At 32.6% G+C, this 72,089-nt stretch overlaps 1 protein-coding gene across 1 annotated transcript; it reads left to right on the top strand.

Annotated features, from left to right (window-relative positions):
• The first annotated feature begins 20,524 nt into the window (after positions 1-20,524).
• LOC134701116 (uncharacterized) lies at positions 20,525-64,359 on the top strand. Its single transcript, XM_063562260.1, has 6 exons — positions 20,525-20,807; positions 26,958-27,316; positions 29,498-29,724; positions 53,179-53,440; positions 55,416-63,079; positions 63,807-64,359. Exons 2-5 carry the CDS (start codon positions 27,046-27,048, stop codon positions 58,964-58,966), a joined length of 4,311 nt encoding a protein of 1,436 aa, XP_063418330.1. The 5' UTR covers positions 20,525-20,807; positions 26,958-27,045; the 3' UTR covers positions 58,967-63,079; positions 63,807-64,359.
• Positions 64,360-72,089: the final 7,730 nt, after the last annotated feature.

The raw sequence follows: 72,089 nt of genomic DNA, 5'->3' as shown, positions 1-72,089 counted from the left end.
TAATACCAAATACATATTGAGGGAATTTTACGACGTATATGGATTCCATAATATTTACATTACGAGAACATTTCGCGTTCAAAAATATCATAAAATGCCTGTACAAATACAAAAGAAACATCATCGTGCCTATAAAAGAAAATTAATTAACTTACCATGTGCAGCTTAAAGAACTTAGCATTTGATGCAGTCTTAGACATCACACATGATAGATATATTTGTAAATATGTGAACTACATTTCATGCATATAATAAATGAACTGTATTAAATATATTTCAGCCCGATAACTACGATAGAAATCTCGAGCATGACATTATGCTACTGCAGCTCAAAACGCCGCTTAAATTCGGGTCTACCATCAATAAAATCGACCTTGACACTGATATAGGAAAAAAATATACAGGAAACTTGTGCACTATTACAGGATGGGGAAAAACAAATATCACAGGTTGTATGATTGATATGATTGAAACCTAAAATTATCGACAAATTATTAACTGTGCATCTTACAAAACGAGAATGTTTTGGCGTTCAATTTTTTACGTTTACAATCAAAAATAAATCTTCTGAAATCAAGTACGAATATATGAATACAGAGACCTCAGGAGGTTTTTTATTCATAGATTAAAAGATATCAAGGTACATTAATATTTGACAAATTAGTTTGTTTTAGTCGAACATTACAATTTGTGTTGAAAACATAATCATCAATGAAATTTCTTTTTGCTCAACACAGGCAACCGTATTCTATACGCATTTTCCAAAGAGATGAGTAAACACAACCATATTAATGTCTAGCACTATTATTTATTTGCTTACAGCGAGGAAAAAACCTGATCGTTTGCAGATAGTTACTTTGCCTGCTATCATTAATGCAAAATGTGGAGCTAAATACAGTTTCTTCGCAGAGACATATTGGAAGAACAACATCATTTGTCTTCAGGAGGAGGGAAAGGATTCATGTCAAGGAACTACATTCATTATACTGCACGCCAATTTTCAAATACAACATTATTCTGGTACATGGCGTTTAAATAATACTTCTAAGACGCCAGGAAACATACATATACATATTTCAAAAGTTTCGAAACTTCATAGCATGCACTTATTTTTCTCTTTTCCTACATTAGTTTGTTTGTTTTTGGTCAAAACAAGTTTAATTAAGGTTTTTGTGTGATAGTGTAATGTGATAATCTAGACACTAAAATTCAAAAAAAAGTCATGAAATAATGAAACTTTTGGTATGACCATGTTATGAACTACCGACATATCTACCATCACACCTCAGTCTAATAAGAATTTAGTACTCTTGTCAATGTCATGACCAACATTGTAGCGTGATTTTTTATTACTGAATATTTTGAATGACTGACTCAAAAGTAAATCGTTATGTGTGTGATTTATTTCCAATTCAATCGTGATAATGATTTGGTCCCATTACTCTGTAATTTCGTATTGCATTTCTTTAAGACAAGATTTTTTAATAAAACAAAATCGCAACTGCTTTATCTCAAACATATTTTTACAGTGTAGCGTATTACTTTTGGTACACCATATTTCAAAATTATAAAACATTCTACCTTAAGGGTGCAAACTATTAAGTTTGATAGCTTCATACATACTAATTGTGACATTTTGAATACAAATCACTGCTGAACATCAAGATTCCGGTCCCAATTTTTTAACATATGTTATTGCGAAAAATATTTAGAAAAAACTTTGGTAAGTGAATAAAAATGTTTGCAATTTATTCACTGTTTACACAAGGGACTATATTCTTAGACAATGATACATAAAGGACGATAGTTGTGTCATCAGACCTTATAGTCTAAGTTAATTAGTTGCAATAACGACAATATTTTATATTTGTGTTAATTGTCTGCTGTTTGGACATATTGAGTGTACCATTTGGTGCGGTGTTTGATCAAATTCAATGTTTTCCACCAAGAAACATTATTTGTTTCGTTGTTTTATTATTTGACATTATTTGGGCTTGTTTCCTCTACACTAGTTTACTTTTTTTAAGAAAACATTATGCACTTGCAGCGAAAATCACAGTCTTTAGGTTTCTATGTTGTGTTTTGCGGTCTTCACATGTTGTTGTTTACATGGTGTTGTCAGTTAATTTGACTCCGATGTTTGCATGTCTCTTTTGGTATTTCTTTTAAGCAGAGTTGACTTCCATTTGGTGATAGAAATAAGAGTTAAACTGATCAATTTGCTTTTAAAGATTGTTGCTCTGTATACTGTCTTTTTTTATCTTAAATTGTACATTGTTTTTCATCAGGGTGATAGTGGTGGACCTGTAATTTGCAATAACGTAAAAAAGCTCGTCGGAACACTATCATTTGGGCTTGAATGCGATGGAAGCACACCAAGTGTTAACACTAGAACTTCTGCATACTTAGACTGGATTAAAACCACAATTAATACAAATGGGAATAAAACAAATAACAAGGATGAGAAAGATAAAAAAGATAAGAAAAGCAAGAACAATACCAAGGGAAAGAGAAAGAAAAACAGAAAAAATAACATACTTTAAAATTGAAACGTGAATACAATGAATTTGAATAAAGAATGCTATTAATTTAATATGTTGTTGTTGACTTATTTCTGTCAGATTTTTAATTTACACACATAAATTAAATTGAAGAACGAGGTCGCAAACTCAAATGACTGAAATTGTAATACGATTATTTAACACTTTAAAACAAAATGCACAAATTTGTTTTGAACAATAAAATAGCACCTTTGACTTTTCGTGTATGGTTGAACAATTGTTTCTAAAAATATAATAGCTTATTATTTAAATTAATTGCTTCTTAATAATATGAGTGTCTTTTGTTTGAACGACTGCTTACAAGGTCGGTAGGGGTTCATCAAATGACTAATTGATGTCTGTTCAACATTTATAAAGATAATTAATATCATCATATTCAATGTGGGTACATGTTGATATAGATATACTGTCCAAGTTTGGTTTGCTGAGTCTGATTGTTTCATTCGATATACATGATATAGGAATTACTGTTCCGACATTGGTAGCAGAATACCAAAAATAATTTAGGTCAAGGTTTGATAGATGTGTGATTAGTCACCAAATTTTGAATTATTTTGTGAAAGAACACCATCTTAATGGCGGAAAGTAGAGTTATTGCTAAATTCCTTTTTTTCTTCCTGAGAAGTTTCTGTATGAAATCAGCCTCATGATAATAATGAAACAAGTCGGCAAGAAGAGGGGCACAATTTGTTCTCATTGGAATGCCTACAGTCTGTTGGATGATGTTCTCTCTCTAAATGATACAAAATTTAGTGACTTTGTTGAACAAATCTATCCCATCGAACTACAGATAAAAAGATACTATCGATACAGTTAAATCTGCCTCATATCTTGACTTACATCTAGAAATTGACAATGAGGGTCGGTCGATACAAAACTTTACGACAGAAGAGATGATTTCAGTTTCCCATTTCCATTTCTATGTAACAACATTCCAGTAGCGCTTGCATGCGGAGTATATATCCCCCAATTGATACGATATTGCCGGCCTTGTATTTCCTATCATGATTTCCTTGAAAAGGTATAGCTGCTCTCAAGGGAGCTTCCAACCAAACATTAACAGCTGTTATTTTGATAATGTTTTATTTGAAAGCTCTTTCAAATAGTTAATTGATGTGGCTTCTCCACCAATGGTGGCTGAAGTAAATAGGACGAAAGTAAAAAAATAAGTATACAAGTGTCAATGAACCACTTATGCTTATCTTTGAATACACGTTTAAAACGTTTTTCTGAATTTTCAAAGGTCTTACGATATATATAAATTATTGGAAATACGATAGCTACATTTTGTATTCCCAAGTGTTAAAACTGCATGAACGTAAACAATTAAAGCATATGACCATTAGCAAAGAGAAACAGCAAAACTTTTTGGTCAGCTATAAAAGACCCGATCATGAAAAGTGGGAAATAATTAAAACGAGAAAACATTCGATCTTGTTTTTATCGTATCGATTAACTAGAAAATAAATATGATAGATATGAACCAACAAGATTTAAAAAAAATTATTTGATTACAGAGGGGAATTTACCCGATCGTCTGCAAATACTGTCTATGCCTGCAGTCAATAATGCATATACATTTTTTAGAAGCAATAAACAAAAAAACTATGTTAATTGGACATGCTTTGATACTATATATGCCCTTGAATTTTTACTAGATAACATTTTTGTTCGCTTTGGGGATTCCGTATATCGTCAGATTATCGGAATTCCAATGGGGACTAACTGTGCACCACTTATTGCGGACCTGTTTTTGTATTGTTATGAGTTACAATTTATGACAAAAATAAGCAAAGACCCATCGAAACAACATCTGATAAACAAATTTAATAATACTTTTAGATATTTGGATGATATTTTGGCTCTCAATAATGACGACTTCAGTATGTATATTAATGAAATTTATCCTGTTGAACTTACTTTAAATAAAGCTAATACTAACAATGACCACTGCCCTTTTCTCGATCTTGATAACTATATCACTAATGGAAAGCTGAATACTAAAATTTATGATAAAAGGGATGATTTTTCATTTCCTATCGTTAATTATCCGTTTTTAGATGGTGACGTTCCCTTGTCACCATCTTACGGTGTTTATATATCTCAACTTGTACGATTCGCTCGTGTATGTAACAATGTTTTAGATTTTAACGAGAGAAATTTATGTTTTACTGAAAAAAATATTACACCAGGGTTTTCGATATCACAAACTAGTCAAAACATTTACTAAATTTTATCATCGGTATAAAGACATCATTCGTAAATATAGCTCAACATGCAGACTTCTAATACGTTCAGGTATTTCACATCCAATTTTTTATGGAAATATTCTTTATAAAGCACAAAGATGTCAGTATTCACCTCAGAAACTTACAAAACCTTTGAATAGACTTATTAAGAAGTGATATAATTACGATACTGTTGTCAAGTCATTAAAGATTGCATATTTTGGCGCTAATATTGAGTCACTGATGAGGTCTTTGCATCGGAACTAAACACATTTATTCTAAAAACAGTTGTTGGCATGACACGGGTTATGTTCTTCTCATATATGTTATGATGGTATGATACTAAACCCCTAACGGGAAGGATTGTGCCTGATGTTCATATGATGAAATCATAATCTTTCAGTCAGTTTAATTGAAGTCTGGAGCTGGCATGTCAGTTAACTGCTAGTAGTCTGTTGTTATTTATGTATTATTATCATTTTGTTTATTTTCTTTAGTTACATCTTCTGACATCAGACTCGGACTTCTCTTGAACTGAATTTTAATGTGCGTATTGTTATGCGTTTACTTTTCTACATTGGTTAGAGGTATAGGGGGAGGGTTGACATCTCACAAACATGTTTAACCCCGCCGCATTTTTGCGCCTGTCCCAAGTCAGGAGCCTCTGGCCTTTGTTAGTCTTGTATTATTTTAATTTTAGTTTCTTGTGTACAATTTGGAAATTAGTATGGCGTTCATTATCACTGGACTAGTATATATTTGTTTAGGGGCTAGCTGAAGGACGCCTCCGGGTGCGGGAATTTCTCGCTACATTGAAGACCTGTTGGTGACCCTCTGCTGTAGTTTTTTATTTGGTCGGGTTGTTGTCTCTTTGACACATTCCCCATTTCCATTCTCAATTTTATACTGTGGAACTGCTAATTTCTTTGCTGAGACGTATTGGAATAACATTATTTGTCTTCAGGAGATTGGAAAGGATTCATGTACTGTAACTACATTTTATTTGACCAAAATCTATCATTCATAATTATAAACGCAAATTTGTAGATTTAACGTTGTTTGGGTAAACTTTTTGAGTCATGTAAAAATTAGGAGATGTGGGTTGATAGCAAAAGAGACAATGTTCCACCTACATTCAAATGAAGTGAATGTTGGCAATCGTACGGTCATCAATAATGGGAACTACCAATAATGTATGGTCGTCTATAAAAAAAAAAGGCCCCAGCATGCAAAATATGACACAAGAATATTTCATGATTTATTTTGATAGGCTTTTAAAAATAATGGGAAAACTAGCCTTTGTTTGACCTGATATCACAAACAGACGTGATAGCACGTAATGCCTGTACCAAGTCAGGAATACGACAGTTCTTGTTCGTTCGTTTTTGATGCGTTTTGTTATTTGATTTTGCCATGTGATTATGGACATTCCGAATTGATTTTCCTCTAAGTTCAGTATTTTTGTGATTTTTCTTTTTGGTATCGTGTTGTTGCTTTTTATAACTTTTCAATTATTTTTCAGATATAAATGAATAATTCAAATGACACGAAAAAAGCAAGATAAGATGATATTTAAAGTTTCTCTTATATATACAGGGTGATAGTGGTGGACCAGTGATTTGCAATAACGATAAAAAGTTAGCAGGAACACAATCATTTGGGCTAGGATGTAATCAGACTACACCAAGTGTTCATACAAGAATTTCTAGATACTTAGATTGGATCAAAGACACAGTTAATACGAAAAATAAGAAGAATAAGAAAGATAAGAAAACCATGAAAAATACGAAGGCGAAGGGGAAAAAAAGCAACAGTAATAAAAAAAATAAAAATTGATACTTCAATAAAATAAAAGATGAATGTTAGTTATTCAAAATGTTCTTGTTGTATTTTTTCTCTCAGACTTTGATTCAAAAGGGAAACCAAAGGATGAGGATTCGAATTACAAACACTGAAATTGAACAGACGATTACCAAACAGGTCCGTGTTACACTTATCAATTCAAAATTTTAAAGAGTTTTTAAATTGTAGATTTTGGAATTTTAATCAAAGTTTCAAAATAGGAATATTCCATTTTTTTTTATTAGTTTTGAAATTTGGAAATCTTCACCAAATATTAAAAACTTTAAAATTTTAAATATCGTTTTTTTAAATTTATATTTTAGATATTTTATCAAACTTTAAAAATATTAAACTTACATTGCAGTTTCAATTATTTCTCTTTTGAAAGTTTAATTTTTTTAAATTTTGATGAAGATCTCAAAAACACAAAAAGGGCGAAAAGAGGGGTACTTATAAAGTGCAAAACGGAATAAAAGCGAAACGAAACAAAACTTAAAAAAACGAAATAAGTAAGTTACTGTTACTTTTAAAAGTAAATGTATAAAATAAGGCCAGAGCCAGAAAGTTGCAAGCGGTGAAGAATAGGATAACAAACTAAATGTTTCTCAATTTAAAGCAAAAAACACGGCTCTGATTATTATCATGCTTAGTTAGAAATTAACGGCATGAAATATATCAAATCATTTTTAATTGCAAAATAAATAATTAAAAGAAGAAGTTTTTTTTTTTATAAAAGAAATTGAACAATAATAAATAAGATAACAATATCCTGTAATATCATTGATTCCAGTTCAAAGTATTGATACGTGAGGCATTCTGAATATATAGTGTCGCAATGAAAGTTGTGTAAGCCACGATTGTTGGAGGTTGAAATCTATTTTAAACTTCTACCCGCTTTATACGCTGTAATTAAGAGTAAGATGAAATATTAGTAGCTTGGAGCCAGGATACTATTTAAATGTATCTAGCGTTAACATCAAACTGATTGCACAGGTTTTCCAAAAGCTAAATACATTCATATCATATCAACATTTTTATTAGCCTGCATATTCATGTAATAGTTGTCGCTATACATTAAGCGTCCATATGTCCCTTGTAAGGTGTCGGTATTTCGAAATAGTAATTTGAAATAATTATTAAAAGTTCATATCAACGATAAACATATGATCAAGTTGTAGTGAGATGGTCATCTTTTTGTGAATCGGAAATATATATATTGTCAATGCGGGGCTTCAATAATGGTACATTTTTGAGGTGTGGATCCAGGTATTTGAAAATGCGAGGACCTAATTATTGCACGTTATGACCGATGTTTGAAAAAAGGGTATATGTAGCTCCGTTTGGTGTTGGTTGCCTCCATTAATTCACGTATGTTTTCAAATAGCAACTTAAAGGAAACGGGATATTTTTGTATCAAGGGATAATTTCGTATTTGTTACTTGTCCATTTTTAAATTATCGTACATGTACGGCAATCAACTTTAGCAATGTTCAAGTACTCAGCTACTTCCAGTCAGAATGTGGCTTGCAAAGAGACTCTCACGCCTTCTGCATGATGGATTTAGCCATTTTGGCCATACACCATTCTCGAGACAATGTAAACCGCTGAAGTAAAGCATTTACCTACGGAACTCTTACCATTTGGAATATTTGAAAGTCAAGTAAATATCAGAAAACCAAAACCATTGAAGAGGTGTTTGGCAAAAGGTAAGTTAAACATATCCATCTTAGGGCATCTTTGCCCGAGGGAGTTGAAGCCTAAGTTTCTTTGTAATTTGTATATAAATGACCTATTTTAAAAGATTGATTGTTGGTTGCCAGTGATACATATTTCATAAAAATTGAGAATGGAAATAGGGAATGTGTCGAAGAGACAACAACCCGACCATAGAGAAGACAACAGCAGAAGGTCACCAACAGGTCTTCAATGCAGCAAGAAATTCCCGCACCCGGAGGCGTCCTGCAGCTGGCCCCTAAACATATATATATACTAGTTTAGTGATAATGAACGCCATACTACATGTAAACTCCAAATTGTACACCAGAAACTAAAATTAAAAATTATAAAAGACTAACAAAGGCCAGAGGCTCCTGACTTGGGACAGGCGCAAAAATGCGGCGGGGTTAAACATGTTTATGAGCTCTCAACCCTCCCCCTTTACCTCTAGCGAATGCAGAAAAGTAAACGCATAACAATACGCACATTAACATTCAGTTCAAGAGAAGTCCGAGTCTGATGTCAGGATATGTAACCAAAGAAAATAAACAAAATGAAAATAATACATAAACAACACCAGACTACTAGCAGTTAACTGACATGTCAGCGCTAGACTTCAACTAAACTGATTGAAAGATTATGTCTTCATCGTATGAATATCAGGCACAATCCTTCCCGTGAGGAGTTTAGTATCATACCATCAGAACATATATGAGAAGAACATATGTCATGCCAAATACTTCGCTGTATACATTTACTTCGCTGAAAGTTGATTATAGTGTGATAACTTAAAAAATGCACAAATAAGAATTACATATACGAAACTACATGTATCCCTCAATACACAAATATCCCGTTTCCTGTTATTTGCTATTTAAAAACAATGGCGGATCTAGGAAGTCTAACGGAGCTACATATATGATAAATGCATATACTTTTTACAAGCATCCGTCCAAACATTGTATAAGGGAGCAACCATTTAACGTCAAAAGGGGGAAAGGTAGGGTTTATGGTCAAAATTTCTTTTTGAGCTGAGCACGAACAATTTTATTTAACGCTGTAAATCAATTTATTTGGTTCAAAATTTAACACTAAAAGGGGAGGTAAATCTGGATTTAAAACAGTTTTTGACCTCTGCTTACAAAGAATATTTATTTTTACCAAATTTGGGATCAGAATTGTTTAAAAGGGGGCAAATATCCATCCCTTTGAAGTAAAATATCTTCATAACATGCTATAATTATACCGTTATCAGTATTTAATAATTTGAACCAAAACTGAATCAGAATGTTGAAGAGTTAATTTAAAAAACCCAATGACAAATTAAAACAAAGAACGAAAGATACCTTTATTGCTGATGTTAATGTTTTTTCTATTAATTCATCAAAATGTATACTTTACTTATATTTATATGACACAGATAAACTGCATTTTTATTTAAATACACCTCTTAACGAAATATATAAACCTTTTATATGTAAATATCGTATCTCCGCACATAGCCTCAATATAGAAACAAGCAGATATTACGATGTAGATAGAGAAAATAGATTATGTACTATGTGCAATAACAATATTGTAGAAGATGAATACCATGTTATTCTAGAATGTAATAGATATAGTAATGTACGAAAACTATACATTAAGAAATATAAATGACAATATCTATACACTTTTAAACTTATATAGTTATCAGTTCACAATGTGAAAGAACTTAATAATTTAGGTAAATTTTTGTTTAATATGGAAAAAAAATCGTAAAAGATCTATGTAGTTGTATTACTTATTTATCATATGAATTTATTTTCATTCTCCGATATACATGTATCGTGTATAATTATTGTATTTATATTTCACTGATGCATTAAAAAATATATTGTAAAATTGTATATTCTTTAAACTGTATTGCTTCTGAATAAAGTATTATAATTATGATTGCCCTAAAATTAAAAAAAATCCTAAATGAAGTGTTATATCGAAAACTTCTATGAGACTTTTATAAGGGGATTGCACCATCTTTTGATATAAATGGAACCATCTCAATACCTTTTTTGTCTTTAAAAGTTCTTTTATAAGAAAAGACTATTTTCCTAGCCAACGTATAGTAATATCAAGCAACTGAGTCTTTCCACATTATCAGAAGCATTTTTTTGTGTTCTTGAAGCCAAAATTATAATTTTAGCACATTGGATAACGTCCTAAATTCACAGTAAACCATGTTATTAACAGCAGTTTTTCTAACCTTAAGAATTCGTTTAAATAAAATAAATGTATTTTCTCTATATATCATCAGATTTATGATAACCCCACACGTCACATCTATAATTAAGTATATTAGATACATAAGTATCAAACAAGGACAGTAACATTTCACAGTTATGATATTCATCTACAATTCTACTACATAAGCAAAAACAGCTTTTCATCCTTGATTGCTAGCAGGTCTGCAGCAAACACTAAAGTTCGCAGCAGACTTGCAGCAAATGTTTGCAGGAGGTTCATTTTGTCAGTAAGGGATAACAAACGAAGGTCAAAAGCCTGCAGGTTCTAGCTATGAAATAAAGATATTAGCAGCAATGTACATAAAGCAGCTGATAAATTGGCATCTGTATATGAATAAGAAAAAAACATATTATTTAAAAAATAATACCATTAAAAAACACATTTCTCAGACAATCATGCAAAGAAAAAACATGAAGAAAACATATTTTTTTGGAAATTCAATCCCAGTTTAGACCGCAGAAAGGACGAGATAAGGACGGGATAATTAGTTGGGGAAATGTTTACTAAATTTAAGCCAAATGTGTAATGCAAACTATCAATGTAATTGACATTTCAAAATTTTCAAAAACTATGGAACGCCACAGCTGCCTTATGATAACTATAACCATATCATTAAGGGCGAAGATACATCATGAAGCAAATGTTCTATACTATAACGACATTTGACTATGATACTCTGTCAATTTGCTATACCACTAAGATAAATTTATATACTATACAGACACTTTTATACAATATGGAGCTACCTTTTCATAATATTCTGTCATTTTTCTTTGTTATGAAGATAATAGTTTATACTATGAAGACATCTTGATATAACACGGACCTACATTTTCATACTGATTTGTTATTTAACTAAACTATTATGTGATATTGCTATGTCATAAAGACAAATTTTAAACTGAAAAAAAGTACGTTATTATGGTTATTGATAAAACATTGTAATGTCTTAGCACACTGTTCATCAAAATTCAGCTAAGTAGGGTACACAAGGGAGCAACCTAGTACGATGAAATCTACCTGTTATCCTTAATCATTACTGAGGTAAATATTTATAGTTTTTGTTTACTCATTTTGTTAAAGAGTTATGACAAAAGTCATCAAAGGAGTAGGTCCGGTAAGGACCGATTTTGGCCTCAAATTTCAGGTTCATCTGACGAAAGATTTTGACCACTTTTTAAACACGTAAGTGTCTATTTTATTTGATTCTATTAGTTTATGTTAAAGATTTTAACTGGTTTTGTCATTAAAAACGATTCGATTCAAGCACAACTTTGAAAAATCTACAAAATATGCCGAAAAATGTAACTTTTCAGATGGTTTTTGTCAAAAATGAAAGTGGCCGCATCCGTGTTCATCCTCAACCTTTATATATGTTATGGTTTATGATCAAATACAACTAACATATTAATATTAAGGATGAACACGAATGCGGCCACTTTCGTTTTACACGAAAACCGTCTAAAATTTAACTAAAATGCCTGAATTGTGAAGATTTCAGTGATTTAGCATGACTTAATGGTGCTAGTACCCGATATATGTGCACTGTATTGTCAAAAACAGTCCATATTTATGTAGGAGAATCATTCTACTGTCCAATAAATAACTAAAAGTTTACTGTTTAACAATTTTGTAAAACTGCTATATTTTGGGGCCAAAAAGGGGTCTTTCCGAACCTACTCCGTTATCTAATTAGTACTGTTATTTTCTCCCTCAACTAAAATACATTTGAATTATCAGGTGATAGAGTAACACTTTGTTATTAAAAGTATCGCCTAAGGCAGCAACCATTTGATTTTCTGGGGGTATGGATTTGTATGGAAAAAAAGTTTGTTTCCAGTTTTTGGAGAAAAAAAAATTGTTTTTGACCCTGAGAAAAAAATGTGTTTGTTTCGCCCTCAGCTGCCACTATATGTAATGCTAAAATTGAAAGGAAAAAAAAACGTTTTCGACTTGTCGCCAAAAAAATTGATTGTTTTTCTCCGAAGGCGAAAAAAAAATTGTCCGGAAAAAAAAATCACCCCCCCCCAAAAAAAAATCAAATGGTTACTGCCTAAGTATCTGCATTCATTAATTTAAGACTATTTTGTAATGTTATTTTACAATTATGACAGCAATGTTTTATTGGTTTCCTATTATTTAACAATCTGGTATTAGGGATGCAATTCATTTTGAAATTATAAAGCTTTTGACTTCATGAACTATCCATTTACAGTGAGACACCAGGAAAGAAGGACAAAGAGAAACAGATTCAGAACAAGCACCATTCGATCTCGTTCATATATTCATGTCTAAGATTATATGTGTTAAACAATACAAATAAAAATATAAATAAAACAGTCATAGCCATCCCATGATGGAAGGGTTGCATTAAGCAGCAACGCTTTCCCCCAAGTTTATCACCTTTGTGTCAGTATTTTTTATTCAGATGACGACGCCTTTGTTCCAGTTGTCATATATAACCTTAATTGCGTCCTCGTTTCCTCGATTGAGACCAAGCAAATAAGACTTATCACCTGGTATATACTTATATGAGCAATACGACAGGTGCTATAAGGTTCTTGGTGGGATTCAGTCCCAAAGAGCACAGTCATAAAGGTTTTCAATACAACGAGAAAATTCCGCAACCGGAGGCATTCTTCAGTTGGCCTCTAATAAAAAATGTGTAGTAGTTTAGTTTTAATGGACGTCATACTAAACTCCGAAATATATGAAAGAAACTTAACTTAGAAATCATACAAGACTAAAAATGACCAGAGACTTCTGACATGGGACAGGCGCAAAAATACTGCTGGGTTAAACATGTTTTTTAGATCTTTTAATAACACAACATTTTTTTGCCAGGCATATTCGATACACAATCTGACAGTTTTGCTCTACCAGTAAAGCTAGAAAAAGACTCTGTTACCCAAAAACTTTTAACTACTTTCAAGTATATTTTTGAAACCAATCAAACAATAAATTATATTTTGCCAATTTTTTATATTCTTCTATTAATTTTACTTTTTTTAAATATAATCTCCTATTATCCCTTTCCCCATCCAACTAAATGCTAACACGGTTCTTAATTAAAAAAAATAATGGCGGTGTGTAAATTATTCTTTTGATTGTCGTGTGTGTATTATTATCTGTCCTTCTGACTTCTACTATTGATTGATGAAAAGAAGGATGTGTTATTGGAAAAGACGAACAAGGCAGATCGAGTGATTTTATCAAATTTATAATATAAATATGCAAAGGAGACACAAAATATATCAAAGTAATATCAAATTCAGCTGTCAAAAGAAAAATGACAATGCCATGGCAATAATATAAATCGATGAGTATAAAAACGACAGTTACAAAACACGACATAGAAAAACTGAGAACTAATATCTTCACCAAAAACGGAGATAGTGATTAAATGTGGTCAAGAACATGAAGCATTGCAACAACTTTTAAGTGGTTCGTGTGTAACCTGTTTCAAGGCTTAATATCTGTCCTCTCATTTCCTGTAACTTCTCCAACATTAATCTCAGACACCTCTACTACAAAACCTTCTTATTGTATTTATTGTTTATTTGTTCTCGTCTTAAATATGCATACACTATTTGCCACTGAAAGTTAAGCAACCAACAAATAATCAATCTATTTATTACGGTTTATCAGAAAAGTGAAGCGTCACTAAAACGTTATGGTTTGTCGATTTAAACTGTTGCAGTCTTATCTTAAAATGTATCATCCTGAATTCGATTTTCGCAACAATTACGGTGTGAGCTGCGTACTATCTCAAATAACTCTTTTAAAAAACAACAGGCACCAAAACGCACGAGAGTTCACACTTCACCTATACGATTTATGGCTTTCATGTTAACCCAGGTTAAACCGACCAGAGTGACATAACAGCCATCTTTTTTATGTTTTATAGGTTGACAGAATACATCAAGCATGTTCAAAACATACAGATACAAACAGTCTTATATAAATTGTTTGGAAATATCATCAACGTCAAAACAAATGATGTTAATACTATTTATAATTATATTAAACAACAACGCGAAAACTTGATATTTTGATATGAGCGCCACTGATGAGTCTGGCGTACTAAATTATAATCCTTGTTCCTTTGATAACTATATTCACCATACTTTCTTTCAAACAATGTGAACTCGGGTTTTGCACTTACGGTATGGAGATGATTTTGATATTGTCTTTTCCGTTGTTTCTACAAATCATAATGTATTGTTTTTTATGTAAAAATGTTATGCTGTCCACCAAGGGCCCTTAATTGAAACACTGACATTCTAATACCTGATTGTCCGTTACAATAGACAACAAAAGGCCTTGAAATGTAAAACAATTCAATCAAGAAAACGAGCACTATATTTAAAAAACAATGATCGATAACAAAGCCTTTGTTTAACTTCGTCATTATAGTTAATTGTTTTTAAAGAGATTGATGTAATAAGACAATTTTGACAATTTTGACTGCTGTACCTAGAAAGGAGTAGGTCCGGTAAGGGCCGATTTTGGCGTTAAATTTCAGATTCATCTAACGAAATATTTTGGACACTTTTTGAACACTTTTTTAACACTTTGGTGTCTATTTTACTTGATTCAATTCGTTTATATGAAATATTTTAAGTGAATAAGTCATTACAAACGCTCCGATTCAAGCTTGAATATGGAAAATCTATCAAATATGCAAAACTGTGAAGATTTCAGTAATTAAGCATGACTTAATGATAGTAGTACCCGATATTTGTGCATTGTATTGTCAAAAACAGGCCATATTTGTGTAGCAGAAGCATTCTGCTTTCCAATAAATAGCTAAAAGATTACATTTTCACAATATTGTAAAGCTGCTATATTTTGGGACCAAAAAGGGATCTTACTGAACCTACTCCTTTGGCATTTTGTTTTGTATCCATAGTAAATGTTTCTTTTACTTACATGTACACATATTTGTTAATAAAATTGATTTGTATGCGACTGTAGGAACATAATTTGTTGTTTATGGAACAATTATTGACCTCATCGTGTGTTACAATCATGCATTGAAAGCGACCATCAAACAAGTAAGAGGTTTGGCTACCTATAAAACAAGATTTAATCCACTGTTTTCAGATAAAGAAATATAAGTATACTCAAAGTTACTGACAGCCAGTTCAAAGTCAATAACAACTTTAAAAAAAAATCAGGCATCTAAAACTAAAATTCTTTATAGGGATTTCGGACATTACGTACGCTGTCTATTATCTGAATAACCAGTCATACACTGACATAATATAGGCATTACACCATATACATCGCTTTGGGATATTGAACGTCATCCGGCTTCCAATTCCCTCAAGCAAAAATTACCAAGGCTTAATTGGCTATTATTTTTCATCCTATTTTGGTATATAGGTTCTCAAATTTCTGCTTAGTTTGAGCTTTTCTGAGAAACATAAATCATAAAAGCGCTGCAGCTGTACAACATTGATATCATATTTCTTCAACTATACGAACCATTACAAGTGGTCAGTAACAAGGGCAAAATGTGTACCCCTATGCAACATATCCTCTTGTTTAAATTGAAATCGTTATTCTGTGCCCTTCATTATTCCGGATGACATAATTTGCAAACCTTCAAGGTTTGCCCATTGAAGTTGTCGTTTATTTGTTATTTAAAGGTCGCCCTCAATGTACATTCAAATATTTGCCACTGCACATTATAAAATGAGCTATATATAATTTGATATGCTAGACATCAGACTCGATTTAAGATAATTCAACAATCAATCAAAAAGTAAGTTGAAAAGCACTGACAACTATTATAGTATTATACATGTTGCAAGGGAAGCAACTTTTTTTTAATCTGTAGCTGTGTGTCAAATGTATAAAGATAGCATGGTATTTGGGCTTTTTTTAAACGATTTTTCGTGGACTGATTTCGATGCAGTTTGTTATACGGAATTATTGTTTCCATTGGTTATTATTTGTTTTGTATATCTTTGATACTAGTGTGTGTATGCTTGCGACACACCACTAGGTCATTAATTATTCCTGATACACTTGAGTTCGCAGATATTACTTGTCAAAGAAAATCGATATTGTTGAAATTTCGAAAATCTCTAATTTTATCTAAATATTTTAATAAGGAGTTGTTTAATCCGGTTTGACATCGGTCTAATCTTATATATATTGATTTGTTACTAACATTGAGATATCTGTACCATTTCACTGTAAATACTGGTAAAGTAAGTTACAGACGTATATATAAGATAATGTTGTGACACAATTTATCGTTGTTTGTAAGGGAAACCTCTCAAGAGGACACCTTGATAGATAACAACTTTGGCTGTGCTTTAGGATTCTATATTGATAAACATGATCATGGTACTTTTCCTCTTCTTGTTTGCCAAGTACGCCTGTGGTTCTTGAAGGCAGAAAGCTGTGTAAATATCTGGGGACTACCTGTCGGTGTTTTGGGTTGGCTCGAAGTTCCTAACTTTTGTGAATTTACTTTTAATTGCAAAAGTGGAATTCGCGCCCTTCCGACCATTTTAATAAAGTACAACTCAATTTGCTGGTAGATACAAGGATAACGGGCAGTAGACTTATATTTGCTTTTATAGTCAGTATTGACTACACACATTTTCTTCCCCAGTCGAAATTATGTTACTTTTACAAACGGTCGAATTTGTTCCAAAACATTTATTGTTTCATGATATGCATTCTTTAAATCAAATAAAATTATATTTCGAAAAGAATTTGAACTGCTGATCTTAAAAATAAAAGATGTTTGAATTTGTTTTCTCTTATGGTTGTTATTTAATTTATTTAGTTATATCATTTATCATTTATCTTAGCTTTTTAATTAGTTGTTCTATGCATTAGTGTGCTGTTTGGAGTATTACTGAATTTTCACGAGTGTCTGAAGCTTATTCTTTAATATGTGAAAATATTTATAACTTTGAATGTAATATCAATTCGCTATACATCTGTCCTGCAACCTTCAACCTGTCGTACTCGTTCTAAATAAATACTTTAAAGAGGTTATTGTCTTGTTCATTATATCGTACAATAGAGAAAGTTAGTAATATAATTGTATTTTCCTACATTATTACATTGATGTAATTAACTAGTGGCTCTCAAGAGCCTGTATCGCTCACCTGACTTTACTTGGGTTTTTGAAATCATAAAAAAAGAGATAAAGTGTGTCTACAAAGTAACACACTTTGCAAGCACCTCTAAAGGAAAGGAACAAACATGTTTGGTTTCATTCAATGCAGTGGTTCTCTAAAGAAGAAATTTGTATGTATTTTCCATAGGGTCCTATGCTAAACTAAGTCCCCTGTTGGCTGCTACTTGGATAATGGATCGGCTACAAAGTATCAACACTTGGTCATCACCTCATAAGGAACACCAATGCTATGTTTGGTTTCATTCCATTCAGTGGTTCTCTAAAAGAAGTCATTTGTATGCATTTCCCGCAGGATCCTATGTCAAACTAAGTCCGTTGCTGGCGGACATCTTGGATGATAGATCAGCTACAAAGAAACAACACTTGGTCATCACCTCATAAAGAACATGCATGCTATGCTTGGTTTCATTCCATTCATCGGTTCTCAAAAAGAAGTCATTTGTATGCATTTCCCATAGGGTCCTATGTTAAACTAAGTCCTCCGCTGGCGGCCATCTTGGGGGACAGATCAGCTACAAAGTAACAACACTTAGTCAGCACCTCATAAGAAACATTCATGCTATGTTTGGATTCATTCCATTCAGTGGTTCTCTAGAAGAAGTTCAAAATTTAAAAAGTTATCGACGACGACGACCGACGAACGACGGACGCCAAGTGATGAGAAAAGCTCACTTGGCCCTTCGAGCCAGGTGAGCTGAAAATGAAATGTTCATTAATTAGAAATATAAAATTTTGCTGTAATAAAATGTATTCTAATTCAATTTTTTTAAATGTTTTCAATAACGTCCTGAATCCTTTCACTAGAGTTACAAGAGCGCATAAATATTTAATGCATTCACCATAGGATCCAAGTGGTGTTAAAAATGTCAACCCGAAAACATTAGTCGCAATTTATGTGACTATGGATATATATAGGAAGATGTGGTATCAGTGCCAATGAGATTACTCTCCGTCCAAGTCACAATCAATAAAAGTAGGTCAAAGTACGATCTGCAAAACGGAGCTTTGGGTCACACCGAACAGCAAGCTTTAAAGGGACCCAAAAAAAATTACTAGTGTAAAACCATTCAAACGAGAACCAACTGTCTTATCTATATAGAAAAAACAGAAACGAGAAACATGATTGTTGTCAGTATTTTATTAAAGCAAAATAGGTAAATGACCATGCGACAAAAGTTGCCATCTTCAAAGGATCCTATAGGCGGCAGTCCAGTTTTTACTACTCTAGTTTCTGAATTACAGGGAGTAAAATAAAATACTCATCTTTTCTGGGTTTTTCTTTTTTCTTTTAAGTTTTGCTGTATTTATTTAGTTTGTTTTCGTTTTCATTTTCTTTGATAATAGTGTGTATAAAAGAAGAAATGTCGGGAAATATGATGATTACTAGAAGTGGTGCGGTCAATTAAAATTAGAAACAGAAAGTACCAAAAAAATAATTTTGACTTCAGGTCTTCATTACATTTTACTCTTCGTGGTATTAATACATACATGAAATGTACATAAAAATGTTCTGTGTGGCCTTTTATTATTTAACAATTTCATGATCAGTTATTCTGCATAAAAGCCTGTGGAGCAGTTATTTACATACTTCAAGTTATAGAAGCATTTGTAAAAAGGTAAACAGTGTTGTCTGTCCTAAGTCAGGAGCCTGTCATTCAGTGGTTGTCATTTGTTGCTTTATAACATTTTTGTGTTTCGATTATTATTATTTTCATTAGGCTGTTAGGTTGTCTCGTTAGAAATGTTTAACATTTGTCTTTTTATGGGACTATGCGGTATTGGCTTCACTCATTGTAAAAGGTCATGTGGTGACCTATAATTGTTAATGTCTGTTTCATTTGGTTTCTTGTGAAGATTTGTCTAATTGGCAATCGTACCTTCATTTTATATGTATAACCAAGTATACCGTATAGGTTCTTCTCATTATTGAAGGCCATACGGTTGAAGATACTTCTAACATCCGACTTTTAAATAGAACTTACGTCGATAGTTGTCTCATTGTCAATCATATCTCATCTCCTGATTGTTATATTGGATTATCTCTCTTTCATCACGAAAAAAACTAATGGAGATTCGTAATATGTATGTGAGATAAGTTAGATTAAAACGTACAAGCGATATCGTTTCCCCAAATGCATCAAGCTTAAATTTGATTTAAAAAAGGTAATGTCAATATTTATTGAATTCGTTTCAATAGTTGGTTTAAAACCAGAAAATGGACTAAAAATGAAGTTCCTAAAATAATATATTCAAAGAATTGAACCTAAATGTTTGTGTGTGCGTAACATTAACAGGCTTGTATCCCCGTCTCATTGAGGGTGAAAACAAATTTGATAACAAAAAGGTGCCGTGTAGAAAATTTTGCATTGGAGAAAATACCCTGAAAAATGAATAAATTAGTACACGAAAGACAATACATATAGCTTACATGTAACTTCTAATTCAAAATAATTGTTTTGGTGTCTTCCGCATTCATTTGTTTGGATATATATTCGAAACTTCTTAATATCATTTAAAATTGAAGCTTTTAGTCATCTATAAACATTCTATGTTCGATAACTTAAAACGACATAATGTTGTGTATACTAACTCAAGTGAGGTTGATGACGCTATCACATGTAAACACACTTGTGTCATTTCCGATAATTATTTCCTTTCTTCTGTACCAGTATATATATACCTCAAGCAGACTGTTTTATTTATGACTGTTACATGCGTGACTTATTCACCTACATTAAGAAACTTTAACAATATCTAAAGAGATTCTTTGCTATATTGAACGTTGTGGTTTGAAAGTACAAACAATTCGCAAACTAAGTGGTTCACTGGAGATTTTGTATTCAAATGATAGTATAGAGAGTAGCAAAACTTGGCTTTTTCTTAAAGATATCTCTTGAAATATCTCCCGATACATGGGTTTGGTCAGTGGAGACGTAAACACGAAAACTAGACTCTGTACAATTTCCTTCTGGTCAACTGTGGATATTATGGAATCAGGTGTTCTCTAAAGTAAGATATACATGTATGTTTATCAGATTAAACTTTAATAAATATTTCTTTCTTCGAGAAATGAGGTATATGACTTGTATCATTGAGATCAGACAATGATTATTAGTCAATTAGTGTTTTCGCACTCACCCCATATGGAATTTACTATCCCCATATATATCGTATTAGGTCCCTAGCACACTATTAACGATTTTATCTGACTGACTATATGTATTAGTTAAATTGAGACTAGAATTGTCTCATTTGCAATCGTACCACATCTTCTTATTTTATATTTAAGTGTTTAATTTTTAAACCATTGTTGAATCGAATGAAATATTAAGAATATCTTTTTTTTGAATAGCCAAACATTTGTTTTAACAGATAAACAGGATATAGTTCTATACCCTCCTCTTATATACCGTTCTTCTTTTGGATATTCCTTTCTTATGCGTTCAGGTTTTTATACGCCCTACGGTTCATTGAAAAATATAAACCTCGGCAATTATTATCCATACGCAATACAAATATTATTGTAACTGCATGAAGTAAAACACAATTGAATTGTTACAATCCAAAAATGGTGTATGAAAAACACAAGAGGCTTTGTTAGTAATTTATTGTACCAACTTAGTTTATGAAAAGGGAGAGTTGCTATATTTTTTTCTATTTGTAATGAAAGTACTATCGCGGAAAAGTAATCCTTTTTTCAACCCTATTTTTTTTGAATTTTTTATAAAGATTTGCAAAACTTTCCATTATATTTTCCCGATCACACTAAAGTTGGATATTCCTTTCTAATGCGTTCATGTTTAAATACGTCCTTCGGTTCATTGAAAGATATAAATCTCGGCAATTATTAGCCATACGCAATACAAATATTATTGTAACTGCATGAAGTAAAACACAATTGAATTGTTACCATCCAAAAACGGTGTATGAAAAACACAAGACTCTTTGTATTTAATTTATTGTTCCAACTTAGTTTATGGAAAAGGGAGGGATGCTATATTTTTTTCTATTTGTAATGACAGTACTATCGAGGAAAAGAAATAATCGTTTCAACAATTTAAATTGAATCATTTGAGTAAATGGTAGAAATAAAATGTAAAAAGGTTAAGAACTGATACGAACTAAGCACGAAATTGTGATACATGTACAAGTAACAGTATGATTTTATATTCAGTATGAATTAATAAATTTTTCAAAATCTTACGCACGGAAATGTCAAATCATATTTTTTACCAAATTTTTACATTACAATTTATCTCACATATATGATAATGTATCTGTATGGTAGCGATAAATAAACAAAACTTCACAGTATTTTTTTCTCAAATTAAAATGCTGGCAATGAAGATTTATTTTACACCTATAATAGATTGAAATTTGAAAAATAAAACCCCAAATCGACAGCAAAACAACTATCAGACGAATAAAATTTTGAAGTAAATTATAGAGTGCACTTTTATCAAGAATTATAATGACCTCACACAGGTAATTATTTTATGCCTTGGAGCATATTTCATTGAAACAGAGTATCGTCGGTGTCTTCCTCGAATGCCAACATTTTATATGGTACCTATTCCTTGAATGCCAACAAAAATATTTCAATAGATGTTTATATAATAACAATAGGTGTTTTTATAAGTATTTAACTGTTAAAAATAATGAATGAACTTTATAGAAATGCAGCATTTTATCACTCTCTTATAAGGAAAAATAGAAGATTTTAGGGGTAAAATTATTATGAATTTAAATAAATAAAGAAAATTAAAACCTTTCATTACTTTTTATCAAAAAAATATGTTTGGAATGAATATGTTAATAACATAAGAAACATTAAAATATTGAATGAAATGTTAGTTAATACAATTATTTCAAACTAAATAAAGGATGTAAGATATTTGTTTAGTTCCATATCAATTTAAATATTTTATTAGTTACTATAAACAATATGAAGATTTCAGTTGTACAATTAATGAAATTTAAAAAATAATTAAGTAAATTTGGTAACTTCTAACCGGGAAACTTTACAAAAGTTTCAAGAAATTTCATGAAATATGGTAAAAAGAATTCAGATGAGTTGGGAACATGACAGACAACTAAACAATGTTTTTTTTTTAGGAATTATCACTTACAATAAAAAAAAGGTGTAATTGTATAACCAAGAAAAATATCCTGAACAAACTGAAATAAGCAAAATAGTAATCTAACACATATACAAAGTTTCAAGAAATTTAATCAGTAATATGGTAAGATATTACAGCACATACAACTATAGAAATATTGAAAAAAAAAAATCAAAGTCCAAAGAGTCTATTGTAGAATTTGTGCAAACTGGAATCCTTACAGTCCTGACTTTGTGATGCAACACTTTTGAAAGTTTCATTTCAAGAGAATCCCTATTTGTTCAACTTAACAAACGTGAACTAGATTTAGCTACCTGTACATGTATTTACCTATTTGTTTAATTAGTATGATTAGTATGATTGTTTTGATAAGCATGCACTTTTGTTGTGATTACTACTTGCGCCTATTCCTTGAACGCCAACATAATTTTACAGATAAATTGTCGGTAGAACAAAGGATGTTGGCATTCAAGGAATAAACCGTATCGTCCAGTAGGTTATTCAAAAGATTGACCTATCGTTCTGAAAGAGAAAACAAACTCCACATCGATATATAATGGTGTAAAAATTAGACCTAGTCACTCACAAGCATATCATAAAAGTCCTTTCATTTGGTTGGGAGTAAATTGGTCGAGTTTATATACCAATAAAGTCCTTTAAAAATGCGTTCAATCCTAAAGTACCTGATATGGTCGTCTTTTAAGTCTGTATTTATATTTAAAAAAATACTTTGATGGAGCAAAGTTTGAAAAAGAATCCACATGAAACTTAACATTTGGAAATAACTAAAAGAATATGTAATGAACAGGAAAATAAACATAACCAATTGTCTTTTGAAACATAACAATGCTCTAGGCAATAAAATTTTAGAACTTGATGTTTAAAAAAAGTTTGAATAAATCAATGTGCTCTCGACCAATGAAATTGTAGTATTTAATTTTTATTTTTTATTATGGTACCATCTTATTAATGTCATTGATCATGTCTATCTTAAGAGTTTTTATAAATAAGTTACAACTGCCCCTTAAAAAATATTTAAATAACTTGAAGTTTATTAGTGCAGTAACAATTGGTACATGTACCATAAATGTTGTAATGATAATATTAATAATTATAACTTCTATAAAAAAAAATGTCAAATAGTTGCCAAAAAAAAAGTAAAATTCTTTAACACAGGAAATGTATTCTACAACTTTAGTAAATATGTTTACTGCCATAATAAATATGTTTACAGCTATTATAAATATTGATCAACAATTGAAGCAAAAAGTCATTAAAACATTTTCAATTAACACAAGAAGTTGAATTAATTTAAATATTTCATATTAAGAAATTTATTCTGATCATTTCAAGTTTAGTTAATTAACACACATATTAAAGTTGCTAGGAGCTAGGATAGCATATTGCTGGTGTGATTAAATTACAGGTAAAAATTCGGTTGAAGCCAAAACATTAAACGAGATCAAATAAAAACATTAGAAATCACTGTAAGGCAACAAAGAAACAAACATTTTCTTACATTCACCTCTCACACGATTGGTAAAAAGTATGGAGTTTCAAGTCGTTGTTACAAATTCTTCATGGTAAACTTACTCAATCAAAACCTTCAATCAAACAATCTTTTATTGTTCAAATGTACATATCACATTTCTAAATGATGTCTTAAATAGTAATCTGCGGTATAATGCAAAATAAAGGCAACAGTAGTATACCGCTGTTCAAAACTCGTAAATCTATGGACAAAAAAACAAAATCGGGGTAACAAACTAAAACTGAGGGAAACGCATTAAATATAAGAGGTGAACAACTACACTACATATAGCAAACAGTGTGTAATGAATAATTGTCATGTTTTTGTTTTATTTCTTCATAATTAACAACATGAACTATATGATAACGGACAGACAAACTTAGAAAACGCAATGTCCAACCCTCTACTATTTTGGTATAAAGTAGATGTGTTTTATCTTTTTATTTTGCAAATTAATGAAGGAATTTCTGTTTTTAATTTTCCTCTGAATTCAGTATATTTGTGATTTCATATTTTACAACCATAATAATAACTCCTCGTTATTATAGACAGAAAATTTCATATACAATTTGATTTGTGCTTTGTTTAAAGATTAAGTTAATTATACACCCATGTGTGTCATACTTGACTTTAAAGTATCTTAATAGGATTTCCGTTTTGTAATCGAAAAGGAGAAAATACGTAGTTTTGTTTCCGTCTGTCGTTACTACCCATATATTCACTTAGTTTTCAGTCAAGTGGTTTTCTTTTTAATCCCAAACAATTATCAGAGTTTATGTATTTCCCACGCTTTTTGATTCTTTAGATTTAGAGCTTATCATGCCATGAGCAATATTATGTGTTTCATATGTGGACAAGGATCTGTGTACCCTTCCAAAGCACATGAAATCATCCCAAAATTTTGAAGGGGTTGGTGTTGCACAGTCTGTGGGTTTTATGTGTTGGGTTTTGTTTATTTTATTTGTAAATCTGTCTGGTTTTTTTTACTCGTGGCGTTGTCTGTTTATTTCCGAATTATGAGTGTGAATGTCCCTTTGGTATCCTTTGCCTCTCTTTTACAAAATATTTCTTCCGTTTGAATTTTAGAACATATGGTTCAAAGCTAACACAAGTTGTAGAATACTATGTAGTAGATCATATATGAGTTCACTAGAATGAATTAAGACCACAATGTAAACGTGTTGTTGTATCGTCCAATATAATTAATTATGTCATTTTATATGAATCATTTAAAAAATTAATAAAATATTACTTTATGAAAAAATTAAAAATGTAAAATCACAAAAATACTGAACTTAGAGGAAAATCAATTCGGAAAGTACATAATCACATGGCAAAATCAAATAACAAAAAGTATCAAAAACGAATGGTCCAGAATTATTTAAAGTGTTTTTTTTGTAAAATATTTTGAGATCAGTGTTGTCAGTTTGAGATTACTATGATATCATTGGTAGATTAAAGCCCTCTGTTTGAGTTTTTAAACGAATTGAAGGCAAGGAAAAAACAATACAATATAAAACGTTAAATAGGATTTTGTTTTTCAAAGAAGATTTTTTGCAGATCTTGGTTTTTTCTGCATAGTATTGGACACTATGCGTGATTTCTTTGTTGTTGTTGTTGTTATTATTGTGTACGCAGTATTTGACACTGCATTGTTTTATACCGAATGTAATGACATCCATTTGTGATTTGTGATGTGTCATCAACGTCTATCGATTTTCCTTGAATAATTTTGATATTTCAAATAGATAAAATTTTTCCGGGTTTCCTGTTTTCGAATATTTTATGATAAACATGATATCAGTTTATTAGTTCTAAATAACTATTTCTTGTGAGAAAAAAATATCAACTTCTTTGTATAATATCATTGTGTTGATTATTAAATAAAGTTACATGGTTACAAAAAAGAGTTTTCTTTTATGACATAAATTTTCAGATTTCCAAGCTATCATTGTTTTTTTGTTGTTGATAAACTTATTAATTTGCTCCAACACTATTACGATGGTATAAAATATAATAATGATATACTGGGCAAAACACTTAACATGTTTATTGTGCAGTGTCATTGAAGATTAGGAATGTGCTGCATAACCGAATTGTCATAATAATAGCGGCACCTATCTTTTACCATGGCATTTTCAGCGTGTTATCGGCTGATGATTTTAAATATTCTTTTGGTATTATTCGCCTCTTTTTCAATGAATTATGTGACAAAGGCTAGGCCTTAACTCAAAGACACTAGAAGTGTTGTAGTCGTTTATGTACGCCTAATTCAATAGTTCGTTTGTAAATATAAATAAAATGTCAAGACAATAACGACAAAGCATAATAAGCTGAAAGAGTAAGGCATAGCATAAAAACAATCTAGACTTTTATGAAAACTTGAAGAATGTTATGAGTTTATTTTTGCCGCCAGATTAGGGACTTTTTATTTTAAATTTTCCTCTGAGTTCGGTATGTTCGTTACTTACTTTGTATACAAGTAAAACATGTTTATATTTTTAACAGATAATCGATGTTGGCAAAGAAGGCAGACAGTTTTCTTAACTGAATTTATTGAACCACAGTTGTTCCCTAGATGCTTTAAAGTGTAATCATGACGTCGACGTCACAACTTTCAGAAGAAGAGATAAACTTCACCAGATTTTTCTTGCTCAACTTTAAAGTATCTCCAGACATTGTGAGGCAATACTTTGATGGAGTTTTTCCACCAGCACACTTATCTCAGACTATCAAAAATGGTATGAAAACCATCATTCAGTTGAACAAATCAAAAATAATCAATTCAGCTCAATTAAAAATATTAAGGAGTGTCCTTGGAACGGTATGGCCTTCCAATCTTCCTCCGATGCCTGTGGGAACAAAATGTAAGTACAATTTACTACACAGTAAGTGTTTCTTATGCATTCACAGGTATTTTTGTTTTTGAACCATGCTAAAGATTCGATATTTTTGAAGACTATATAATATCCTGTTATACCAATTGTAAAAGATGCACTGATAGTCAATTGGGTCACAATAAACCACGGACCAAATTAACCACTTTTAGCTTTGAAATATTAAAGCAAGTGAATCAAGACCACTGACTTCTGTTTTAATTTGTTAATACGAGGTGATGTATATTTTCCAAGTGTATGTATTTGTGTGTAACTAACCCATACTCCTTCGTGAAGAACCATATATATCGACTCTGCATGCAGTAAGTGGAGTATCATTGTATTTGTTGACGGCATATGTACAAGATGATTTGCCTTAATGTTCACATTTATACGGTGATCATGATTGGTTTACCAGCAACGTATATATTTTATGAGTAGAATCTTGAGATTTGATGATTTGAAGACACATTATTAAAAGTTTTACGCTTATTTTTTGTCTTTTTCTTACAAATCTTCATCTATTTTCAACTATTAATATTTCAGAAAATAAAAAAGAAACACAAATTGATTTTTTTCTTATCTTTTGCCTATAAGTCGACAAGACAATAGTTAATGCAAATTTTAACAAAACAAGTGTGACAAAGTTCGATTTCATGGTTCATTGAATACTTGAAAAGAAAGTTAAGATTTTTTTGTAACGTCAATTTCATTCTTATTATGAGTACATGGCTAACTATATTCAGTATGTGCGTACCTTGTAAGGTCCTGATGTCCGTCAGACAATTATCTTGTGAACTCGATTTTATTTTATGGATCAGTGAACTAGGTTATAATAAGTTTCCGTGGTCAGGTCCATACATCATAAAATATAAGCAATAGGTCTACTGTTTTTGGTGTATGGAATACTTGTAAGGTGTACATTACTTGGTGGAATGCTGTACATTAAGCATTTTGTTAAAACAGAAAACAGTTCAATAAAGAATTTATGAATGGCAAAAAAGGTGTATATTACGAATTGACATGTGTCATCTGACCGTGACCTCATTTTCATGGTTCAGAAATCAAAGTTAAGTGATTAAGTTATGGTATATTTGTTCTATATAAACTGTACTTGTTATGAGGAAGGATTGTAAGGTGTATATGTATGTCCGGCAGGTATCATACGACCTTCGCCTCATTTTCATGGTACATAATTTACATGGCATGAGATCGATAATATGTAGCTTTACTCGTATATATTTCAGTCTTGACGCCATCTAATTAACTCTCTATTTGTCTTCCGTAGACCTCCGGTGATCATATAAGCAATATCCACATAAATATAGAATATGAAGTCGTGCAATTGGATTTTCTAGGTCTGTTTAATTTCATATTTAATAGATTAGATATATAGGTTAATAATTGTTTTAACCTGTAAAAGAATAATATTTTCTGTATCGAAGCAGTCAATCAAATAATTTACCTTCAATTCACTTTCAATGTTGACATTCTTTTCCTTTAAATGCAATTCTTGCGTTATCCATCTCTAGCTAAGGGGTTAAATTGAAGTTCACATGAATACGGATTGAATGAGATAGAAATATTCACTTGCAAGTCAATAATTGATCATCAATGTTTCTTAGTTAAATTTGGCAAAATTGATAAATACTGGCTGATGAAAACAAATTATTATTTCACTTTTTCACTTTCATTAATGTTTGAACAAAAAATTCATACCTTAGATCTTAATATAGATAATGCCCCTGTTAAGTAGTTTCTTTCAATAAGACAGTGATGGAGGTTCCGAATCAATAAATGAGATTTTTTTCAGAAGGAAGAAAGTTACTTCGTTATATTTTGACAAATTTGATCTAAGAAACTTTTATAACAAAATAAAAACAATGACCAATATAAACTATAATCAATGTATACAAGACCGTCACAAATTATATTAAGCAGGCTTAATACGATCAATATGCAGGTACATGTACATGTAAACATGAACTTGCATAAGGTCGATATCTATCCGACGCATCTCATATGATATTAACTAAATATTCAGATATATGCCATAATGCTATTTCTGCCTCATTTGAAAGAGTGGATTATATTGTATTCAAAAGATTGAAGAGCTTTTGTAAATATAAGAAGTACGGATAAATTCAGGTAAAACTGACCTCTTTTTTCTAGCAACCTGTTCCAAGGACTTTGATCTAACAATGATGATATGTCTGTTACGTAATCTAGGAGGTTTAGTTTCACCCGTCAATGGTTGGGATCAGCTTCCAGATCCGATTGAAGTTATGCCTGGAGCGAACTTGGCTACACTGAGGTGGTACAGAAATCAGTTGGCCCATACGACAGGAACTTCCATGGATTCCAACGAATATAAATTCAAATGGACACAGGTCAAAAAGGTACTGCATGACAACCAAAGCATATTTTAAATTTAAAAAAAATGTGTTTAGTGATACACTTTGTGCTAAAGCTGGTGAACCAGTGGTTCACGGTTTAATAAGGTCCATTGAAAATGAAATATGTTATATTCTTCGTACAGCTTAGGCTCAGGACTATAAACAAAATGTGTAAAATTCTTTTGAATATGATAGATTTTGAAAAAAATATCTGATGATAACATTTCTTGTTGATTTTACACCTTGTAGTAAGTAATGGATTGATAAACAAAAATGTTTCGTTATAATTCGTTACTGAAAGTAAAAATCCAAACTTATAGACCGACCACTTTATGAAAAAAGATAGGTCTATGAAACGTTCTTTTTTATGAACGGAATTTGATGGTGAAAAGCATAAAACATAAAAAGTTGGATGGTCTTCCTTATAACACCACAGCAAAAAGAATAGTGAACATGGTAAAAAACTGACTGACGCCTCACTAATGGCTTCAATTTATTTGTCTTAGTCTTAGATAAAACTAAGAATGAAAATTGGGAATATGTCGAAGACACAACAACCCGACCAAAGAGCAGTTGCTGGTTTTTTTCCCAATTGTTATATGCTTTAACTAGCTGTCATTAAGGGCATCCGATACAGTTTCAAGGAAGTTAACTCTTTGCGCGACGTTAAGCGTTGAAATTTCAACAAAACGTAACTTTTTGCGGGACGTAATGCGTGTAGTTTTCCGTAATAAGAAACGTGATGTGGAATTTCGATGCTCCAATTTCTGTTCCTCCCGCATGCTAACTTCCACGCGAATAATATTAGTGCATTTGTTTCGAACAAGATATGAGTCTGATAACATCATAAGAAATAAAACAAATTACTGTTTCTTTGAGATCTTTAACAAAATATCGTGTAGTGAGCAATTTGAAGACGACTGACCCTTTTGGTGCATGCCAATTATCATTTTTATCATCATTCATCATCCATGGCATTTTATTACAGCACATGAAACCAATGATATTCTAAAACTAATACCGAAAATATAATCAACTTTTATAAAAGAACAACGTTCTTATTTCTTCCACGTTGCACGTATTTTATCTATCAAAAGGCAATAGCCAACAATAGTTTAAACACCCGTAAACAAATTTGACAGGACGTATTATGGTATACAAATGCCCGCATCCGTCTGTCCGTCGTAAACATGGTACAGCATATTATCCAAATTTCATCGAACTGAACATGGTTCTTTTTTCAGTCATGAAGGTCAAACAATCTGTTTAGTGAAACATTGTAACTAAAACAGGTTTCTTTTACAGTTCGCGCTGTATCTCAAGTACGATTTATGACTATATTTACACACTTCTTAGTTATATTAATCTGAAGATCTGAATATATCTAGAACCAATTCCGTTAACATTTTGGATATAGTTTCTAAAACTGTTCGTAAAAACCGTTCTCACAGTCGTAGAACAAATCGCAATAAAAGAAAATTTCGGGTCAATCATACATGTACCAATATTTCGGACCTAATTTCTATTTCAAAAAACAACGGCAGACATTATCTGTTAACAAAACTCTGTTCTTTACCGGTTAATAAGTTAAATAAAAATTTTGGTGGATTGCAACACAATTTCATATAGCAGTCCTAAGTATGAAATTGTTCAAATTATTATGGCATATTGTTATTTTACATTATTTCCCAAAATTGATCGCCCTGAAGATCATAAAAAACATTTTATTAAAATTAAGTATGTCAATAAAGGCTTTGATTTTGTAAATATTGCCGGTATATTTAACGACCATTCTGTTAAAGAATAAATTCCTGGATATTTTGACAATACTGAGCTACCTCTTATTTGTTATATTTACAAGAAATCTACCCGGAAATTTGTGTTTAATTATAGTCAATTGTGTAAAGATGTTAATATCAGTGAAAACACACCTATTTCATGTAATTGCAGTAATTCCGAATATATTTATGGACCCATTTCCCATGTTATAACAGGAGATCTTACCATCGTTCAAGACCGAGAGTTAAAATCATTCCTTAGTAAAGGACCTAAATATCGTCCCCCGTCAATTATTAATTGGAATGAGTGTCGTAATATCATCCACGACTCACTCCATACTTATTGTATGAAATGGATAAAACGGCAAAAAGCTGACAAAAAATCTTTAGACTCTTTTTTTAATTCAGTAATGAAGATAGTTGATATACGTATTCAACATTTTAAAGAACATTTCACTATTAACAATAACCACAATAAACCTATTTCTCGTATCAAACATAAACTAAAAGAACTAGCCAAGGAATTTGTTTTTGTCCCGGCCGATAAAGCTGCTAATAATATTATTATTGTTTGACGTAAACTTTACATTGAGGTTCTGAAAAAGGAAATCACCAACTCACCAACATTCCAACTGACTCCATTTTCAGAAAACGAAATCTGTAACAAACATAAACTTTTAGCCAACGCTTTACAAGCAGAGCCAAATACAATGAAAGTCCCAACTATGTATTGGCTTCCGAAGCTACACAAAACCCCTTACAAATATAGATTTATTTCGTCTTCAAGCCATTGTTCAACTTCTAAATTGTCTATTCTTCTTACCAGCACATTTGGTACAATTAAAAACCTTATTATAAATTGTTCAAATAAGGCCTTCGAAAATAGTGGAATAAATTACTTTTGGAGTGTCAAGAACTCGTTGGAAGTACTTGATAAATTGCATGCTTATATTGGTGATTTTGAATCTGTTCAAAGTTTTGATTTTTCTACCCTGTATACCACATTGCCTCACATTCTCATTAAGAAAAAATTCACACACCTAATTAAATGGGCATTCAAAAAATCAGAATGTGAATATATATGTTCAAACTCTTTTATGTCATTTTTTAGTAGCAATAAAAAAAACTATGTTAATTGGACATGCTTTGATACTATATATGCCCTTGAATTTTTACTAGATAACATTTTTGTTCGCTTTGGGGATTCAGTATATCGTCAGATTATCGGAATTTCAATGGGGACTAACTGTGGACCACTTATTGCGGACCTCTTTTTGTATTGTTATGAGTTACAATTTATGACAAAAATAAGCAAAGACCCATCAAAACAACATCTAATAAACAAATTTAATAATACTTTTAGATATTTGGATGATATTTTGGCTCTCAATAATGACGACTTCAGTATGTATATTTATGAAATTTATCCTGCTGAACTTACTTTAAATAAAGCTAATCCTAACAATGACCACTGCCCTTTCCTCGATCTTGATATCTATATCACTAACGGAAAGCTGAATACTAAAATTTAAGATAAAAGTGATGATTTTTCATTTCCTATCGTTAATTATCCGTTTTTAGATGGTGACGTTCCTTTGTCACCATCTTACGGTGTTTATATATTTCAACTTGTACGATTCGCTCGTGTATGTAACAATGTTTTAGATTTTAACGAGAGAAATTTATGTATTACTGAAAAATTATTACACCAGGGTTTTCGATATCACAAACTAGTCAAAACATTTACTAAATTTTATCATCGGTATAAAGACATCATTCGTAAATATAGCTCAGCATGCAGACTTCTTATACGTTCAGGTATTTCACATCCGATTTTTTATGGAAATATTCTTTATAAAGCACAAAGGTGTCAGTATTCACCTCAGAAACTTACAAAACCTTTGAATAGACTTATTAATAAAGGATATAATTACGATACTGTTGTCAAGTCATTAACGATTGCATATTTTGGCGTTAATATTGAGTCACTGATAAGGTCTTTGCGTCGGAACTAAACACATTTATTCTAAAAACAGTTGTTGGCATGACACGGGTTATGTTCTTCTCATATATGTTATGATGGTATGATACTAAACCCCTAACGGGCAAGATTGTGCCTGATGTTCATATGATGAAATCATAATCTTTCAGTCAGTTTTATTAAAGTCTGGAGCTGGCATGTCAGTTAACTGCTAGTAGTCTGTTGTTATTTATGTATTATTGTCATTTTGTTTATTTTCTTTGGTTACATCTTCTGACATCAGACTCGTACTTCTCTTGAACTGAATTTTAATGTGCGTATTGTTTTTCGTTTACTTTTCTACATTGGTTAGAGGTATAGGGGGAGGGTTGGGATCTCACAAACATGTTTAACCCCGCCGCATTTTTGCGCCTGTCCCAAGTCAAGAGCCTCTGGCCTTTGTTAGTCTTGTATTATTTTAATTTTAGTTTCTTGTGTACAATTTGGAAATTAGTATGGCGTTCATTATCACTGAACTAGTATATATTTGTTTAGGGGCCAGCTGAAGGACGCCTCCGGGTGCGGGAATTTCCCGCTACATTGAAGACCTGTTGGTGACCTTCTGCTGTTGTTTTTTTATTTGGTCGGGTTGTTGTCTCTTTGACACATTCCCCATTTCCATTCTCAATTTTATTTCTGAGAATGATTCAAAATTTGATTTTAGAGTTATTGAGTTTATGTCAAAAAGAGGGGGTTTTCACATGTCGCTCCGTATCTCAGAAACTATTTATAATTATTGCATGAAACTTCACATACTTTTCAGTTATTAATAATAAATTTTTCTATAGATCTGTATACTTTTGAGTGATGAGTCTTTAAATCGTTTTTTGAGTTCTTGAATTTTTATTGAGCTTCAATTTGGGGATCATATAAAACATGTTGTGATATACGAACTTCCTACTGAGCAAGAATACTGAATGAGTCAAGATATACTTAGCATGACTTCTTGAACAACCCTCGTGTTATTCTAAAAACATGTATTATGTGTCCATACGTTATCAGTTTTATAGAAAGTTGGCAAGAATTGTACAATTAAACAGAAAGACAGGAAGGACAGACAGAAGAATGGACGTGCTATATTTTATAAACGCGGTATATGGTGAAAATATAGTTATTGACCAATGAAATTACGCTATGAGAGAAGGAATTTAGTCGCAATTAATCCAATCGTTTTTACCAAATCAAAAAAATCAAAGTTATAGTTTAATTGTTTGGACAAAAGCATTTTTTTAGCAAATTGAAGATTCTGCTTTTGTTTTTTGACCACATACAGCAGAAGATGTGGTATAATTGCCAATGAGACAACTCTAAACATTAAGAGACAAACATGACACAGAAATTAATAACTATATGTCACCGTACGGTTTTCAGCAATAAGCAAACCTCATATAGCATAGTCAGCTATGAAAGGTCACTAAATGACAACTGAATGTAAAACAATTTAAACGAGAAAAGTAACGGCCTAATTTGTGTGCTGCAATTAATGTACAAAAGAAGAAAGTCCGTTTGCATGATTATGCTGAGTTCACACGTACATGGAATTCGAATTCGATTCGCATTAACTAATTCGAATTAGTTTGACTCCTAATGTAAATTCTTCTTTGAAAAAAAAAACGTGGTCTCATCGTCATTTAAGCGGTCTAAGGTAGGTTTTCACTATATATATATATATATATATAAATTGTTTAGTGCTTAGTATTAAATTTCTATTAAGATCCATTTTGTTACATCTTGTGATCAATTTTATTTGGCAATCGCCAATGGCAGTCAGCACGGTTAAAGGACATCAGTTGTTCGACCTGTTAGTCAAATGCGTTTTGTTTAAATATACTTTTTCACTTTTTTTGGTCTTTTGGAAAATGTTGTTTGTGCAGTATTTAGACCCTTCTACAACGAAATTTGTTTCACATGCACACGTATAAAAATTGCGGTTTTTATCCAATGCAATCATAGGTTTGAACGTAGTTTTCAATTTAGACTTGTATATATTAAAGCAAATTTACAGATCTAACATTGTTGGGTTGATGTTTAGACGAGTTGTATATACATTATGTACACAGCCATGTATCACCATCATTGATGGCGATCCGATGGATACATCTGGTGTAGAGTTGTCACTGACTCAGACGTACTTATGGATATAATTTTTTTCTGTGACTGTATCTTACATTAATTTGTAGGATCCTTTACTATAGATAATTTAGCTGATCTGTAACAATAACATCTTCATGCCTTATATATCATGTACTGTAGTACGCCGCTAGATTAAAACTGACGAGGAAAGGTAACATACGGCCAGCGAAAGCTCTATTTTTGTAGAGCCCAGGTGGTCGTGTGGTCTATCGGGACGGCTGCAGTGCAGGCGATTTGGTGTCACGATATCACAGTAGCATGGGTTCGAATCCCGGCGAGGGAAGAACCAAAAACTAGCGAAAGCAAATTTACAGATCTAACATTGTTTGGTTGATGTTTAGACGAGTTGTATATAAATATATATATATATAAGTCCAAAAGACCAAAAAAGTGAAAAAGTATATTTTAACAAAACGCATTTGACTAACAGGTCGAACAACTGATGTTCTTTAACCCTGCTAACTGCCATTGGCGATTGCCAAATAAAATTGATCACGAGATGTAACAAAATGGATCTTAATATAAATTTTAAACTAAACAGAAAACAATGAACTTGTGAACAAGATGTTATGCCACAAACACAAGGTGTCAATATTTTTTGTACACCAGATCTAGATTTCGACAATATATGTCTCTTCAGTGATGTTAGGGATCGAAACGGTATTTGGAAGGCCATATAATTTACCCTCAATTCAAGATTGACTCTTGAATTTCAAGAGTCAATATAGGATGAACGGATCATATAAACCGGAGGGAAAATATGATACAAGCCCAAACGATAAAATATTAACAAGTCTAAATTGTAAATTTCGTCCAAACCTATGATTGCGTTGGATAAAAACCGCATATTTTTATACGTGTGCATGTAAAACAAATTTCGTTGTAGAAGGGTTTAAATACTGCACAAACAACATTTTTCCAAAAGACCAAAAAAGTGAAAACGTATATTTAAACAAAACGCATTTGACTAACAGGTCGAACAACGGATGTTCTCTAACCCTGCTAACTGCCATTGGCGATTGCCAAACAAAAATGATCGCGAGATGTAACAAAATGGATCTTAATATTAATTTTAAACTAAACAGAAAGCAATGAACTTGTGAACAAGATGTTATGCCACAAACACAAGGTGTCAATAATTTTCGTACACCAGATCTAGATTTCGACAATATATGTCTCTTCAGTGATGTAAGGGATCGAAACGGTATTTGGAAGGCCATGTAATTTACCCTCAATTTAAAATTGGCTCTTGAATTTCAAGAGTCAATATAGGATGAATGGATCATATAAACCGGAGGGAAAATATGATACGAGCCCAAACGATAAAATATAAACAAGTCTAAATTGAAAACTGCGTTCAAACCTATGATTGCGTTGGATAAAAACCGCAATTTTTATACGTGTGCATGTAAAACAAATTTCGTTGTAAAGGGTCTAAATACTGCACAAACAACATTTTCCAAAAGACCAAAAAAGTGAAAAAGTATATTTAAACAAAACGCATTTGACTAACAGGTCGAACAACTGATGTTCTTTAACCCTGCTAACTGCCATTGGCGATTGCCAAACAAAAATGATCGCGAGATGTAACAAAATGGATCTTAATATTAATTTTAAACTAAACAGAAAACAATGAACTTGTGAACAAGATGTTATGCCACAAACACAAGGTGTCAATATTTTTTGTACACCAGATCTAGATTTCGACAATATATGTCTCTTCAGTGATGTTAGGGATCGAAACAGTTTTTGGAAGGCCATATAATTACCCTCAATTTAAGATTTGACTCTTGAATTTCAAGAGTCAATATAGGATGAACGGATCATATAAACTGGAGGGAAAATATGATACAAGCCCAAACGATAAAATAGAAACAAGTCTAATTTGTAAACTACGTTCAAACCTATGAATGCGTTGGATAAAAACCGCAATTTTTTTACGTGTGCATGTAAAACAAATTTCGTTGTAGAAGGGTCTAAATACTGCACAAACATTATTTTCCAAAAGACCAAAAAAGTGAAAAAGTATATTTAAACAAAACGCATTTGACTAACAGGTCGAACAACTGATGTTCTTTAACCCTGCTAGCTGCCATTGGCGATTGCCAAATAAAATTGATCACGAGATGTAACCAAATGGATCTTAATATAAATTTTAAACTAAACAGAAAACAATGAACTTGTGAACAAGATGTTATGCCACAAACACAAGGTGTCAATATTTTTTTACACCAGATCTAGATTTCGACAATATATGTCTCTTCAGTGATGTTAGGGATCGAAACGGTATTTGGAAGGCCATATAATTTACCCTCAATTTAAGATTGACTCTTGAATTTCAAGAGTCAATATAGGATGAACGGATCATATAAACCGGAGGGAAAATATGATACAAGCCCAAACGATAAAAAATAAACAAGTCTAAATTGAAAACTACGTTCAAACCTATGATTGCGTTGGATAAAAACCGCATTTTTTATACGTGTGCATGTAAAACAAATTTCGTTGTAGAAGGGTCTAAATACTGCACAAACAACATTTTCCAAAAGACCAAAAAAGTGAAAAAGTATATTTAAACGAAACGCATTTGACTAACAGGTAGAACAACTGATGTTCTTTAACCCTGCTAACTGCCATTGGCGATTGCCAAATAAAATTGATCACGAGATGTAACCAAATGGATCTTAATATAAATTTTAAACTAAACAGAAAACAATGAACTTGTGAACAAGATGTTATGCCACAAACACAAGGTGTCAATATTTTTTTACACCAGATCTAGATTTCGACAATATATGTCTCTTCAGTGATGTTAGGGATCGAAACGGTATTTGGAAGGCCATATAATTTACCCTCAATTTAAGATTGACTCTTGAATTTCAAGAGTCAATATAGGATGAACGGATCATATAAACCGGAGGGAAAATATGATACAAGCCCAAACTATAAAATATAAACAAGTCTTAATTGTAAATTTCGTTCAAACCTATGATTGCGTTGGATAAAAACCGCATTTTTTTATACGTGTGCATGTAAAACAAATTTCGTTGTAGAAGGGTCTAAATACTGCACAAACAACATTTTCCAAAAGACCAAAAAAGTGAAAAAGTATATTTAAACAAAACGCATTTGACTAACAGGTCGAACAACTGATTTTCTGTAACCCTGCTAACTTCCATTGGCGATTGCCAAATAAAATTGATCACGAGATGTAACAAAATGGATCGTAATATAAATTTTAAACTAAACAGAAAACAATGAACTTGTGAACAAGATGTTATGCCACAAACACAAGGTGTCAATAATTTTTGCACACCAGATATAGATTTCGACAATATATGTCTCTTCAGTGATGTTAGGGATCGAAACGGTATTTGGAAGGCCATATAATTTACCCTTAATTTAAGATTGACTCTTGAATTTCAAGAGTCAATATAGGATGAACGGATCATATAAACCGGAGGGAAAATATGATACATGTCCAAACGATAAAATATAAACAAGTCTAAATTGAAAACTGCGTTCCAACCTCATGATTGCGTTGGATAAAAACCGTCATTTTTATACGTGTGCATGTAAAACAAATTTCGTTGTAGAAGGGTCTAAATACTGCACAAACAACATTTTCCAAAAGACCGAAAAAGTGAAAAAGTATATTTAAACAAAACGCATTTGACTAACAGGTCGAACAACTGATGTTCTCTAACCCTGCTAACTGCCATTGGCGATTGCCAAAAAAAAATTGATCGCGAGATGTACCAAAATGGATCTTAATATTAATTTTAAACTAAACAGAAAGCAATGAACTTGTGAACAAGATATTATGCCACAAACACAAGGTGTCAATAATTTTCGTACACCAGATCTAGATATCGACAATATATGTCTCTTCAGTGATGTAAGGGATCGAAACGGTATTTGGAAGGCCATGTAATTTACCCTAAATTTAAAATTGGCTCTTGAATTTCAAGAGTCAATATAGGATGAATGGATCATATAAACCGGAGGGAAAATATGATACGAGCCCAAACGATAAAATATAAACAAGTCTAAATCGAAAACTGCGTTCAAACCTATGATTGCGTTGGATAAAAACCGCAATTTGTATACGTGTGCATGTAAAACAAATTTCGTTGTAGAAGGGTCTAAATACTGCACAAACAACATTTTCCAAAAGACCAAAAAAGTGAAAAAAGTATATTTAAACAAAACGCATTTGACTAACAGGTCGAACAACTGATGTTCTTTAACCCTGCTAACTGCCATTGGCGATTGCCAAATAAAATTGATCACGAGATGTAACCAAATGGATCTTAATATAAATTTTAAACTAAACAGAAAACAATGAACTTGTGAACAAGATGTTATGCCACAAACACAAGGTGTCAATATTTTTTGTACACCAGATCTAGATTTCGACAATATATGTCTCTTCAGTGATGTTAGGGATCGAAACGGTATTTGGAAGGCCATATAATTTACCCTCAATTTAAGATTGACTCTTGAATTTCAACAGTCAATATAGGATGAACGGATCATATAAACCGGAGGGAAAATATGATACAAGCCCAAACTATAAAATATAAACAAGTCTTAATTGTAAATTTCGTTCAAACCTATGATTGCGTTGGATAAAAACCGCATTTTTTTATACGTGTGCATGTAAAACAAATTTCGTTGTAGAAGGGTCTAAATACTGCACAAACAACATTTTCCAAAAGACCAAAAAAGTGAAAAAGTATATTTAAACAAAACGCATTTGACTAACAGGTCGAACAACTGATTTTCTGTAACCCTGCTAACTTCCATTGGCGATTGCCAAATAAAATTGATCACGAGATGTAACAAAATGGATCGTAATATAAATTTTAAACTAAACAGAAAACAATGAACTTGTGAACAAGATGTTATGCCACAAACACAAGGTGTCAATAATTTTTGCACACCAGATATAGATTTCGACAATATATGTCTCTTCAGTGATGTTAGGGATCGAAACGGTATTTGGAAGGCCATATAATTTACCCTTAATTTAAGATTGACTCTTGAATTTCAAGAGTCAATATAGGATGAACGGTTCATATAAACCGGAGGGAAAATATGATACAAGTCCAAACGATAAAATATAAACAAGTCTAAATTGAAAACTGCGTTCCAACCTTATGATTGCGTTGGATAAAAACCGTCATTTTTATACGTGTGCATGTAAAACAAATTTCGTTGTAGAAGGGTCTAAATACTGCACAAACAACATTTTCCAAAAGACCAAAAAAGTGAAAAAGTATATTTAAACAAAACGCATTTGACTAACAGGTCGAACAACTGATGTTCTCTAACCCTGCTAACTGCCATTGGCGATTGCCAAAAAAAAATTGATCGCGAGATGTAACAAAATGGATCTTAATATTAATTTTAAACTAAACAGAAAGCAATGAACTTGTGGACAAGATATTATGCCACAAACACAAGGTGTCAATAATTTTCGTACACCAGATCTAGATTTCGACAATATATGTCTCTTCAGTGATGTAAGGGATCGAAACGGTATTTGGAAGGCCATGTAATTTACCCTAAATTTAAAATTGGCTCTTGAATTTCAAGAGTCAATATAGGATGAATGGATCATATAAACCGGAGGGAAAATATGATACGAGCCCAAACGATAAAATATAAACAAGTCTAAATCGAAAACTGCGTTCAAACCTATGATTGCGTTGGATAAAAACCGCAATTTGTATACGTGTGCATGTAAAACAAATTTCGTTGTAGAAGGGTCTAAATACTGCACAAACAACATTTTCCAAAAGACCAAAAAAGTGAAAAAAGTATATTTAAACAAAACGCATTTGACTAACAGGTCGAACAACTGATGTTCTTTAACCCTGCTAACTGCCATTGGCGATTGCCAAATAAAATTGATCATCAGATGTAACAAAATGGATCTTAATATAAATTTTAAACTAAACAGAAAACAATGAACTTGTGAACAAGATGTTATGCCACAAACACAAGGTGTCAATATTTTTTGTACACCAGATCTAGATTTCGACAATATATGTCTCTTCAGTGATGTAAGGGATCGAAACGGTATTTGGAAGGCCATATAATTTACCCTCAATTTAAGATTGACTCTTGAATTTCAAGAGTCAATATAGGATAAACGGATCATATGGGGCAATATGCGCAATTGTTTCTCCATAGGCCGTAATGGTAAGGTTTTCTTCTGTTGCTCAGCCGATATCGTAAACGTGTGTATATATGATGGCTTGTTTCGAAGCTGAGACATTTTTACATATGTGGTTAAATTTTCGGGTACGAAGTGTGATTCATTTTTCCGTAATTAACAAACCCCGAGTATCCCTTTGCGATGTGGCTCCTCATGGTAAAAAATCCCATTTTTAACACAATAAGTTCTTTGAAATTTTAATACTTTGAACACATTTAATAGCTCCATGGTTTTAACACATTTATTCTGTGTTCCCTTACTTTCTAAATTAACACTAATGGTTCAGCTCAGTCATTTGTTTATCATAGAAATGTGTCAAATATCACTACACAGAGATTTTTTGTTTACACGTGACTTTTGTGTTCCTCATTTCAAGGCGCATTAGGGGTATTGTCCCATATTGAAATCCATAGTTCTGATTTTTCTAAATATTTTTAGGTGATCTTCATCTGTACGACATTCTGAATAAATCTGTGTATTTTTGTCCATTTCTGAAAAAAAAAAAAGTCGTTTCAGCACTATATGGCAATGACACTTTTATCGCTATATTCATTTATTTTTAATACAATGTATATGTATAATTAATTTCTTCTAGTATACATTTACTAGTCAAAACAAGGACAAAACTTCTGATGATAACCTTAAATTACAATACACAGACCCTATTAAAGCATTCCATAACATTTTCTTGTGTCTTAAAGTGCATTTTCACAGAGAAATTATGCAAAAATGTAGATTTCATAAAAAGAAAAACACCAAAATAACTATTCTTACTAGTGGACATCTGGTATATAATACTGTGGAAACCCCTCAAAACTACTGGGAAAGTCATTCTTATCATGTAATTAGAGTGCAATGAAGTGCAAATATTCAAAACTTGTCCATTCGCATAATTCTATTCGAGAAAAAAAGGCTCTTTACATGTATTTCAGTGAAAACCCTTTATCAGTGAGAAATCCACATGAGGTATTAAAGGAAACATTGTGACATCACACGTATTATGGTGTCGTTAAATAACGACAGATCAAAATAGTGCTAAATAGAGTTTGTAGTGTTACATGAGAATCAGTTGCCGCAAGATTTAACTCGAAATGTTGAGTCGAAAAGATCAGTAACCAAGCCTTTTCATTTAATATCAAGATCATAGCAACAGTTTTCATATGAGCATATTTCTAACATACCGACTGTAATTTCATTTGCACAAATACCATAAATAAATAATTTAGAGCTTACCTAATAAATCAAAATGCTTACCAGTTATTCAGGACTTTTTAAAACCTTTAGTTTGCCATCTCATGTTTGAAAGTAATGATATGTCTGGAACTGAAATAAGACAAAAAATTATTCAGGCTGTGTTATCATTTAATTTAAGTACATAAGTATTATTGAGAGAGAGAAATCTAATTCTTGAAAGTTTTATCACAAAGAAAGAAAAATGCTTCTCCCTTGTGGCTTAGCCACCTTCATTTAAACTGTTTATATTAGAAGCAATGAGTAGTAGCTAACTAGCTTAATACATGAAGTTGAATAGCAATATTGTTTTCAAGAAGGTTTGACCCTCCCCCTTTTTCACTGAGAAATGACAATATCTTGTGTTTTGCTCGTGTGCATTAACAATTGTAATTCATGATTTTCTGAATACATGTACATGATTTTTTTCTGTTTATTTGCATATGATATCTACTGACCAGGGTCAAATCATTGGATAAAAGCAGATGTGTGATTTGTGTTGTCTCCCTTGATAATCAGCTATTTCTGTAGACCAGAGTGATAATTACATAACAAAGACTATATTGTGTCATTTTTACTTACACTTTATTTGTATTACATGAAAGTTTTTTCTTGTCTCTTTCAATTGAATAAACAATTCCTTTCGGATCTCTCGGGAGTAAACAAAGTTATGATTGTGCCTAAAAAAAGTGTTCAGCCCCTTGCCAGCAATGCATTTAAAAAGCAAAAATTTCATTGATTTTTTGCTGTTCTGTATCAATAATATTTATCTTAAATCATTTATGATAACTAGTTATAAATAAAAAACTACTTACCATCATTTTCACAATTTTCTGTGGTGTACAAGGTGAAATTATCTTAAGATATCCCTGGATCTTTTCTTAGAATTAACACTAATGGTTCAGCTCAGTCATTTGTTTATCATAGAAATGTGTCAAATATCACTACACGGAGATTTTTGGATTACACGTGACTTTTGTGTTACACATTTCAAGGTGCATTAGGGGTATTGTCCCATATACACCGGAGGAAAAATATGATACAAGCCCAAACCATAAAATATAAATAAGTCTCAATTGAAAAAACACTTTTAAACGTGTGCATGTAAAACAAATTTCAGTGATGTTAGGGATCGAAACGGTATTTGGAAGGCCATAAAATTTACCCTGAATTTAAGATTTGACTCTTGAATTTCAAGAGTCAATATAGGATGATATAAACCGGAGGGAAAATATGATACAAGCCCAAACGATGAAATAGAAACAAGTCTAATTTGAAAACTACGTTCAAACCTATGATAGCGTTGGGTAAAAACCGCAATTTTTATACGTGTGCATGTAAAACAAATTTCGTTGTAGAAGGGTCTAAATACTGCACAAACAACATTTTCCAAAAGACCAAAAAAGTGAAAAAGTATATTTAAACAAAACGCATTTGACTAACAGGTCGAACAACTGATGTTCTCTAACCCTGCTAACTGCCATTGGCGATTGCCAAAAAAAAATTGATCGCGAGATGTAACAAAATGGATCTTAATATTAATTTTAAACTAAACAGAAAGCAATGAACTTGTGAACAAGATGTTATGCCACAAACACAAGGTGTCAATAATTTTCGTACACCAGATCTAGATTTCGACAATATATGTCTCTTCAGTGATGTAAGGGATCGAAACGGTATTTGGAAGGCCATGTAATTTACCCTCAATTTAAAATTGGCTCTTGAATTTCAAGAGTCAATATAGGATGAATGGATCATATAAACCGGAGGGAAAATATGATACGAGCCCAAACGATAAAATATAAAGAAGTCTAAATTGAAAACTGCGTTCAAACCTATGATTGCGTTGGATAAAAACCGCAATTTTTATACGTGTGCATGTAAAACAAATTTCGTTGTAGAAGGGTCTAAATACTGCACAAACAACATTTTCCAAAAGACCAAAAAAGTGAAAAAGTATTTTTAAACAAAACGCATTTGACTAACAGGTCGAACAACTGATGTTCTTTAACCCTGCTAACTGCCATTGGCGATTGCCAAATAAAATTGATCATCAGATGTAACAAAATGGATCTTAATATAAATTTTAAACTAAACAGAAAACAATGAACTTGTGAACAAGATGTTATGCCACAAACACAAGGTGTCAATATTTCTTGTACACCAGATCTAGATTTCGACAATATATGTCTCTTCAGTGATGAAAGGGATCGAAACGGTATTTGGAAGGCCATATAATTTACCCTCAATTTAAGATTGACTCTTGAATTTCAAGAGTCAATATAGGATAAACGGATCATATGGGGCAATATGCGCAATTGTTTCTCCATAGGCCGTAATGGTAAGGTTTTCTTCTGTTGCTCAGCCGATATCGTAAACGTGTGTATATATGATGGCTTGTTTCGAAGCTGAGACATTTTTACATATGTGGTTAAATTTTCGGGTACGAAGTGTGATTCATTTTTCCGTAATTAACAAACCCCGAGTATCCCTTTGCGATGTGGCTCCTCATGGTAAAAAATCCCATTTTTAACACAATAAGTTCTTTGAAATTTTAATACTTTGAACACATTTAATAGCTCCATGGTTTTAACACATTTATTCTGTGTTCCCTTACTTTCTAAATTAACACTAATGGTTCAGCTCAGTCATTTGTTTATCATAGAAATGTGTCAAATATCACTACACAGAGATTTTTTGTTTACACGTGACTTTTGTGTTCCTCATTTCAAGGCGCATTAGGGGTATTGTCCCATATTGAAATCCATAGTTCTGATTTTTCTGAATATTTTTAGGTGATCTTCATCTGTACGACATTCTGAATAAATCTGTGTATTTTTGTCCATTTCTGAAAAAAAAATCGTTTCAGCACTATATGGCAATGACACTTTTATCGCTATATTCATTTATTTTTAATACAATGTATATGTATAATTAATTTCTTCTAGTATACATTTACTAGTCAAAACAAGGACAAAACTTCTGATGATAACCTTAAATTACAATACACAGACCCTATTAAAGCATTCCATAACATTTTCTTGTGTCTTAAAGTGCATTTTCACAGAGAAATTATGCAAAAATGTAGATTTCATAAAAAGAAAAACACCAAAATAACTATTCTTACTAGTGGACATCTGGTATATAATACTGTGGAAACCCCTCAAAACTACTGGGAAAGTCATTCTTATCATGTAATTAGAGTGCAATGAAGTGCAAATATTCAAAACTTGTCCATTCGCATAATTCTATTCGAGAAAAAAAGGCTCTTTACATGTATTTCAGTGAAAACCCTTTATCAGTGAGAAATCCACATGAGGTATTAAAGGAAACATTGTGACATCACACGTATTATGGTGTCGTTAAATAACGACAGATCAAAATAGTGCTAAATAGAGTTTGTAGTGTTACATGAGAATCAGTTGCCGCAAGATTTAACTCGAAATGTTGAGTCGAAAAGATCAGTAACCAAGCCTTTTCATTTAATATCAAGATCATAGCAACAGTTTTCATATGAGCATATTTCTAACATACCGACTGTAATTTCATTTGCACAAATACCATAAATAAATAATTTAGAGCTTACCTAATAAATCAAAATGCTTACCAGTTATTCAGGACTTTTTAAAACCTTTAGTTTGCCATCTCATGTTTGAAAGTAATGATATGTCTGGAACTGAAATAAGACAAAAAATTATTCAGGCTGTGTTATCATTTAATTTAAGTACATAAGTATTATTGAGAGAGAGAAATCTAATTCTTGAAAGTTTTATCACAAAGAAAGAAAAATGCTTCTCCCTTGTGGCTTAGCCACCTTCATTTAAACTGTTTATATTAGAAGCAATGAGTAGTAGCTAACTAGCTTAATACATGAAGTTGAATAGCAATATTGTTTTCAAGAAGGTTTGACCCTCCCCCTTTTTCACTGAGAAATGACAATATCTTGTGTTTTGCTCGTGTGCATTAACACTTGTAATTCATGATTTTCTGAATACATGTACATGATTTTTTTCTGTTTATTTGCATATGATATCTACTGACCAGGGTCAAATCATTGGATAAAAGCAGATGTGTGATTTGTGTTGTCTCCCTTGATAATCAGCTATTTCTGTAGACCAGAGTGATAATTACATAACAAAGACTATATTGTGTCATTTTTACTTACACTTTATTTATATTACATGAAAGTTTTTTCTTGTCTCTTTCAATTGAATAAACAATTCCTTTCGGATCTCTCGAGAGTAAACAAAGTTATGATTGTGCCTAAAAAAAATGTTCAGCCCCTTGCCAGCAATGCATTTAAAAAGCAAAAATTTCATTGATTTTTTGCTGTTCTGTATCAATAATATTTATCTTAAATCATTTATGATAACTAGTTATAAATAAAAAACTACTTACCATCATTTTCACAATTTTCTGTGGTGTACAAGGTGAAATTATCTTAAGATAACCCTGGATCTTTTCTTAGAATTAACACTAATGGTTCAGCTCAGTCATTTGTTTATCATAGAAATGTGTCAAATATCACTACACGGAGATTTTTGGATTACACGTGACTTTTGTGTTACTCATTTCAAGGTGCATTAGGGGTATTGTCCCATATACACCGGAGGAAAAATATGATACAAGCCCAAACCATAAAATATAAACAAGTCTAAATTGAAAAAAACTTTTAAACGTGTGCATGTAAAACAAATTTCAGTGATGTTAGGGATCGAAACGGTTTTTGGAAGGCCATAAAATTTACCCTGAATTTAAGATTTGACTCTTGAATTTCAAGAGTCAATATAGGATGATATAAACCGGAGGGAAAATATGATACAAGCCCAAACGATGAAATAGAAACAAGTCTAATTTGAAAACTACGTTCAAACCTATGATTGCGTTGGATAAAAACCGCAATTTTTATACGTGTGCATGTAAAACAAATTTCGTTGTAGAAGGGTCTAAATACTGTACAAACAACATTTTCCAAAAGACCAAAAAGTGAAAAAGTATATTTAAACAAAACGCATTTGACTAACAGGTCGAACAACTGATGTTCTTTAACCCTGCTAACTGCCATTGGCGATTGCCAAATAAAATTGATCACGAGATGTAACAAAATGGATCTTAATATAAATTTTAAACTAAACAGAAAACAATGAACTTGTGAACAAGATGTTATGCCACAAACACAAGGTGTCAATATTTTTTTTACACCAGATCTAGATTTCGACAATATATGTCTCTTCAGTGATGTTAGGGATCGAAACGGTATTTGGAAGGCCATGTAATTTACCCTCAATTCAAGATTGACTCTTGAATTTCAAGAGTCAATATAGGAAGAACGGATCATATAAACCGGAGGGAAAATATGATACAAGCCCAAACGATAAAATATAAACAAGTCTAAATTGTAAATTTCGTCCAAACCTATGATTGCGTTGGATAAAAACCGCATTTTTTTTTATACGTGTGCATGTAAAACAAATTTCGTTGTAGAAGGGTTTAAATACTGCACACACAACATTTTCCAAAAGACCAAAAAGGTGAAAAAGTATATTTAAACAAAACGCATTTGACTAACAGGTCGAACAACTGATTTTCTGTAACCCTGCTAACTTCCATTGGCGATTGCCAAATAAAATTGATCACCAGATGTAACAAAATGGATCTTAATATAAATTTTAAACTAAACAGAAAACAATGAACTTGTGAACAAGATGTTATGCCACAAACACAAGGTGTCAATAATTTTTGTACACCAGATCTAGATTTCGACAATATATGTTTCTTCAGTGATGTTAGGGATCGAAACGGTATTTGGAAGGCCATATTATTTACCCTCAATTTAAGATTGACTCTTGAATTTCAAGAGTCAATATAGGATGAACGGATCATATAAACCGGAGGGAAAATATGAGTCAAGCCCAAACGATAAAATAGAAACAAGTCTAATTTGAAAACTGCAGTCCAACCTATGATTGCGTTGGATAAAAACCGCCATTTTTATACGTGTGCATGTAAAACAAATTTCGTTGTAGAAGGGTCTAAATACTGCACAAACAACATTTTCCAAAGACCAAAAAAGTGAAAAAGTATATTTAAACAAAACGCATTTGACTAACAGGTCGAACAACAGATGTTCTCTAACCCTGCTAACTGCCATTGGCGATTGCCAAAAAAAATTGATCGCGAGATGTAACAAAATGGATCTTAATATAAATTTTAAACTAAACAGAAAACAATGAACTTGTGAACAAGATGTTATGCCACAAACACAAGGTGTCAATAATTTTCGTACACCAGATCTGGATTTCGACAATATATGTCTCTTCAGTGATGTAAGGGATCGAAACGGTATTTGGAAGGCCATGTAATTTACCCTCAATTTAAAATTGGCTCTTGAATTTCAAGAGTCAATATAGGATGAATGAATCATATAAACCGGAGGGAAAATATGATACAAGCCCAAACGATAAAATATAAACAAGTCTAAATTGAAAACTGCGTTCAAACCTATGATTGCGTTGGATAAAAACCGCAATTTTTATACGTGTGCATGTAAAACAAATTTCTTTGTAGAAGGGTCTAAATACTGCACAAACAACATTTTCCAAAAGACCATAAAAGTGAAAAAGTATATTTAAACAAAACTAATTTGACTAACAGGTCGAACAACTGATGTTATTTAACTCTGCTAACTGCCATTGGCGATTGCCAAATAAAATTGATCACGAGATGTAAAAAAATGGATCCTAATATGAATTTTAACCTAAACAGAAAACAATGAACTTGTGAACAAGATATTATGCCACAAACACAAGGTGTCAATATTTTTTGTACACCAGATCTAGATTTCGACAATATATGTCTCTTCAGTGATGTTAGGGATCGAAACGGTTTTTGGAAGGTCATATAATTACCCTTCAATTTAAGATTTGACTCTTGAATTTCAAGAGTCAATATAGGATGAACGGATCATATAAACTGGAAGGAAAATATGATACAAGCCCAAACGATAAAATAGAAACAAGTCTAATTTGAAAACTACGTTCAAACCTATGAATGCGTTGGATAAAAACCGCAATTTTTATACGTGTGCATGTAAAACAAATTTCGTTGTAGAAGGGTCTAAATACTGCACAAACAACATTTTCCAAAACACCAAAAAAGTGAAAAAGTATATTTAAACAAAACGCATTTGACTAACAGGAAGAACAACTGATGTTCTTTAACCCTGCTAGCTGCCATTGGCGATTGCCAAATAAAATTGATCACGAGATGTAACCAAATGGATCTTAATAGAAATTTTAAACTAAACAGAAAACAATGAACTTGTGAACAAGATGTTATGCCACAAACACAAGGTGTCAATATTTTTTTACACCAGATCTAGATTTCGACAATATATGTCTCTTCAGTGATGTTAGGGATCGAAACGGTATTTGGAAGGCCATATAATTTACCCTCAATTTAAGATTGACTCTTGAATTTCAAGAGTCAATATAGGATGAACGGATCATATAAACCGGAGGGAAAATATGATACAAGTCCAAACGATAAAATATAAACAAGTCTAAATTGAAAACTGCGTTCAAACCTATGATTGCGTTGGATAAAAACCGCAATTTTTATACGTGTGCATGTAAAACAAATTTCGTTGTAGAAGGGTCTAAATACTGCACAAACAACATTTTCCAAAAGACCAAAAAAGTGAAAAAGTATATTTAAACAAAACGCATTTGACTAACAGGTCGAACAACTGATGTTCTTTAACCCTGCTAACTGCCATTGGCGATTGCCAAATAAAATTGATCATCAGATGTAACAAAATGGATCTTAATATAAATTTTAAACTAAACAGAAAACAATGAATTTGTGAACAAGATATTATGCCACAAACACAAGGTGTCAATATTTTTTGTACACCAGATCTAGATTTCGACAATATATGTCTCTTCAGTGATGTTAGGGATCGAAACGGTATTTGGAAGGCCATATAATGTACCCTCAATTTAAGATTGACTCTTGAATTTCAAGAGTCAATATAGGATGAACGGATTATATAAACCGGAGGGAAAATATGATACAAGCCCAAACGATACAAAATAAACAAGTCTAAATTGAAAACTACGTTCAAACCTATGATTGCGTTGGATAAAAACCGCAATTTTTATACGTGTGCATGTAAAACAAATTTCGTTGTAGAAGGGTCTAAATACTGCACAAACAACATTTTCCAAAAGACCAAAAAAGTGAAAAAGTATATTTAAACAAAACGCATTTGACTAACAGGTCGAACAACTGATGTTCTTTAACCCTGCTAACTGCCATTGGCGATTGCCAAATAAAATTGATCACGAGATGTAACAAAATGGATCTTAATATCAATTTTAAACTAAACAGAAAACAATGAACTTACGAACAAGATGTTATGCCACAAACACAAGGTGTCAATATTTTTTGTACACCAGATCTAGATTTCGTCTCAGTGATATATATATATATATATATATATAAAACGTCTGAATAATAGTCAACGATTTTTTCACGAGGGCGCTGGATCGTTACAAGTACCGATACATGTACACAATAAAATAAATTATATCAACGCCTAAGAAGTGTACATAACAACACCAATATATATATATATAAACAAGTCTAAATTGAAAACTACTTTCAAACCTATGATTGCGTTGGATAAAAACCGCATTTTTTATACGTGTGCATGTAAAACAAATTTCGTTGTAGAAGGGTCTAATAACAGCACAAACAACATTTTCCAAAAGACCAAAAAAGTGAAAAAGTATATTTAAACAAAACGCATTTGACTAAAAGGTCGAACAACTGATGTTCTTTAACCCTGCTGACTACCATTGGCGATTGCCAAATAAAATTTATCACAAGATGTAACAAAATGGATCTTAATATAAATTTAATAATAAACAGAAAAAAACAAGAATGTGTCCATAGTACACGGATGCCCCACTTCCATTATTATTTTCTATGTTCAGTGGACCGTGAAATTGGGGTCAAAAGTCTAATCTGGCAATCAAATTAGAAAGATCATAACCTAAAGATCATGTGTACAAAGTTTAAAGTTGATTGGACTTCAACTAAATCAAAAACTACCTTGACCAAAAACTTTAACCTGAACGAACGAACGAACGAACGAACGGACGGACGGACGGACGGACGCAAAGACCAGAAAACATTATGCCCCTCTACTATCGTAGGCGGGGCATAAAAATTAACTTGTGGCCACGATGTTATGACACAAACATACGGTGTCAATATTTTTTTAGTACACCAGATCCGGATTTTGACAATGAATGTATCTTCAGTGATGTAAGGGATCGAAACGGTATTTGGAAGGCCATATAAAAAGTACCCTTATTTTTTTATATATATACAACTCGTCTTAACATCAACCCAAAAATGTTAGATATGTATATTTGTTTCCTTGATAAGATAACATATTTCTAATGTATAGCCAAATTAGACGTTTGACCCCAATTTTACAGTCCAATGAACATAGAAAATGAAAGTGAGAGTTTGAGGTTAAAGTTTTTGGTCAAGGTAGTGTTAAATGAATTTGAAGTCCAATCAACTTGCAACTCAGTACACATGTTCCTTATAATATGATCTTTCTAATTGTAATACCCAATTTCACGTAACATTGAACATGGAAAATGATAGCGGGGCATCCGTATCCTTTGGACACCTGCTTGGTTTTTTTTTGGTTTTTTTTTCAGAAATATGAGATATAGAATTACAGTTTTGATGTCGTTTCATGAATAACAATCTGTATTACGTAAAGAAAAATATGGAACTTACATAAGCATTGATAAGGGTTTATCTTCGAGAACAACAACAGTTTACGAGAACTTGAAGGGGTCATAAACATTTCTACGTATCTTTACACTTCTTTCAACTATGAAAATCATGCTTTTAATGTTTATAAAATATTATATGTTTATATGATTTAAATATGAATATCAAACCGACAGCTAGCAGCTGATTGGATATTGAATATCGAATAACGAATCAGCTGCTAACTTCATTGTACATTATTCTCATTATAGGCATTGACAGTCTTAAATGGAGGTCAAATACCACAGGAGATCAATGACATCGTGAACTACGACCTTGGAGGGGAACAAGCAAAAACATTAGCAAACGCAGAACTAATGCAGTTAAAAAAAGAATATATGGATTGTGAAAAGGAACATAAAGAAGAAATTAATCAGATAAAAAATGAATACATGGAATGTGAAATGGAGAAAATACAGATAGAAAATGATTTCTCTCATTACAGGGAAGGAAATATTCCGAAATACATTGCAGGTTTGATTCTATCTATTCTAACAACATTTTTAAAACTGTCTGTTTTTTTATACCGATAGTTGTTAATTTCTGTGTCGTTTGGTCACTTGTGGAGAGTTTTTTGACATGTCTCTTAGGGAGAGTTTTTTGATTTGCAGACATATCACTTCTTTTTTATATATTAGAGTTTTTTTTATGTTGTACTGATATACCGTTGTTAAAGGTTAGGAGAGGGTTGGTGCCTCCAAATAAGTTTAAATCCTACTTGAAATTCTGTGTTTTTGTTGTTTGTTGCTCTTGATTTTGTTTCATTATTTTGTACATAAGTTAGGCAGTTGTTTTGTAGGATTGCTTTAAATTTGTCATTCCGTGGACTTTTATCGCTGACTATGTGGTATGGGCTTTGCTCATCGATGAAGCCTGTACAATGACCTATAGTTAAAAATGTCTTTGCCGTTAGGTATCTTGTGAAAAGTTCTTTCATTGTAAACATGTCACATCTTCTTATTTTTAGATGTGAGTCAGTCCGTCCGTGCCACATATGTTTATAAACAATTATGATCGAACCAATTTATAAGAATGGTCGATTGTGTTGTTTTTGATTTAAGTCAATTGGCAAATATTTCATACAACTTCAGCACAAGGACAATTTGATAATAAATAAATGAAGTTTCTGCAAAGTAGGTCGACAATAATGCGGGGCGTGACATTTGAACTACATTAATATATGTATTAAACATGTTAAAATAAAAGTTTGTTTTGTTAGTTATTGCCTATCGAAAGACAAATGTATTTAACGAGGGGGACCTTGGAATGTTGTTCTGTTATACATATTATAGATCTGGTTTTTTTTTTAAATATTTTGATAGAAGGATAATGAGTAAAATAACCACCAAAAAACCTTCTAAAGATAGGGATAATCAATTCTAGTCACCATAATCCTTCAACTATGAGAGAAATCTATTTCGTTTATTCAGTAATATAAAGCATAAAAGGCTGTGACATAATGCATGTAAAACAATTAAACAATTAAACTAGAAGACTAACGGACGGATTTATAGAATACATAAACAAATATGATGAATTTATTACAAAATATTGAATCAAGTTCAGAAATCTATGCATATGTTGGCGCCTGTTAAAACATAAATCCCACTGTATTGTTTGCACCTGTTCTAAGTTAGGCACCTGTTTGTTGCCGTTTGTAGATGTGGTTTATACGTGTTACTCGTTTCTCGTTTGAATCATGTAAATATAGAGTTTGGTTTTCCTGTTTCAGTTGTTTTACACTGATCAATGTGATGCACGTTATAGCTTGTTGTTCAATGTGAATCAAGACTAATTTGAAGACCTATTTCCAGTTCTTTATAACATTCTTTTTTTGTATCTCTCTGATATGATTAATTATTCCGAGGAGGGAGTAAGTTGAATTTCAATAGCTGTTCTAAATCATGATGAGAACTCTCTTTAGTTTTTATACATCTTATTTAATCAGCAATCACATTTCATTTTTTTATTCAGATATATTGCACTGATATATCTTTTAACACGTTAAAGGTTGTGATTTTGCTAGTTTAAGATATACCACTCGTGGTACAGCAATGCTTTTTGGTATGCAGATGCATTAACGTTTGTGCAGATCATGTCCATAAAGATTATATGACCACAACCCCTCATCCTGGTTCGATCATTTTATAACTTTGTGTTTAGGTCAATTTAAGTCAATATTATTCAGTATTATTAGTAATTTCTATGGCTGATATTTTGCCCTGTACCCTCAGCCGTGTCTCAACTTTTTTGACTGTTTTACGTATATTTTATATTTAAGTATAGCCATTCTAGTTTTTAAAGCTTTTACTTTATGGCATTTACTAATTTGTGTTATAGGATTTATTACCCTAGATAAGATGAAAAATGTTCTTATTTTGGAGTGTTTGCTCAATACACCAATAACAGTTATAACAGTTATAGTGATCAGATGTATTAATGTTTACAGATGCGAATGCAGCTTTGGTTAATACATGGCTAAAAGATGACGAAAGTTTTTATGAGACAAGAGGAACAAAACTTGTTTATGACAAAGTAAAGGAATGTAGCTGTATTATGGTCACATCAAGTTCGGGAATAGGAAAGACAGCTAACATTCGGCATATCGCATTAAAGTTTAAAGTGGAAGGCTTTGGAATTGTTCCAATAGAGTCTCCAAAGGATATAATCAAATTCAAAACACATGAAAAACAAGTGTTTCTAATGGATGATGTCCTTGGTAGATATGATTTAAATCCGACCCTGTTAAACAAATGGGTAAGAATAAACGAAAAGCTACTAAGTTGCTTTAAAACAGGTTCAAGCAAAATATTGTGTACAATGAGATCACAAATAGTACTCAATAATAGATTTAAAAATGCATCGACAATTTTAAACAAAGAAGTCATAAATTTAGAGTCTTTTGCTCTGTCAAAGAAGGAAAAGATGAGAATACTGATGAAAAATCTTCAGAGAAATAACTTAGAGAAGGAAATAAAAAGAGAGGAGGTTGAGATTATGTGTGAAACGATTTATGCATTTCCTCTCCTTTGCAAATTAGTTTCAGATGATAAAGAAAGATTCAAAAGAAGAATTGCATTCTTTAAGCAACCTGTATCACTGTTAAGGAAAGAACTTGATATGATAAGTCATGAAAATAAGAAGCTATACTGCATTTTAGTGATTTGTATGTTAAACAATGGTTCGTTTAGTAAAAAAATATTTGATATTGACTCAGACGAATATGATGCAAAAATTTACAAAATAATGCAAACTTGCGGACTTCAAAGAAATATGCATAAAAAAGAACTTGAGGATAGCGCTATTTCTGCTGTAGGATCTTATTTTAACAAGGACAGTTACAATTTCCGGTTTATTCACGATACTCTTGAAGAGACTATCAGTTATCATTTCTATACGTTTCATCCCAAAGTAATGATTTTTGAATGTGATATCTTGTTTATAAGGGATCGAGTCAAGGTTCATTCCAATGAAAACGACAAAGGAAACGATGATGAAAATACTGTTATAATTCTGGCAAATGAATTGGATGTCGATCGTTTAACGCCTTTATATACTAGAGTGTGGACTGAATTAAACAATGGAAGATTTTCCAGTATGTTGATGAGTCATCTTTTTGAAAATAGTAACTTTGTTCGTATATTTGGAATTCATCTTGAAAACAAATATAACAAACTGAAATTGAAAAATACATTTTTTAAAACTGTAAGTTCTGAACGGAGAAAACACAGAGATCGATCAATCTTTAAAAACATTTTAACGGCGATGTCTAATAAAAACTTACAAGATAAAAAAGATGCCATTAGTCGAGTTATACATGCTATTCCCTTCAGAAGTACACTTATGTATTGGATTCTGGCATTCGGTTGCTATGAGCTTTTTAAATATGCATGGAGTAAAATGTCAGCTATAGATCGTAGTTCCATTCTGGGTAAAGATTGTATATTTATACCCTCCGTAAAACCGTTCTTTCCGCTGGCTGTTCTTGGTGGTAGTTTAGAAATTGTAAAAGAATTAATTTTGTCTGGTGCAGATGTTAACTGCTTTTCCGAATTTTGGGAAACACCTTTATATATAGCGGCCAAGGCAGGTAGCTGTGATATTGTATGCTTATTGGTGGAAAATCGAGCACAGCTAAATAAAAGAGGATGGTTTGAAATACAAATCCCAAGTGTGGCTATTTCAACCAAGCACGAACTAACTAGTTGCATTCTTGCGAAGGATTTAAACCAGACAGAGCTTCATGAAGCTGTACGACAGAACGATTTAAAATATTTGGAATCAAAAATTCGATCAGAGAATATAAATTCTCGAACAAAGAGCGGATGGACAGTTCTACATTACGCTGTATTATTAGATAATCTAGAAGCTGTGGAGGTTTTATTCCATAAAAAAATGCCACAAAACGATTACCAAGGAAAACTTTTGTGTAATAAGCCGACACCTAAAGTTAACATAGCGGACAATAATGGACTTACTGCTGTCCATCTAGCAGTTATGAAAAGTAACATCGAAATACTGTCTATTCTGCTTCGTAATAAAGGTAAAGTAAAGGTTCGTGATGTTTTCGATAGAACACCTTTACATTACATAATGGACGAAAGTACAACACGGTTATTGATTATCCATAGTTCCCGGAATCAACAAAGTAAAACTAATGGAAACGCAGAGGATGGTAGAGAGTATGATCAGTCATCAAAGTCGGCTTTCAAGGTCATGTGTTTTAATATTGCACTTAAAACATGGTTAAGAAATGTTGGTCGTGACTTTGTAAATATGCCAGACATTTACGGTAATACACCCTTACATTCTCTTGTTATTAGGAGTCTTTCGAAAGAGAAAACAATCGAGTGTAGGAAAACATTACTACAGAATGGGGCCAATCCTTATATTGTTAACGAAAGTAACATTGATGCATTGAAGTTAATTCATAATTGTGAAACTGTGAATTACATAAACAATGATGAAAAATATAGACAATCAATTATGAAGTCTTATTTTTACTTTACAATAGTCACGATGTTCTTATTTGCAGTGACCATGGGACTTATTGTACATATAAGTTACGAATTTACGACGGAAAGTGATAATGTATATAATTGCGTTGGACAAACCATCGAAAAATCAGGTATTATAACTTTGGTGCAGGTGAGTAGAAATTTGAAAGTTGTAATTCCCACTGTTGGTATGCTTTGGATATCATCAATAATAATATTTAATATGAGGTGTTCCAATCTACTGCGGGGATCATTTTTGTTGTTATATGTCGTTATATTAACGTGTGGTTTATACATATTATTTGGTGAATTGGTATACATTCAAACAATATACAGATTTATGTTGGTTTTGGTTTACGGTGTCATGCTGTGTATTTTTTTAACAAAATGGATGACATGTATACAACATTTTGCTGTAGTCACACTACATGTAGAATACGAAAAGATATCTCTGCATATGATGGTTATCATAATGTCGGTTTTGGGTGTGTTAAGTGGATTGTGTTGTTTTTGTGAATTTATGGGTAAACAATACGACAATTTGTATACCGTTCACAATCAAAATACACTGATCATTACAGCTTTCAATTGTACGGAATTTAGTTATGTAGATATTTCATGTATAAGTTTAGCTAATAATATTACCTATAAGAATGGTGTAGATTTCTCTGTACAATGTCGTACTATCCCAAACATTACTAGTTATAATGGTACACATGGCACACTCACAGTGGACTCAGGAGTGATAGACTTAAGAGAACAAGTTCTTATGTTTTTATTGTTTTTAATTTTTTTAATACATAATGCATGTGTTTTATTTCTTTTGAACCTCATACCTTATCATTTATTTGCGAACCAATCCACACTGAAACTCAGAAGAATGATCATAGTTATTTTGTTTTTCAAGGTAACTGAAATGATACCATTTTTATTTTTATGTATATACGTTGTAACTTTTAGTAATCTGTTTTTTTCGAGCATATTGGAGCAAATAAATGACTGAAACAATATCCTCCATGAATGATGTATGTCATGTGACTAAATCAGTTGAGAGATAAAAAGAAAACGTTGATTCATGAATTACATCAAAAATACTAATATCACTATATGTATACCATAACATGTTTAAATAAATGGAGGAAATAACATGCGAATCATAAGTTCACTTATGTTTGACCATTAGTCACAGGTAAAAAGTAAAATAACTACAATACCAAACTCAAAACTCAAATTTAAAACCGAAAGTCCCTTATCAAATTGGAATATCAAAAGCTGAAACACATTAAACGAATGTATGACAACTGTCATAATCCTGACTTGGTATATGCATGTTCTTATGTAGAAAATGTTGGATTGAACCTAGTACTACATTTGGTGGATTGATACATTAGTACATAATGACGTGGCGCTGTACTTATACACCCCGTCATTGTGTTATTGCGCTATTGTAATTTTTTGGATATTTGCCTTTTATTTTTGCTAATTTTCTTTGTTTATATGTCTTTTTGTGCTTCTTTGTTACATATTTATTACTTTTTGTAGTGATTAAATTATAACACAATGCTGACTGCTGTACCCTTAATTTTGACATTTTTACTTATTATGTCTGTTGTTCACACACCATTGTCAATATAATGGAATTTAATGCGACTCTTATACAAGTGAGCGGTTAAGCTAGCTGTAAAACCAGGTTTAATCCATCATTTTCTACACAAGAAAATATCTGTACCATGTAAGAAATATGACAGTTGTTATCCGTCCGTTTGATGTGTTTGAGGGTTTAATTTTGTCATTTGATTAGGGACTTTCCGCTTTGAATTTTCCCCGGAGTTCAGTATTTTTGTGATTTTGGTCTTTTGTATAGCAAGCTAAACCTTTTACTTGTATTTCAATCGCATAATATTCCTTTTTTGGCTTATCTGACCCGAATAGCTAAGTGAACTATTTCCATCACTTGGCGTCCGTCGTTCGGCATCGTCTAGAGAACTTCTTTTAGATAACTACTAAATGGAATGGAACCAAACATGTCATGAAGGTTCCTTATGAGGTGCTGACCAAGTGATTTTAATTTGAAGCTGATCCATCATCCAAGATGATCGCCAGCGGGAGACTTAGTGTAACACAGGACCCTACGGAAAATACTTAAAAATATCTTCTTTAAGACAACCATTAAATATAACAAAACAAAACATGGCATGAATTTCCTTATGGATGCTGACGAAGTATTGTTAATTTGAAGCCGATACATCATCAAAGATAGCCGCCAACGCGGGACTTAGTTAAATATAGGACCCTATGGGAAATACTTACATATGTCTTCTTTTAGAGAACCACTGAATGGAATGGAACCACACATGGCATGAATGTTCCTTATGAAGTGCAGACCAAGTGATATTACTTTGAAGCTGATCCATCATCCAAGATGGTTGCCACCGGGGGACTTAGTTTAACATAGGACCCTACAGAAAATTCATAAAAATGTCTTCTGTTTGACAACCATTAAATATAATACAACCAAACATTGCATGAATTTCCTTATGGATGCTGACAAAGTATTGTTAATTTGAAGCCGATCCATCATCAAAAATGGCCGCCAGCAGGGGGACTTAGTTTAACAGAGGACCCTATGGGAAATACATACAAATGTCCTCTTTTAGACAACCACTGAATGGAATGAAACCAAACATGGCATGACTGTTCCTTTTGAGGTGCTTACCAAGTTATTGATAGGGATACATGAGTCAACAAAGAAAACCAAAAAATCCAATAGACAAAGCACATAAGTAAAAACGAAAGACAGGAATACAAACATTTACCAAAGCAAAATAATATTATGACGGGATGTATAAATACCAAGCCACTTCAAATGGATATTACCAAAAATAGACCGAGTGGTAAAAGTAATAATTTACACATTTGTGAAGTTGATATGGAAAACTAGTATTTATCAATAAGAATTGATATCTTCAATGAAAATTATAAGAAAAATGATGATACTTTCTTTGACATAACCCTGGTTCATAAACTATCTGTTCAGACACTAGTGACGCTTTATATAGTCTGAATTGCAGTTTCAAGCTCTTGAATACCGACTGTGTATGTAGGTAAAATATCATCCGTCTGTTAGAATATCACAGGAAAATCATTGTTACACTAAAGATATACCATAATATATTTCAACGACTAGTAAAATAGCATTTTGTTTTCTAATTTTCGACACCCAGTTGTTTTCCAAATAGCCATTAACAATTAAGGTTTTAAATATATTGATATCGATACAATGCAATCTTCACTTGTGGTCATTCATACATTGTGATTTAGTTTACGGGAAAAAAATGTAATATGAAACAATTTGATTGGACGAGAAGTTGAAAATATGTGTATTTGTTTGAATCAAATTAGCTTCAAATCGTCGCGGAAATAGACTCACAAAAAATATTCAAGTTTCCTTACTGTGCTTAATTTAGTTTGCGTTGTGGTCTAAAATGGATTTAATTTAAAGGCTACCTCTTTTTTGTCATTTTCATTTGCATACAATGAAAATCGAACATTCTCAATCGAAGTCTGTTTTGTATGATTGATATCAAACACATTGACGAAACCTGTAACTTACTAATGCGTTGTTATAAAAATTTCTATGGTATGAATATTAATACAGAATACGATACATACCTGCACAATGGGTAGACAGAGCTTGCACTTGTAGAAGGTTTGAAAAAGGTAAAATCACAAAATAACTGAACTCTGAGGAAAATTCAAAACGGAAAGTCCCGAATTAGTTGGTAAAACCAAAAGCTCAAACACACCAAACGTATGGACAACTTTCATATTCCTAACTTTGAACAGGCATTTTCTTGTGTAGAAAATGACGAATCCCATTTTTCATTTGTTATTCCTTTTTTTTATTTACATTTTTTTGTATAGTTTTTGCATTTCGCTTCGTTCGTGTCTTATTGTTGATATTGTTTTTAATAAGACCGAACATTAAACTTTTGTTAATATTAGCTTGTTTATGCTTATTCCCGATTGTGACTGTTTTGCTGAGTGTGAATTCGCATTACTATAAGACGTGTTACGGTACTTATCTATCCCAAATTCATGTATTTAGTTTGAATTTTTATATTTGTAATTTTCATCGGATTTTGTCAAATTGGTCGACGTCTTTTCTATTATATTCATGTGTTATGGTAAAGAAAATTAATCACCACGGTGACCTTCATTTATTAGTTTTGATTTTGTTCAACGTAATCTGTTCGATATTTTATGTTCGAAGTTAGCTTCAAATTAAACCGGACATATATATTATATAGTTAATTGCTATTAATTAGTATTGCAATGTGCATTGTGTTTAAATGTAATATCAGTATTTAGTTCTATTATAATCTTAAATCAATCCTATTTCTATCTTATTTTTGAGATATAATTTTTCAAATGTGACGTCATTTTTGTGCTGTTTCAGAAATTCAACTGTCTGCGTGACGTAATTATTGTGCCTTTTCACCACTTCGTATGTGACGTCATTTTTATGACTTTTTGCGTTGAGGCCTGGACTAATGCGGGTGTGTCTATTTTCTATATTGGTCTTCAATGTATTATGTATTATGTATTCGGGTTCAGTTTTATCATGTAAATCTTTTATATTCATTTGCTAAAATTTACTGTTTGAAATAGCATAAATTGTTCTAAATAATAAGGATGTTCTTATCACAAGCAGAAAACCCTAGCCGTATTTGGCACAAACTTTTTCAATTTTTGATCCTCAGAGCTGTACAACTTTGTACCTTTTTTTGACTTTCGAACTTTTATATCTGGGCGTCACTGGTAAGTCTTGTGTGGACGAGGCGCGTTTTTGAAGTATTGAATTTTAAACCTGATGCCTTTTGTTATCTATTATTCATGTGTTTCTTTGCCTAATACGTTCTCCTATTTATTTGTATTGTAGTCCTATATTATTATGTTGTCATTTTAATGTGATATTTAACAATGCCATTAAAGTGCGAGGTTTGCTAAAGTTATTCACTGACATTATACCCGAAAAGTAAAACATATTCGTGTAGTATAATTTTTTATCAATGACAATAAAATGTTTAACTGACATGTTTGCACCTGTCTTAAGGTAGCACAATACAAAGATTTTATAACTCCATCCCCCAAGTTTTAAAATGCTGTAACTTTCTTAATAATGCTTGGAAATTTATAAAATTGGTAGTTTTGGATAGCTTACAGATTACTCTTTCAAATAAATGCAATTTTAGTATGATGCAACAATTATGTAACCAATTATAATGTTAAATGCGTCTAAAATATTTTTCACCAAATTTCCACTTTCAAATGAAATTAGCTTTTGCATAGGTATCCCTAAAGGGTTGATTTTATCATATGTTGTTCCTATGGCCATTATCTACAAAAGGGTGTCTCAGATTTCAGATAGAATGTATAGAACAAATTTTACACCTAATTAAACATTTTCTTCTTTTATGTGGTTAGGATGTTTACACTAATTAGAGATTTATGAGAGAATGGAATACCATAGAGACAATCTGAGACACCCTTTTGAAGCCCATGATGTATTGATTAAGATTTCGTTAAAATTTCCTTTATAGTTAAAAAGATGGCAGAGCTAAATTCATTCAAGTGAACTTACCCAGATTTTTCCTCTAATTACATAATAATTGATTACATAATGCTTGCATAATAAAAATACTGCATTCATTTAAAAGATTAATCTTTTATCTATCTATATATACCTCTTTTATTATTTTCTATGCATTCATAAGAAAGTTACAGCATTTCAAAGGTTAGTGATTGGAAGTAAAAAAATCTTTGTATTGTGCTACCTTAAGTCAGGAATCTGATGTTCAATTCTTGTCGTTTGTTGATGTGGTTCATTAGTCTTTCTCGTTTGTTGATGTGGTTCATAAGTCTTTCTCGTTTCTTGTTTTTATTTCAGAGATTAGACCGTTGGTTTTTCCATTTGAATGGTTTACCACTAGTTACTTTTTGTGACTTTTATAGCTTGCTGCTCCGTGTGAGCAAAGGCTTCGTGTTGTAGACCGTACTTTGACATATGGTTTCCTTTTACAAATTGTGAATTGGATGGAGATTTGTTTCATAGGCACCCATACCACATCTTCTCATATCTATGTTAGTCTCTACAGAGGCATTATGATTTCTCAAAATCTTAAACGGACTGTTATGACTTCAGCGGCTTCATAGTTTAAATAAAGGTATGCAATGACAGGTTGACTGATGCAAATCACAGGAACATCATAGAATCGTCAATAGTATACCATGTCACATTTAACAAAACGGGAAAACGTAACAGAAGCCTTATATTTACACTTAAACCATTGTAAACCCTAATATATTGGTTACCTGAGTAGTAAAATATAGCAGCCTTAATAAAGTTTCATTAAAGATATACTATGACATCTTCTCTTAACGAGTAAAACATTATATCCGAATCTTTGTTTCTCAAATGAATATAATTGCAGAGTTAATTGCTTGTTATAACATCGAATGAAAATTATAGTTTTACTAAAGGAATACCAAGACGTTATTAACTGACCGGTAATACGGCGTATAATTCTGCTAGTGTCACGAAAGGTATCATATTTTAGCTAACTTGAAACACACTTAATGAGAATTCTAGTTTCTCTAAAGGTATAAATTTACATGTCAAACTGATATTTTTATTAATCAGTTGATCATCTACTGAAAACTTTAATTCTTGTATCTATGATGAGTATACCTTTCTGGAGCCCCTGATATTATCCCTAGTTTTGGGATGGATTCGTGATGATAGTTTTTAGCTATCTATGTTGTTTTTAGCGTACTGTTGTTTGTTTGTTTCTGTGGTTTTTTTTTAAAACCATATGGAGTAAGTAAGTTTATTATTGACGTATGCGTTTAAATGTCCCTTTGGTATCTTTTACCTCTCATTTGTCACGGTAAAGCACAATCTTATCAAACAAATGATTTAATGGTCGTTTGATCACTATGTTTGCAATGCTAGGTATTTTGCATGGAAGTGTGATAAGATGATTTCAGCTGTACACTTCTTGACGACATCTGTGTACATGTCGGCAATATAGATTATCGGTTGGTAGTATGTATTCGATTGCGCCCCTTTAATAGCAAACTTGTTCCTGTTTTGTTATGATTTACTGTATATCTTCGACCCATATAAATTCCATTTAAAAGATACATTCTACAACACATATCATTATCTAAATGCTCTTGTTTCTTAAAAGAAGAAATTCTATAATTATTCTTCCATTATTAACCCATAAAACTTGCTTTACATCAGCTAAAGAAAAAACAGCGATTATTGTCCTTTCTAGATTTAGTGACTGTTCTTTCAGTTTAACAATTGTAAAAACAAAAGTATGAGAAAAATTACGATTGATGCAGGGTGGTCATTGTTCGGCTTAATCTTTCAGTGTTCTACAGATATAAAATGGTTTCGGGTCGGGAGGAATTTTCGCTGTACCTGTTGTAAAGTCATTTCAAACAGAATAGATAATAATCTTTATATATATAAAATATTGATGTGTACTCTTGTTTGTCTGCTATATTATTTTAATAACCAATAAACATTCCCAATCAATCATTTGTTATGCTATTGTAATTATAAAAATTATTTATGTTGCCTAATTTGTTTTGTGTGGACTGATATTTGTTTAAAAAAATATCTTATAACTGTCTTTTTGGTAGGACACTACGAATTTCTGGTTACTCACTACGTGTTTCTAAGGGACATTGCGTGTTTCTAGGGGAACTATGTGTTTCTGGTTACACACGATTTGTTTCTGATAGCACACTACGTGTTTTTGGTTACACACTACTTGTTTCTGGTTACACACTACGTGTTTCTGTTTACAAACTGAGTGTTTCTGGTAACACACTACGTGTTTCTGGTTACACACTACGTGTTTCTGTTTACAAACTGAGTGTTTCTGGTAACACACTACGTGTTTCTGGTTACACACTACGTGTTTCTGTTTACAAACTGAGTGTTTCTGGTAACACACTACGTGTTTCTAATAGCACATGTCATGTTTGTGATTACACACTTAGTGCTTCTGGTAGGACACTGCGTCTTTCTATTCACTTATTACGTATTCTGGTTACACACTGTGTGTTTCTGGTAGCACACTGCGTGTTTCTTGTTACACATAACGTGTTTCTAGTAAGACAATTGATGTTTATGGTTGCACAATACGTGTTTCTGTTTTTTCTGTTTACACACTATGTGTTTCTGGTTGCACACTGCGTCTTCCTGATTACATACACGTGTTTCTAGAAGGACACTATGTGTTTCATGTAGGACATTACATGTCTGGTTACACACTACGTGTTTCTGATTACACATTTCGTGTGTCTGATTACACATTTCGTGTTTTTGGTTACAGACTTCGTGTTTCTGGTTACACATTACGTGTTTCTGGTTTCACTATACGTTTATGATAGGAAGCTACATGTTTATGGTTTCACACTACGTTTTTGGTTACACACTTCGTGTTACTGGTTACACATTACGTGTTTCTGGTTACACACTTCTTGTTTCTGATTACACACGTCGTGTTTCTGGTTACACATTTCGTGTTTCTGGTTACACACTACGTTTTTCTAGTTACACATTTAACGTTTCTGATAACCCACTTCGTGTTTCTGGTTACAAACTTCGTGCTTTTTGTTTCTGGTTACACACTTCGTGCTTCGTGTTATACACTTCGTGCTCAGTGTTTCTGGTTACATACTTCGTGCTTCGTGTTTATGGTTACACACTTCGTGTTTTGGCTACATACATTTTTTTGTACCCCTTGTTTCTGGTACCACTCTTCGTGTGTCTGGTTACATACTTCGTGCTTCGTGTTTCTGGTTACATACTTCGTATTTCTGGTTACACACTTCGTGTTTTGGCTACAAACATTTTTTTTTGTACTGCTTGTTTCTGGATACACACTACGTGTTTTGATTACATCTTCGTGTTTCTGGTTACACACTTCGTGTTTATGGTTACACACTTAGTGTTTTGATTACATACGTCGTGTTTCTGGTTACACATTTCTTCTTTTCTGGTTACCCACTACGTGTTTTTGGTTACGACTTCAGTATTTCTGGTTACATATTTCGTGTTTCTGGTTTAACACTACGTTTTTCTGGTTACGTATTTCGTGTTTTACGTTACACATTTCGTGTTGCTGGTTACAAACTCGTGTTTTTGGTTACACATACATGCTTCGTGTTTCTGGTTACCTACTTCGTGTTTCTGGTTACATATTACTTGTTCCTTGCACAATACGTGTTTCTGGTAACACACTTCATGCTTCGTGTTTCTGGTAACACACTTCGTGGTTCGTGTTTCTGGTTACACACTTCGAGTTTCTAGTTACACACTTCATGCTTCGTGTTTTTGGTTACACACTTCGTGTTTCTGGTTACTTCCTTTTTGTTTCTGGTTACACACTTCGTGTTTCGGTTACACACTTCGAGTTTCTAGTTACACACTTCATGCTTCGTGTTTCTGGTTACACACTTCGTGCTTCGTGTTTCTGGTTAAATACTTCTTGTTTCTAGTAACACACTACGTGTTTCTGGTTACAAACTACGTGTTTCTGATTACACACTTAGTGCTCCTGGTATGACACTAAGTGCTCCTGGTATAACACTACGTGTTTCTGGTTACAAACTTCGTTTTTCTGGTTACAAACTTCGTTTTTCTGTTTACACACTGTGTGCTTCTGGTTACATACTACGTGTTTCTATTAGGACACTGCGTTTTTAATGTAGGACATTACGTGTCTGGTTACACATTTCGTGTTTCTGATTACACATTACGTGTTTCTGGTGACATACTTCTTGTTTCTTGTTACACACTACGTGTTTCTGGTTGCAAACTACGTGTTTTCGGTTTCACACTACGTTTTTGGTTACACATTTCGTGTTTCTGGTAACACATTACATGTTTCTGATTACACACTTCCAGTTTCTATTTACACACTCCGTGTTTCTGGTTACCCATTTCGTGTTACTGGTTACACACTACGTGTTTCTGGTTACACAATTCGTGCTTCGTGTTTCTGGTTACACACTTCGTGTTTCTGATTACACACTCCGTGCGTAGTGTTTCTGATTACATACTCCGTGTTTCTGGTTACACACTTCGTGTTTTTTGTTACACACTTCGTGTTTTGATTACACACTTCGTATTTCTGGTTACATAATTCGTGCGTCGTGTTTCTGGAAACACACTTCGTATTTCTGGTTACACGCTACGTGCCTCGTGTTTCTGGTTACATACTTCGTGTTTTGGTTACATACTTCATGTTTCTGGTTACACATTACCTGTTCCATGCTGCACTCTTTGTGTTTCTTAACAGCCCAACAATCTGAAACGTTTGAGAGAAAACAAAGAAAACAATAAGTGAATATATGTTTTTATAATTATGTATGAATTAAAGCAATGTCGATGTGACTGTGTTGTACGTATCAACTAGTTATATTTATATGATTGCATGTAAGGTTTTAACTTACAAACAAAAATTCCTAGTTTCATTTATTGTCGAAATTTTCAACAAAGTAATTACGTTTTGCTTCATAAAAGACTGTAATAATAATATTATTTTTATTTGGCCGAAAACACAAATCTCTACATACATGTCCGCCGCACTAGTTATTGATACTCTATATGCCAAAAATTAATTATTAAAAAATAAAATTAAAAAAAGAAATGTTTCAGACAATGTAAAAAGGGAGGGAGGATTTTTCGAACTGATTACTCTACAGAATTCTAATTTAACGACTAAGAAAAGGGAATTCGCTTTAAAACAAATAATCAAAGGTACCAGGAATAGAATTTAGTACGCCAGAAGACTCATCAATGAGCTCATCTAAAAGGTGGAGTGAAAACAAATCAAAATCAGTCAGGCGAGAATATCAAACAATCGGCCAAAGGGGAGTAACTAGAACATATTTAGCATCGTAATTACTAGTTTTTAAGAAGAAAAAAAAAGCGGAAAAATACTAAGATTTGAATTCACTGTTGTAGTTCTTATAGTCTGCAAATAAATTTTCTATGTAAATTATAACTTAATCAAAACAAATGATGTACATATTTGCACGATTCTGCTACGTCCTTATTACGCTTCTTCAACGATCTAGCTAGCTACGATTATACCAAGTTCTCAACATGCTCATTCTGTGACCTCAATACGATTATCACGATCTCACTACGCTCAACAAGTTCTCACTACGACAAAACTACGATGTATCCGATTACAAAACGATCTTACCACACCCCAGTCCAACTAGACCACGATCGCACCACGCTCACCTCGATTTAAAAAAAATTCAGATCGTGGTGAGGTTGCGGCATGAGCGTCATGGAAATGTTAATTTTCCTTGTTTTCACCATGATACTACGTCCTTTTTACGCTTCTTTAACGACCCCCATACGATTATTTTCACGTTCCCACCTTGCTTTTTCCATGATTTTCATGATCTTACTACGCTCTCAATACGACTATACCACGAGTTATCTGATTACAACACGATCTTGCCACGCGCGCGTTCTTACCGTGATTATACAACGTTCATACCGCGATCTTTCTACGTTCTCAGCAAAAACGTCAAAATCGAGTTCCATGTCAATACTGTTCCATTCCTTCTATTTCTGATTAATTCGTAGATTTCTCGGAAACAATACAGTCATGCCACCAAAATCTTCTAGAACACGTGGGACAATGAGAAGGATGGTCGTAGTATGAACGTAGTGAGTTCGTAACAAGAGCGTGATGAGGACGGCATGGGCGTGGTAGAATCGTACTATGGTCTTGTACAGCGTGGTGTAAACGTGATATAGTCGTAGTGGAACCACAGTTGGGTCGCGGTGAGAACGCGATAGTCATAGTAAGGTCGTATTAACGTCGCTATGAAATCGTAGCGCAGTCTCTTCAAATAGAATCACGCTTTCGCCACGCTCTCGCTACAATGATACAACAACCTTTGCAATCTTACCACGACCTCAGTGCGATCTCACTACGCGTCTATAACGACATGTTTAAAGTTGGACACGCTCTCCCCGATTTTAAAGACCTCATCACAACCTTGATACGACCCTACTGCAATCAACATGATCGCACTACGATCGTCAAAGTTTGCATTTTTTCACAGATCGTAGTGCGATTATGGCCTAGTGGTATTAAGAAGGGGTCACACAAACAGTTTTAACTGCCGTTGTTGACCATTCCCGATTAAAATTTGTCTAAAGACTGATCAAGATCCTGTGAATCGTGGATGGAAATTCAAACTTTAAATTAAATTTGTAAAAAAAAAAATGTTATTATGACAACAATCAGATATTGTTCAGGTAGCGTCGATATTCAACCGTTTCCAAACGTATTTGTCTCGATAATCCCATTTTTACTCCGCTTCTAATCCAATTTTTATTTTACGCATGGTAAAATTCGACCGAGTCTGTTACGACTGCGTCCCGATTCTACCGAATGTAATCTGACAGAGATCAGACAGTAAACAGACAGTGAACCGACGATGACGGAAGTTATTCGTTCGAAAACTGTTGACATACCCGGGATGATCAGGTACCGTCCGAACGTAATCCTATCACGTTCCGCTCTATCGCATTGCAAACGGCTTTGTCTGGTCTCAGTCGTATTGTATTCTGTAATTGTCGGGACTCTGACGTGGGTATCATTGACGAATTTCGTATAAATAACGGGACTGTTTCGGCAAAGACGGTTCACAATCGACAAGATCTGGATGCAATCTGGACTCAATCGGCAGAAAACAGCAATGAAAAATTTCTCCAGATCATTCCCGTTCCACAGAAAAACATCCAGAAAACACAGAACATTGTTAGGATTTTGATCAGATTCAGCAGAATCTGTCACGACATAGTCACGCTTGTAATCCGACTAGACAAAATCGGATGAGTTTCCCCGAATGTTACGGGACGCACCTACTGTAACTGTCGGGTTGCTTCGCCGAACTATCCGGACCATTCCCGAACCGTCGGAATCTGTTACGAACTTAAACGACTGCGTTCAGACAATGATAGGCCTTCCAGATAATTGAGGATAGTACTCTGACTTTTTCACTTATTGTGTCCTATCGCTCTCTGATCTCAAACGGGAGCAATAATCGGCAATGTGTGAACCCGCATTAAGCCCCAGTCCCACTAGACCACGATCGCACCATGCCCACCGCGTTCTTGAATTTATTCAGATTGTGGTAAGGTCGCGGTATGTGCGGCATGAAAATGTTAGTTTTCGTTGTTTTTCACGATGATACTACGTCATCATTTTGCGTCTTCAACGATCGCGCAGCGATTAAACCACACTCTCACCACGCTCTTTCTACGATTATCATGATCCTACTACGCTCATCACGTTCTAACTACGACCATACCACGAGTTATCCGATTGCACCACGATCTTACCACGCTTCTACTGCGATTATAGCACGTTCTTACCACGATTATACAACGTTCATACCGCGATCTCACAACGTTCTTAGCAATAACGTCAGTATCGTGTTCCGTATCAATACTGTTCCCTTCCTTCTAATTCTGATTAATATGTAGATTTGTCGGAAATAACATAGTAATGCCACCATAAATCTACCAGAACACTTGGCCGTGGTGGTAGGGGTAGATGTTGAGGCTGAGGAAGCTCTGATAGTAACGAATCCTGATCCAGCAGCGATGTCGGACCGACCAATCCAACCTGAATCACAACCTATTGCTGGTCCATCAAGCTCAAATGACAATGTTTAAGTGAACGATAACAAGGATGACACAGATGTGTCAAGCATGATTGTGGCGCCGTTAGAGAAAAAGAACAAGAGGTCCAAAGTATAAACAAACAAAACCTTGAGAGCTTTTATATATTTAATGTGAAAATGGCAATGAGCATGATGGTCGTAGTATGAACGTAGTCAGGTCGCAAAACGACCGTGATAATGACGGCATGGGCGTGCTAGAATCGTACTATGGTCTTGAACAGTGTGGTGTAAACGTGGTATAGTCGTAGTGTAAGCGTAGTTGGGTCGCGGTGAGAACAGTGATGGTCGCAGTAACGTCGCTATGAGATCTTAGTGCAGTC

The sequence above is a fragment of the Mytilus trossulus genome, unplaced genomic scaffold (assembly GCF_036588685.1).
Source record: "Mytilus trossulus isolate FHL-02 unplaced genomic scaffold, PNRI_Mtr1.1.1.hap1 h1tg000220l__unscaffolded, whole genome shotgun sequence".
Taxonomy (NCBI): domain Eukaryota; kingdom Metazoa; phylum Mollusca; class Bivalvia; order Mytilida; family Mytilidae; genus Mytilus; species Mytilus trossulus.
The sequence above is the reverse complement of the archived record's forward strand: the minus strand, read 5'-3'. Positions and strand labels throughout refer to the sequence as shown.

Coding starts and splice junctions, on each gene's coding strand:
- LOC134701116 (XM_063562260.1), top strand. CDS start 27,046: ATGACGTCGACGTCACAACTTTCAGAAGAAGAGATAAACTTCACCAGA. Junction 27,317..29,497: donor GATGCCTGTGGGAACAAAAT/GTAAGTACAATT, acceptor TCTTTTTTCTAG/CAACCTGTTCCAAGGACTTT. Junction 53,441..55,415: donor TATTCCGAAATACATTGCAG/GTTTGATTCTAT, acceptor TAATGTTTACAG/ATGCGAATGCAGCTTTGGTT.